At 34.8% G+C, this 72,089-nt stretch overlaps 1 protein-coding gene across 1 annotated transcript; it reads left to right on the top strand.

The window, feature by feature from the left end:
• The first annotated feature begins 31,790 nt into the window (after nt 1-31,790).
• On the top strand, nt 31,791-54,965 carry LOC113773224 (DNA ligase 4). Its single transcript, XM_027317825.1, has 27 exons — nt 31,791-32,142; nt 32,871-32,962; nt 33,806-33,891; nt 34,033-34,169; nt 34,517-34,591; nt 34,815-34,906; nt 35,549-35,620; nt 41,463-41,542; nt 41,651-41,688; nt 41,771-41,777; nt 41,950-42,105; nt 43,261-43,336; nt 45,505-45,629; nt 45,716-45,750; nt 45,835-45,893; nt 46,549-46,632; nt 47,636-47,731; nt 47,846-47,894; nt 48,865-48,952; nt 49,070-49,270; nt 49,704-49,829; nt 49,906-50,005; nt 50,084-50,189; nt 50,362-50,492; nt 50,580-50,744; nt 51,757-51,903; nt 53,899-54,965. The coding sequence occupies exons 1-27, from the start codon at nt 31,804-31,806 to the stop codon at nt 54,662-54,664; spliced, it is 3,528 nt and encodes a 1,175-aa protein (XP_027173626.1). The 5' UTR covers nt 31,791-31,803; the 3' UTR covers nt 54,665-54,965.
• The last annotated feature ends 17,124 nt before the right edge of the window (nt 54,966-72,089 follow it).

Raw genomic sequence — 72,089 nt, 5'->3', positions numbered from 1 at the left:
TTTATTTTATTTAATTTCACACTTTGATACCTTTTCTTTATTAGAAAATTCCCCAGATAATTTTTATGAGCAAAATATAGTTTTTAAATCATTTTTCTAGTATAAGTTAGTTCATGTGAAATTAAGAGTGTATATCGAATGTGGGACCCGCTAGTGCGAAATGTTCGAAAAAATTCGGCCAATTAGGTTAAGTTTTGGATACCGGATTTATTTTACCAAGTGCTAAGAGATAATTAAAGGTTGTTATATGGATGAGAGTGGAGAGACAAAAGGATAGCCAAGCATTAATGAGAGTGACAAGTGTCACTTTGTGATTTGATTAGACTTTGACCCTTTGGACCAACTTTACCAATAAATCAAAATTGACCAAAAACATCTTCATTCTTCTAGCATCTTGGCCGAATTCTTGAGGAGGAAAAACAAGAAGAAAGCCTTCAACTCCAACTCCATTTCTTGCTCAATCTTGTGAATCAACCGTTAAAATTTCAAATTCCTCCACAAAAGTCACTTGTTTAGGAAGATTTAAGGTAGTGGTGGAGTGATTGGAGAAGGGAAAGGACTAAGCCATCACCTTTCTTGAGATTTCAAGGTATCATGTCTAGCAATCCTTTCTTTGTTCTTAATAATGTTTAATTAGTGACTTGTGTTAGTCATAGAGTTGGATTTGTGCAAGGTTTTGTGACTTTTGGTGAAGATTGGTGAATTTTCATAATTATTCATGATTTTTCTGTTTTAATATGATTCATATGTTGTGGCCATGGATGATGATTGTATATGATCTAAAATGAAGCTAGAGGATGTAAATTGTGGTTAATTGCGGAAAATTTCCGCATTGAACGGAAATTTAAGAAGTTAGGGTTCCAATTTTCACCATTCTGCCTGGCACTGTTGTACATAGTTAAAGGCCAAATTAGCCTTAGGTTAAAACATAAAACTTGTAGGGAATGATATTTTAGAGATGCCTGCAAAATTTCAGGTCAATTGGAGCAACGTAGCTTAAGAAAAGATGGAATTACCCTTGCTGCACTGGTTTTACCCGAATTTGAGAATTGCTTCTGTAATGGGTTATTTTGGTTGGGAATGCTTCGGAATTAATTGTTGAGGTCTTCTGATGAATTGTAGCCCTATTTCTTAACTTTCGGATGGCTTTGGAATTACTAGATTTGGACTTAGGTAGCCTGATTTATGATGTTTGCACCAGAATGCGATTTGTGAATCTATTTTTGCGGTTCTGGTGTAGTAGATTGCATTTTTTACCTAGTTACACTCGAAACTGGGCTGAGTGACCTTCTGTAATATTGTATCCCTATCTCTTAGCTTCGAAACGGTGTATCTTACACCTCCATCCAATAATCGTAGTGCCATTGGTACCAAAATCGCAAAATGATGTCAAAAACTATTTTTTTTGGGTTAACACTTAACTCCATTTCCGGATTTTTCTGATTTCCTCTAATGCTTATGTATGCTTATGGAGCCTTATTTTGGTAGTATGTGGAATTGGTTTATGACTTGTAATCGAGTCTTATTGTGCTTATTTGAATATTTTAGGGTTTGACTTTCATTTCCGGACTTTTTCCTAGCTTGAATTGTATTGTACTACTTGGAGCTTACTGAACGGCTATTGAATGAACTTATTTTGTGTGTGACTTTGGGACTGGATGAGAAAAATAATGAAACCATAAATGGCTGGAAATAGAAAAATACAAAGGGCGTGCTGCCCAAATTTTCGCTCAAGGGCTAAGCTTCTATTCGAACTTGTATATTTTCGTTTGGCAAATACTATGCCCGTTTTCCATCTTAAAACATGATACCTTTTCCATTTGAACCTTCAAATGTTTATTTATTATTTCATACCAAAATATCGAGGTATGACCTAAAATTTTCTCAGTCAAGACATGTAGGCCATAATACCTATTTGAATGTATATCGATTTTGAACCTTATAACCCTCTGAGTTTGGTTTATGACTCCTTGATTCCACTTACTTGTTTTGCTAGATGAATTGTAATATTCTTTCTCGTTGAATCATAGGTTTTCTCGGTGACTGAGGGTAAGATCCGATAGGACATTTTGGACGTTATTTTGCATAATTCGGTGAGTGATCCTTGTTTGTTATGTTTCTTGATTATATGGCTTGTATATATGACTGATAACATGTTAAACGCTTTCAATGATTAGCCAAAACGAGTTTTCTAGGCGAGTGTATACTTTATCGCACTCAGCCTAAATGATTGTGAACTTTTCAATGATTGAACGATTGAAATGTTACTTATGCATGAATGTAAGCCTTTTGGCTGAACTGGCCACTGCCCCTTGTTACCGATCGACTCGAGTCAAAGCGGACTCGGTTGGACGATATGGTGACCTGGGTGAACGTTTGGTATACTCGAGTATTACCTTGTAGGTTGGTGGAGGTTGGTGGAGCCTGGCCAATGCCCAGGAAAGGTTGAATGAAATGAACGAACGAACGAACGAGTGTTTTATTGATAAATGAAAAATGCATTTTCAAACGAATGAAGGAAAGGGGAATGACAGGAGAACGAATGAACAAACGAACGTATCCGTTCATGTATGGTTTATTATAAATGTTATAACTGTTTCTTGACTTATCGTTTGATTTATGGCTTGATTCTATGTTCGGGACCTCACTGAGCTTTTAGTTCATCCCTTTAGTTTTGTTTTCCTTAACAGGGGAAGGCGAGCAAGGACGAGAGCTCTGTATAGACTGGCTGGGTCTAGTTTTGGTTTTATTTGGTTCTCGCCTAGTGCTTGGCACGGGCTGGTTATATGGTGACTTGAGAACTTTTGCATTCTCGACGGTTGTACTTCATTCTGAGATAGCAATGTATATAAGGTTTGTTTTAAGTTTTGAATCCTCGTTTTGCTATTCTTGTGATTCTATTTCTGATTTGTGTGAGTGAACGACTGAGTCCCAGCGAGAGTTGGGCAGGCGGTCCGCTGAACCCTCTGGTTCGCCTAAGGGGAAAGTGGGGCTGTCACATGTTTCCTATCAAGTACTAATACCTCGGCCTCCACTGACTAAAGGCCCACAAAAGAATAAAACTCCAATTCTAATTGAAAAAGGGAAACCTCCTAAAAAATAATGCTAATTATTCCCTAATAAAACATCTAATAAAAGGTGGCAGTTTCCTAATCTTCAACCAATGCTCCACATAGACTCCATCTTTAATTGGAACACTTGCGCTTGACAATCAACTCCAAGAAAATTACCTCTTTTTAGTACTTTTTACTCCAACACCCTGCAATTAACATAAAACATCAAATATAAGTAGAATCCGACAATTAAAACAATATTTGGCTAAAATTAAGGGGAAAATAATTATAAATTTAGCAACAAATTATGACCTATCAGGTAATATTTTTGTTTTGGGGTTTGATGAAAGGGTTTTGATTTATTTTTGTAAATTTTAGCATTTGGTTTTGATAGGCTTCATATTAAGCCCTTCATTTTATTTTATTTTAATTTAGACCCTTAATATTTAAATTTCAATTGAATTTCTTGAATATTCTTTCATTTAAATGCTTTTCAATTTCATGATTATTTGCTTTTATTTGTTAATTAAATTGGTACATTGACTACTTTGTTGATTTTTGGAGCTTTAAATAGGGTAAATCCAAACCCAATTAGCTACTACTTCAAGGGGAGGTATTTTCTTTTATTATTTAAAAATCCTATGTGCTCCTATGTGATTTTATGTGTGTAATTGCATGTTTTTGAATTTTTTTAATTTTTTTAATTTATTTATTCACTTTATTTGTTTTTAATTTTGTATATTTATTTTAATTTAATTTTTTATTATTTGAAATGCGATGAAATGTCAAATTGTACTAGTTAAGTTATTATTTTATTTCATTTTATTCTTTACCCCTTTAGATTGTAGTTAGGGCCCTCAAATGTAATAGTTAGGTCTTTATTCGCTTTTATTTGTTTATGTATTTGCATGCTTGTGTGCTTATGTGTTTACTCACTTTATTAGGATCCTTGCATCTAAATATCATGCTTATGTGTTATGTGCTATATGTGATTTATGTGTTTATTTGCTTTTATTATATTTTATATGATTTATTTGATTATAAAAAATGCATGACGTCACCACATTAGTCCAACGCTAGTTGTGGCCCTATTTTCTCGATTTCTCGCTAGTCCAACGCTAGTGAGAACTTAGATGCATGGGTTAGTCCAATGCTAGACCCTTAGGGACCGTCTATGTGCTAGATCATATTTGCGTGACAAATCACTATATTTCATGCATATTTTCTAGGATCCTTACCACTTTTACATAATATTTCCCTATATATCCCTTATCCCTATATATAAAACATAACATTTAGATTTGCATCTCATTTAGAAAAATTAGAAATAGGTTAGATCATTTGTTTGATCAAAAATTAAGAGAATTAACCCTTTAAATATGGGATATGCACGAGTATGACCCCTTAAGCCTTAGCACGCTCGTATTCCCTCTATAAAAAGGGGAAATCTAGTCATGAATCATAGTTTCCCGTACCCGTTATAATGCATTCCTTTAGGTCATGTATACTTGTATATTATTATTTTCTTTTTTTTGAGTCTCATATTTTGCATATTCGTGACCTCTTCAGAAAGTCACTCTTGGACATCACAATTAATGTGATTTTGCACCAAATCAAGATTTGAAGAGATATTTCAACCCCCCGATATCTATTAGGTCTAGGTTTGCATCCATGTAGTAACCTTCAAATGTGATAAATTTTATAGGTTAAATTAACAAAATTTTTCGACTAAATCACGCAACTAGCCTTGGTTAGGTTGGAAGGGTGCCTTGGATTTTATCCTTACCTTCCATTTCTTCAACCGTGACTCCCGAACCCTTTTCTCTTGATTTTCGAAGATTTGAAATCGTTTAAAAAAGGTTTTCTTTATTTCTTATTTAAAAATTTATTTTTGGTGACTTGGTATACCTTAACTCAATACCAAGTGGTAACTCCTATTATTCTTAAAAAAACCCTTTTTAAACTATTATTTTGGGCCAAAATCGTCACACTTTTAAGTCCCATTTTAGGCCCTTTTTCTTTATTTATTCGCTAAAAATCAAAAGCTCATTTTTCAATCAAAATTAATAAATAAAAATTCATTGTTATAAACTCATAATTTTATTTTTTCAAAAAATGGGGCACGACACATGTCTTGAATTTTTTGAGTGATCGAAATTTTTAGAATGATAGGCACAAATAGCCTGAGGATCGTAACCAACAGAAAAATTCCTAGGATAGATCTTGGAAGATATAACTCAAATCTTACTAGCAACCTTAAGTTATTCGTACAGTTGATCAATGGGTCAGTCTAAATTGATAAATGCTCGGAATTGATTTTGAATTTGGATTCCACTGGTTTGGAAAGAATCTTAGGTTGGGTGATTTGGGGGAGTGGGTCTTGGATTATAGATAGGACGAGAACGATTTTGTAAGGTAAGTTGAGAAATTTGGAATGGTGCGGGTGCGTTCGTGTAGTATGGTCGGGAACAAGAAGGGTTGATAGTGATGTGATAAATAGGTCTAGGGTTTGAATAGTATGGATAAGGAGATGAGTATATAGGGTAGTTTTAAAATTTTGGTCTAAAAAAAGGGCTTGATCGAACATAAAAGTTGTTTCTCCTTTTTTTTTCTTAAATTGGGGCTTCTTTCCTCTATTGTTTTGGTTTTGCAGCGCCTCCAACTGTACTTTTAAAGCCAACAGATTGATAATTTTTTCTATTTTCATAAACTCATCATATTTTTCAAATTTGTTGACGATAGCCATAAATGAACTCTCAGTCATGCAAAAGATCTCTTCAAAATGTGGCGGATTATGAGGCATAATAAACGTACGAACAATTTCCTCTTTAGACATAGGGGATTCTACCTTAGCAGCCAATTTTTTTTATCATTTTGTATATGTCTTTTGATCCTCTAAGGGTTTACTTTTGGTTCGCTCGAGTGTTATTCGCATACGTGCAAACTCGCAGTTATACTCATACTGTCTCAAAAAGCTGTAAACAAGTCCAACCAAGTTTTCATTTCTTCAAGTTTCAAATTAAAATACCAATCCAGAGTGTCGTCTTTCAAACTTTCAGGAAACAATAGCATTGGCAAAATTTCATCATCCACAAGTTTGCCAAATTTGGTAGCAAATATTTTAAAAAGGTTTTGGAATTCTCGATTGCATCATACTTTCTAAATTTCGGAGTTTTAAAACCCAAAAGTAGTTGCACATTAGGAAAGAGACACAGCTCATCATAGTCCAAGACTTTATGTTTGCTCAACCCTTGATTTTCCTTCATCAACTCATCAAATCGGTCTAATCTTTTCAACAAATTCTTGTGAACAGGGATAGTATGTTCATGTATTCTTGTCTTCCCCTGAAAGGTAATGTCCAGTATGAATGGTTCTGTGGTGGGGGTTAGGGTCCTTAAGGATTAGGTGGAATATTTGGATTGATCTGTAGGTAATTTTGATAATTTTGGGCATTAGTTGGATTAATCAAGATATTGCTTGGATGCGCATATGAAAAACTAGGGTTGAAGTAAGCGAATGTACCCTCTTGAAAATTTGTAAAAGGTGGAACGAATGTGGTCTAAATGGTGGACATATGATTTGGTTGGTTATCTGACTTAGATTGATTGCCGTCATCAGGTATTGTTAGTTTGGAAACCATCATTACTACATGAAACCAATTGATCAATCACGCACCTTTGTGCCGCTATTTCTACACTTAATTTATTGAATTTGTTCAACACTTCAATCATTTGGGCCCCTAAAGACGCGACATCTAATGAGGTAACCATTTCAGATTTTTCCAACGATTTTGGATGCGAGCTCAAACTTACACGATTTCTCAAGACTATGATGCGGGACCTTGTAATGATGGGGATTCTATGTGTAGCTATGTTTGAAAGTACCTAGATAAAAAAATCTATTTAGAAATTCATTCTTTAATTAAACCGTTGCAATTCCTTTGAAAGAAAAGAAAAAAGAAAAAAAAGAAAAAGGATATGAGTTAGTAAATATCTAAATAATTCAGATGCATGTCCTGTGGGGTGCCCCTTTACGTTAAGGGTTGGCCCTAATATGATACGACACTTTTGAAGCGAGATCCGTTCATCAAACCTATTTTTAATAATTTTACAAAAAATGAAACTCGTTTCATTGTCAAATTTATGAAATTCATGTGCATCATCTATATCATTTCTCGAAGGCGATTTCTTACAATGTCATTAAATTTCTTTAACCTATCTATTATAGCATCTTTTGACTCTCTAGAATAGGAATTTCTCATGCATTTAGTTTAATTATACAATTCTCCATATTTTTTCTTCAACTCTTGGTGTTTTTCTCTTATTCTCTCATATAACTTTTTGTTCTTTTTTGCCAAATCTTTGTTGACTTCTACGAATTGTTTCAATTGTACATTCTCTCTGTCTTTTGCCTCAATGATAGCCATCAGCCATTTGACTTTCTCGGATTGCTCCTCTTGCGGCCTTTACACACCAAAATTTCTGAGCCAGTCTTTGTATTGTGGAATGACTAAAACCATCTGTTTATAGTCTGAAATATAGGCAATATTCTTATCATTGGACAACATGCCCCAAGTCTCAATAATTGGTATTTTCATTGAAATTTCGTTCGGACAGATTCTTTTATCAAAACTGATGGCAAATTCGGTCAAATCGAATGTGAGTGGCAACTCTTGAACATGTCCTAACTGTCTAAAAAATCTTTTTGAAGTATAATCATGATACCTTGAGTTCTTAGCAAAGGGATAAAATATGATGATTTGGTGCGAAGAGCAGGTTTGATATAGTCTATCCAATTTAAAATCCATATAATCCTTTGATCTGATAATGTTCTTAAGAAATTCAAATACTCTTACATATTTCTCGATAGACTATTTCTGTCAACCCTTTTGTAATGAGTCACTATCCAATTGTATCCAATCAAGGGTAAACTATCAGAAGCAAGTAGTTGTCTTATAAAATGCTCCATAACCCACATATGCAAAATTAAATTTGAACCGTGAAAGAATTTTACCCCTCTCTGACAAGTGGTATAGGCAACAAATATATCGACTAATATAGTCGGCACTATATAACACAGTCGATTTTTAATTCCAAGAAAGAGGTCAAATATAAGTTTAGTGATTTTGAAAGTGATCTTCTTATCCCTTCTCAGAAAGAGGTAAATCCCCATTATAATGAGTTCATATACCCATGGCATCTTGTGCTCCCACGTTGTCTTAGATGTAAATGAAAAGTTTTCAAAATACCTCTTGAATCCATCTCTTAATGCAAATTTATCAAATAAAAATTTTACATCTATATTCTGATCAGACCCTTATACTATAGATTCTTTTAACCCAGTAAAGTGACAAAACTCAACCATGCCGGAGGCAAACGGAAATATTACTGTTGTGTCATGTACTGGCAAGTTAAGAAGGCCAGCTACTTCTTCAATTGTCACAGTCATTTCTCTATTTCCTATTCTAAATGCTGAATAACTAGGATCCCATAATTGTATCAAATCTTCTATCAAGTAACCGTCTGATTCAACGTCCCTAAAATCTCCGATCGGTTCTAGGTAAAATGTCACTTGATGGATTTCACCAGATGAGAGAAGTGTGGGTCATCTCCGAATCTCAATTGGAACTACTAACAATTATTTGATTTGTCGAGAATAGTCCATCAAAAATATAAAGTTCGAGTCAAATACTTTACCTACAGGTTCCACTTCTCCAGTTTTTGACAAAAATTAAACATGAAAATTTCATAGAGGGTTCGATACTCAATGGAGAAAATATTGGCATAATCTTAAAAAATGAGATTTCCTAAATGGCATTCTTTCTAAAGTTAATGCATGATGTCAGTTTATTAAATAAATAAATATGCAATAACGGAAATTAAACATGATCTAAAGAAACCATTTATATGTCGGGGTAGAGTTAAAAATGATGTGCAATTACTAGGACACTAATGCAATAGACTGTAATTTAACGTGTAATAATCTAGCTATTGTGGTAGGCTCTTAAAAGAGTACCATGCCATGACTCTCATTTCTAAGGTTTGTGAATGCAAGAAAAGAAAAAATAAAAAAAGGTTAGTTTAACTGATAAATAACACATAACGCGTTGGAGTAATAAAATGATATAGAAATATAAGGTAAAGAGGGGTAGAATCCCTCCGCTCATGTCCAGTGTTACTAATAGGATAAGGTTGACTCTATCATAAGCGATCTCTAACATGAATATATGAGGTTGGGGTCACTAATGCATCTAAATTCAATAAAATTTCAACCTTCCAAACCATCAGACTAAAGGGCAAAGGGTCAACAATCCCAAAACCCTCAGTCGGTGATTCAAGTGATTCCCCAAACATTACTACGCACACGTCATACCATGGCCACATATCTAAGTGGATCTATCTTAATCCTAATAGGGAGCAGTGGTATGACAACCACTAAAAGAAAAAAAAATTAAGAGTTATCTAATAAAAATAACGTATGCATGTATGAAGTGATCTTTTGAGGGGAGAGATTAATATTATTAAGCACACATGAAGGCTCTAGTGTCCCGCACCCCAAAATGCAAAAGCGCGATAACATAAATGAAAATAAATAAATCATTCATCACATACACGAAGAGGGAGAGACGATTATGAGTGTGAAATGCAACAAATTTTAAAAAAGAAAAGAAAAGAGAAAAAAAGAAAATACAACTTAAAACATCCTAATAAAATATGTAAAAAGGTTAGAAAAGAAAAAAAATGACTAAACTAAGTGTTTGAACTCACTAGAAGTCCCCAATGGAGTCGTCAAACTGTCGCACCCCATTTTTTAAAATATATTAGAAAAATGTATTATAAAATTGAGTTTTTGATTTTAGAAAATAAAGAAAAAAGGTTTAAAATGGGATTTAGAATATGCGACGGTTTAGATCCAAAATAATAGCCTAAAAGGATTTTTTAGAAAAAAAATAGTGTCACTTGGTATCGAATTTAAGTGTACCAAGTCACCCAAAATATTTGAAAATGAAAAAAAATAAATAAAACCCTTTTAGACGACTTCAAATTTTCAAAAACGAAAGAAAAGAGTTTGGGAGTCACAGTTGAAAAAGGGAAGGTAAAAATTTTGATCTAAAGCACCCATTTAACCTAGACAAGACTAGCTACAAGATTTAGTCAAAAAATTTTCCTAACCTAACTTATCAAACTTATCACATTTGGATGTTTCTACATGGATGTAAATCTAGACCTAGGGGGTATCGAGAGGGACGAAATATCTCTTTGAATTTTAATTGGTACAAATCACATTAATTATAAAATCTAAAAATAATCCCTTGAATAGGTCACGAATATACAAAAGATGATATTCGAGAAAAAGAAAATTATACTATATAGATAAATATATATGTCCTAAAAAGGAGATATGCAACATAATAGCTGCGAAGAGCTAAAATTTGTAACAAAATTTTCCTTTTTACAAAGAAAAGTACAAGCGTGCTAAGGCTAAAAAAAATCAAACTCGCTCATTTTCAATATTTGAAGGGTGACTTTTCTAATCTAAGCAAACAAATAAACTAGTTTACTTCTAATTTTCTAGAATAATATGATTAAAAAATATAGAGGGTAAGAGAATAAAAGGATATACCATGCAAATGGAAATAATCTAAAATAAAAAAAAATGCATAAAATGTAATAAATGTCACATGAGATAGGAATCTAATGCAAAGATCGCATAAAGAATCTAGCATTGGACTAACTCATTTCTACAAGTCCTCATTAGCGTTAGACTGGCGAGAAATTGGGGAGAAAAGATACAACTTGCATTGGATTAGTGTGATGACGTCATGCATTCATTATAAATAAATAAACCATATAGAACATAATTAAAGCAAATAAACACATAAAACACATAGATCATATAGCACATAGGCATAATATTTAGATGCAAAATTCTAAAAAAAACATGTAAACACATAAACACACAAGCATGTAATCAAATAAAACCTAACTATTACAGTATTACATTTGAAAATCCTAACTATAATCTAAAAGGGAATTTTTTGAAAATAATAAATCTATCTATTACATTTATCTAACTAAATACGTATCTTGAAAAAAAATTTAAAAAAAAACTATCTATTACATCACCTGTCTAAATACATTTTTCTTGGGCAAAAGGGTAAAACCTATCTATTACAAATTTGGCATTTAAATGCCTCCCAAATAACAATAAAAATTAAATAATATAAATGAAGGCTAAAAACATGAATAGAATAAAAGAAAATGCACTTAAAACATGCAATTACACATTAAAAAAATGCACAAGTAGCACATAAAAAGAACTTAAAGATAATAGAGCGTACCTTCCTTGAAACAATGGTTAAATGAGGTAGAGTTTGCCCTATTTATACTCCAAAACCAGCAAAATGGTCAAGACACCAATTTATTTAATAATTTAAAAGAAAATGTAAATATATAGTAAATTCACTTTATTATATGAATAAACATAAAATTCCTAAAATTTATAAATTAGATGTATTTAAATGAAGCACGATTAACAATTTAAAGAAGATAAACAATTGTAATTAAGAAATAATAAAGATCAGGGACCTAATTATAAAAATTAAGAAGTTTTTGAGGTCAAATTACAATTCTTAAAGAGATTAGGGGTCAAAATTAAAAAATTTAAGGACTAAAATGTAATTAAATTAAGGAACTAAGTGAAAAAAATTCAAAAGTTTAGTGCCACACTAAAAATATTCAGAAGATTAGGGACCAAATGCAAAAGTTCGTTTCTGATTACATGAAAACCATGTTGGGCCATTTCTTAAGTATTTGGGCTACCATCTCAGTCCGAAAGAAGGAACGAATTATCTTGTTTTTAAAAAACAGGCCAGCCCAATTTATTTTTACAAACTCAACATAATAAAACTATTGGGCTTAAACTTCATAAACCCAAACAAAATAACACCCCAACCCAATAATTTTTTACTACAACCTTAGAATTAAACAATTTTCTAACCCAAATCTTAGCCCACAAACACAGATAACAACAACCTAAACATTTTAAAGGATCAAAACATAACAAATTAAAACAAGAAAAATGAGAAAAAAATAATAGAAGAAAGAGGATGAAGATTCCAGTGGAAATCTAGAAAATTGCAGCCAACATGGCTGGAATCTTGCCGGAATTCATTTCTAAGGGGATTTAAGTACGGATCTTGACATAAACATGCTCTGCACATCCTCACTAGTTCATTTAAACATCAAACAAATCCATTAAATATCATAAATCATGAGAAAAATGATATCTAAGATGCATAGTGTTTTGAAAATCGGACCGGACAGGCCGGTTCAACTGGTTGAACTATGAACCGACCATGATACCGGTCCGATTCTATACTAAATTTGACCTTGTCAAAAAACCGGTCAAGAACCAGTAAACCCGGTTGAATCGGTGATTCCCGATTTTTCAATTTTTCCATCAATATTTTTTAAAGTTTTGCAAAATATGGCTACCAAAGATCGAACTAGGACCTTTGAGGTAGAAAGCCAGCATAGTAACCATTGCACCATCACATCCTATTAGTCTCTTTTGATAACACATTTATATAAAATAAACGTCTATCTTTCTTTCTTCCATTTTTCCTACAAAATCTCATTCTCTCATGACTCTTTTTTAACAATCTTCAACTCTCTCTCTCTTTCCTCTTTTCTTTTGTCACCCCCTTTTTAATCAAACCTCTTTAGTTTTATTTTATTGATGTTTTCTTCCATCTTTTAATTTTGTTTTTGTCTATTAAATTGAAAAAAAGAATTGTTTTTCTTTAACCCTAAAGATTAATTATTAAATGCCACAACCACTCACTTTCATCTCATTTTTTACTTCTTATCAAGTTTGCATCTCTATTTTCGATTCTCCTGGCTTTCTTCAAACTCCAAACTTCTTTTTTTTTTTAAGTTGCAATCTCTAAATCCCAAAAACGTGAATTAAAATTTAAACTCACAATGTCTAATTCCCATAGACATGAATTTTGTTTAATTTCAAAATATTGTGGTATTTTTGGGTTGAATTTAAGATTATTTTTGGTAGATATAATTGAGATTGAAATGAAATTTATTTGTTTCAACTTATAATTTAAAATTTTTATTTTTGAAAATCCAATTTCTTGGAAAATATTAAACTTTTGATCATATAAAGTTTTAAATTAGTCCATTGCATATCTTATTTTGTGCATATATATATAAATTATTTTTTAAAAAACTCATTGAACCAGGGTTGAATCTATCCGACCAGTTGAACCTTGACCCGAATACCTCATCGATTCAATTAACGGTCCGAGTTTTAAAACATTAAAGATGCAAGCTTATGAAAACATGTGAAATGGCTTAAAATTACATGCTAAACTTTAAATCAACCAGGGAAGGAAGCTATGGTTACCTAAGGATGTTGTTGAACTCGAGTAGATGCAGGAAATTGCAAGAAAACATGCACAAATTCTGGAAACGAAGCAAAAAAAAAATCCTATTCCAGAAGTTCAAGAGCTAACGAATTGGCAAATTCAGGCTTGAATTCGAGGGGCTTAAAGACATTTTTCCAGGTAATTTTCAAAACAAGAGTTGACTCTCCTATAAGCGTAGATGACGCAGAAACAAAGATCTCGCCAATCGGAGTTTAGATGAAGTTGAAAAACACAGATGAAAAGGGCTGTCTGGTCAGTCCTGGACTAAATTTCTGTAGAAATAGTTCGACGAGTGAAGTTTGGGTTGTGATTTGAGGAATTTATAATGGCTATCTGTGAAATTTTCAACACAGAAGTTATTCACCTATATCCCTAGAAGTGCAGAAGAAAGAATCATCTCAATCGGATCAATAACAATGGAGAAAATTGAATTGGAAGAGAGCTGGTCCAACAACTCGTTTCCAATTTTTTTTTTTTTGCAGAAAAAAGGTTTTTCTCCTTTTCTTTCTTCCCTTGTTTCTCTGTTTTTTGGTTTTTTGTTGTTGTTGCCACTTTCCTAATCTTTCTCCCTTTACCCGGAGACTCTCTTTTAGACTTTTAAATGAAACAAAACCAATTAAAACCCTAAGAACAAAGGCTTGGATGAAGCCAAGTTTTTTTTTTTGGGTTTAGGTGGCTATTTCTTATTCATTTGGTCTTTTGACAATTGTTGCTTCATGGATTTGTGATGGTGAGTTGTCCCAAGTACTTGCTAAACTTGAAGGGGAAGAAATGGGAATCAAAATGAATCCAAAGTGCTCCAAAGGCCAGTTGTTTTCTACTGCGTTGTTGCTGGAAATTCTGATGAAGAAGGAAAAAACGTGCACGTGTGACACGTGAAGCTGTAAATTTTTTTTAAAGGAACTGGGTCAACCAGCCTTCTCTTATTCAAGCCTACTTCCAAGATTTTTATTGGGTTTTATTTGGGTTTTTGTAGTATGTTGTTTGGGCTTTCATTTGGATTTTGGGGGGATTTTTGGTTGGGTTTTGGGTTGGTTTTTGGGCAAATTTTTTAGTTGGGTTTTGGGTTGGTTTTTGATTGGGTTAAATAATAAAGGAAGTCTCTACTATTTTTTTTTTCAATTTTGAAGATCCCATTTTTCTTTTCTTTTCTCCTACAAAAATAAAATAAAATGATGATTTAAACAATGATATAAACAAACACGCACAACAATAATAATAATAATAATAAATTTTTTTTGGAAAAAAATTGTTGTCTACAATCTCTATAAAAACAAGGGCCAGATCAAGCTTGGAAGGGTTGCACACTAGAATTTTAACTTCATCTTTCTTTATTGTTCTCGAGAATTCTCTTATATTTCGTATCCTCTGATGTGATGGCAATATTGGTAAAAGAGGCACGCGATCCACCTTATCTCTTTCTTCTTTGTTTGCCATTTTTTCCTTGTTTATCATCATCTTCATGAAGGAGTTGATTTTCTGCTCTAGGTTAGCTACTGTTGCCTCCATCACCTCCATTCTTTTGTTGAAAATTTCCATTTTTGTCTTAATTCCATTGTTGAACTCCAATTGAAACTGTACTTGAGAATTCTGGAAAAATTTCATGGATTCTTGTAGCTTTGCTTCTTGCCTTTTCACTTGTTCTTCAGGTGATTTGAAGTGTATACTTTCTAGCATTAATTTAGTTTCAAAAGATCGCAGAGACTTGATACCAAATTATCAAGAACTAGTGGTGATTCCTAATTTAAGGGTTGTGATATGAATTGACCAGAAAAAAAAAGAAAGAAAAGAAAGAAATTTTAATAAGAAAAAGAGACGAAAAATGCAGACGAAAAATGCAGACGAGAGATGAGAGAGAAATAGGAAGGAATCCAAGTTGTTATTCATCATACGCCTTTACAACCAATCAAATTCTTTCCTTTATAACTCTTAGGGAGAGAGCGCGGGAATTTGGTACCTATGGTTTAAGATAGTTTGTAATTTTTGTTTGGTGTAATAGTATAGAAGTGTAATTTGTAATAAGAAAAAGAAAGCTATTACTCCCTCCGTCCCGTTTTGTTAGTCTTGTTTTCCTTTTTCGTCTGTCCCAAATTGTAGTCCACTTTCCCATTAAGGAATGTAGTAATCTTTCAAATTGTCTAAAATACCCTTATTAAATATCTTGTTATTAATTCATTATTATTAAATACTAACCCACTACATTGAATACATTGAGCTTTTCCAATACATAGATAAATGAAAAGTCTATCTTTGTTATTCTTTGAAATTTATTTATAGTAGGAGGGAAACAAATAATGCCATCATTATTTACAAAATCATGAGTGAAATTTTGAAAAACCATCCATATTCTCACAAATTTTCTGATGAAACACCAACGAAAGAATATGATCTCATCTCAATGAGTCAAGAATGTGCACAAGTTGTCTTTGAAATGTAGAGAATTTTTTTGCCCAAGTTGAAATCGGTGATTCCAGAAGATTTAAATCAATGAAAGTATTTTTTTTGCAAAGTTGAGGAGACGTTTTCTGGCAAAATATTCAAATCGATGGCACTAATTATGGATGAATTATCCATTTTTAATTGCCTTTGCTTAAGCTTAATTAGTTGCCATATTTATAGAGTTCAGTGTAAAAATTGAAGATAATTTTGGTGGGAAGAACTTGAATCCACTATTGGCAGATGATTGAAAATGAAATGGAGTATTAAGCGCCTAAAATGGAGTATTAGCGGCAACTGATATTTATTGGTACTATTGGCGGTAATTGAAACAATCAGGGTGCACTATTGGCAGTAACTGATATTTATTGGCACCATTAGCTGTAACTGATATTAATTGGCACTCTTTGTGATTAGCATAAGGGTATTTTAGGAAATTATTAATCTAAATTTATGTTTCCAACCAAATTAATTACACTTTCTTAATCTGTGTGAAAAAAAACCAAGACTAACAAAACGGGATGGAGGGAGTAGAAGATTAAGTGTAACTGTGTTAGAAAATTGGTTTAATTTTTTAGACAAGTTTCTTGTTTTGTATGTAAGTAATTAGTTTTCTAATTGTTTAGTTACTTGAAGTAGTAGCAAAGGAATTTCCTATTTGTATGAGTTTAAAAATTAGAAGTTATTTACTATTCTGTATAAGATTAGAAATTAGCAGTTATTTGCTATTATTATTTGGGTGTTGGCAAAGTAATGTATCTTATAAATCGGTGAAAATTGGTATACTACAAAGTGACACACAAGGGCGACACGTAGCTTTATGCATGGGGTGAGGGAGAGTTCTTAAAGATGAGATATGGTATACTAGAATTGTAATTGGGTTCAAATTGTATTTTTGTATCGGATTTTCTTCTCATAATAAAAAATGAGTTTTCTGTCCATGGACGTATGTTCAATGATAAAGTTGAACTACGTTAAATCTTATATGTCGTTTATCTTTCATGCTTGCAGCTTGTTTGTCATTAAATTGTTATGTACTTGATATCTCAATAGTCGTTTGTTTCGTGTTTGAATCCCAACAAACTATATATTAAACTGTATAAGAATGAAATATTAGATAAAAGCAGAATTCATAAATTTCCTTCATACTGCCTCTCGTATTTGCATGAAGTTAAAGTAGTAGTCTGTTCCATTTAACTTTTTCTTGTAGGTGGTAGTAGTATGTAGTAGTAGTGTCTTTCCTTGTGTTGTCCCTATTATCTTATAGATAGGTTGAGATTGCAAAATTTTTGCATATATTATTAGAAGATATTTCTAAGTGTAATAGTTCCTCTTGAATATTTGTAATTTTTGTAATACTTATTGTGGTAAAATGCTTGCACAGGGGCGAGAACAATGTCAACTATTGGTTGGTTCTCATTGTTGTCATATTCATGGTCAATGAATTAGTGCCATTGGTTGATAGCTATGTCACATTGTTAATGAGAATATATTTATAGTATATTTTATTAATTGGATAGGTGTTAGTTGAATCGTTGATCAACAATGATGACTTATTTGGTATGCGGATCTGCTGTTATAGGTTTTGATTCAATGTGAATAGCAATTGCAGGAAGGTTTGAACATATGATTTTTTTTATAGTGTTATTTAAGAGGCATACTTACTTGTTAGTTTTTGAAAGAAAATTTGGATCATACCTATTTTGTAATTTCTATTAAGGTGAGAGATAAAGACATCTGAAATGAGTAGCTTGTTAATTTCTTGCAATTATTAGACACTAGTTATGGTGTTGATGATCCATGAATATTCATTTTTTTTAGTGGAACTTGTAGTTAAAATGGGTTGAACTTTTGCATTGAAGATGCAGTACTTTTTATAGGTGAATTTATTGAAAAATTCTATATCTATACCATAAATTAGTGCTTCAACCTTTTGTCCCTATGCAACAAAAATGTATTAGAAGTAAATGTTAGGAAGAAAATTTGACCAAACAACTCATTAGTTAAACCTTTTTCAATTAGCACATAATATTTGTTACATATAAAAAAAATAAACGAGTTTTCCATGGTATAATCACATATTCCTTAATGATATTGAATGAATTAAAAAAATTATGGATAAACCCATGAATAAAGCAAATGAAGAAAGAATTAATTAAAAAATCAAAATATAATTTACTCTATTTTAGCTATAAAGTAAATTGATGTATTTTTTGTGATTTATCCTACTTGTTAGAAGCATATGTATTTTACAAATTATCAATTCAAGTTAGTTACTTGTCTAAATTAAGATCTATTTTTCACTATGTTAGAACCTCTATTTTTTAAAAAATAATAATATAAAACATTTGTTTGAAAATGAGGAACAAGGAATAAGCATATAAATATATAAGCTAAAATGATACATGTCAACGATTGTGCTAATAGTGATCGAAGTAGGAGTAAGAAAAGATAGAGTTTATTTTGTATGGTTGGAATTTTCGTACATTATCTCACCATTGACAAAGAGCAATTTTTGACAGCATTTTTCATCTTCTGAGTATTGTGGTTTTTGTTTTTCTATCAATTGAATGATAGTGCTCCAATTGCGAGTGAGATGTTGGATTTTTGACAACTGGAGTAAGCTTCCAATTATTGTTCTTCATTTGAATAAAGTTGATAATAGTTATGCTAAGACTAAAGAAATAGTACATATGAAGTTTGGATCAAAACTTATTTAATTAGAGATTTACATTTGAAGTCTAGAAACCATGAAACTAAAATTAGAATAAATTACTCACGTGAATTGAAATTAGAAGCCATAGGCAGAAATTGTGCACTTGAATTTGTCACGTCAATAGTTGGGTATTGGAGTGGAAGGAATGGAAGGAAAGAGGAGGTTGAAATGAAACAATTTTTGTTAATGAAAGGAAATGTTTTAGAGGAACTAATCAAGGAGGAGTAAAATTCCAATTGATAACCTCCTCAACTTTGGTACTATTAAAGTGACAATTAACAAGAAGAAGTTGAACAAGTTGGCTATTATATTGTGATTATAGGCATCCAATATAACTTCCTTAATAATTCCTATTAATTATATATTAACATCTCTCTTGCTCATACACTTACTTTTTTATGAAATAGGAGAACACAGATTGATAAGGATATATACAAATGAAAGAAACAAGAAAAGAAGCATAAAAGGAATAAAGACCAACGGAGAATTGAGATCATTTAAGTCATTGTAGTAACACAAAGGCTGTTATGCCTTGTACCATTGGTATAAACACAACCACGATAACTACACATTTTAGAAATACCCATACATTTTCAAAAACACAAATTGAACCATACTGCATTTACAAAACAAAAGGCCATTTTTGGAAGTACAAGAAAACATGCTCTGCCATAAATTATACTCTGCACTATAACTACATTCCAAATAATCTAGCAATCCCAAAATGCCTCTATTCTTGTAGTTGAAATTTGAAACCTCTTTTGATCTAAACTCATTCTTATATAGTATGAAGAATCAGCATTAACAATTCCTAACTAACTCATTTAACAAAACTACACGGTTCCATCATTATTTCACTTTTACAACCAAATGGTTGTGTTCAAGTAATTGGTCTTAATATTGTCACCTGTCATTACCTGATCATACATGGAGGATGCATTTGGTTCACGGATTGGATAAGAGTGGATTACTAATATTTGGACTATTCATCCTAGGTTGAGTCATTCTTCGATGAGTAATATTGTTATCCAACGTTTGGTTAGTTTTATATTAGATAGGATGTCTTAAGAAATAATATCATCGTGTGTTTGGCTAGAAATAGGATTTGGTGTGATTACATGGTTATAGACCAAATTACTTTTTTTGTAAAACTAACAATTAGAAGTGTTAATTGGGCTTTGGTAAACTCAAACTTGGCTTATAAAAGGTAGAAATTTTGAATTTTTGGTTTTGAGCTAATACAATGAGACCATTCTCGGATTATAAATATATTGCAGTTTTGAACTTAGTTCAAGATTGATCCAAACTCACAAGTCTCAATTAACATATCAAACCTTTTATAATTTGTACAAAATTTAGTTTTGGTTTTAGTAGGGATAAATCAGTCTAAAATTGTTAACAGGGGAAAATTAGTCAAAAACTTAATTTTATTAACAGTAGGAGTAAATTAGTCTGTAATTTAGTTATTTCATTAATATGGGCTAATTAATCCAAAACATAAAATTTTCATTAGTAGGGGACAAATTTGTCCAAAACTTTAGCTATTTCATTGATATGGGCAAATGAATAAAAAAAATGAGTTTTGTTAATAGTATGAGCAAATCCGGCCAAAATTAAGTTATTTCATCAATATGGACAAGTAAGACCAAAATTTAATTTTTTATTAGTAGGGGCAAATTTATCCAAAATTTTGTTATGTCATTAATATGAGCAAATTAGTCCCAAATTTAGATTATATTATAGCGAGAGAGTAATATAATTGTTAGAATAAAATATTATTCCAGTAATAGAGGTAAATAAGTCCACATATGGGAGGGAGGGATGGTGAAATGAAAATACAAGCATCAATCAGAGCATCAGTTTGAGTCATAATTTAAGGTTTAAAAGGAATGATCTTTGAGGAATGTCATTATTTAAAACCCTAATTCATCATCATCGAAAACCCTAATTCTTTACCATCAAAAACCCTAATTCGTCATCATCGAATTTTCTATGCTTTTTTAGTTTTCGATTTCATAATTTTTGTTTTTGTTCTAGTTAGTTATCATTTGCTTTCTAGTATATTTGGTGAATAAAATGGCCAACTTTTCTGTTAAGTTTTGAGTTTAATGGGCCTTAGATAATTAGTTTACTTTGTTTAGTAGAAATAAATGATGTAATATTTGTCCAGTTTGGATTTGGGCTAGAATAGGGTTACCTATGCTTTCTATTTAAATCGCAAGTCTCTACATTGTAAAGGGCTTTTGGCCATCTAATTAATGGGAACTAGGAGTTTTCTCATTCTTTTTCTTGTTACAAATGGATTGTGTCTCACACACTAGTGAGGTGTATGAGATAAATATGACGGAAAGAGGGAGTTTTGTGCAAACGGGATTATGTGACAAGAGGTGTTAAGAGATAATTGAAGAAGAGATAGATATTAGGGTGAATTAGAGACAATTAGATAGACTTAACTTGTATGCTTGCCACTTGTCAATCATCTACCCAACCTTGACCAAGACTAAGACTTATTCTTATCACATTCAAGCCTCCATTTCAACACCATTTTCTTCATTTCTTGCTAGCCTCGGCCGGATTTTGGAGGAGAGAAGGAGGGAGAGAAAAAAATCAACTTCTAGTCTTGAGTTCTTGTCTAAGTTAGTGAGGAAACAAGAGAGAAAACCTACTCCACTCCATCAATCCTTGAGGCAAGTTTGGAAGGAAGATCTTGGAGGAGTTCTTGGAGGAAGGAACCTTTGAATATTTCTTGATTTCTTTCCATTCTAGGTTTTGGAGGTAATGAGGTAAAAGTTGTTAGGAAACCTATCTTATTTCCCTTATCTTTGAGTTTATTTGATAAATGATATAGAAGCTAAAGGAAAGACTTTTATGAAGGATTTCATGTTTTCTCAAGTTATATTTTAAATTTCTTGCTTTGGTGCATAAAGTATATAGCCTAGTTTAGAGTTTATATTTTTGAAATTTTGATGGAATCCTTTGCCAAGAATATATGTTATACACCTCATAACATGTTAGATCTGATTTATTGTGTATTTGCCATGAAAATAAGGTTGAAAGGTGGAGGTTTAGATAAGGAACTTAGGGACAAGTTGCTGAAAATTCTTCATTGTTGGTCAAGTGAGAGAAGGAGAGTTTGAGTTTTAAGTTTAGGGTGATTTTGACATATTTTTGCTCGAGTCATTTGATAAAACCATGATCTTCATATATATGTTGGATTTGAGCTTAAACAAAGAGGTTTGAGAGGAAGAAAATGAGTTTTCCCCAAACCATTTGATTGTTGGTAATTTTCAGTTTTGAACCCCGAGAACCTTGTCACATTTTCTTCAAAATTCTTGCCTATGATCAACATATTTTTGCTTCATATTATGCTTGTAGCATTGAACTACCATATACATGGTTATCCCCCTTGATTTGAACAAGCAAACTTTGTGATTTTTGGAAGCCATGTTGGGAGTTAAAATCTACAAATTTGTGTGGTGTCTAAGTGGAAGTTTTGAAGCTTAAAGTTTTCATTTATAGTGGCTTGGAGTTGATGGACTCTTGCTATACTATATATATGTTCACAGGATTCGAGAGTAGTTCGGAGGGAGAACCTGCACCTGAAGTGGATAGATCTTTGATAAGTTGGTGAATGTTCTAAATGTATGGTCGAACTTGTTGCTTGATTGAAATGTTCTTTTGACGAGATTGATAAATACTTGAAATGAGATGGTTGATTGATTGAAATGCTGAGCTTTTGAATTGTTTTTGGCTGGGCAAGTGTGTATATTATCGCACTTGCCCTAACTTGACTAAAGTACTGTGCACTGTTTATAAGTGAAATGACGTTCATGTGCATGACTTGAACGTCGTTTGGGTATTTTATCTCATCGACTATACTGAGTGTTTGGGATCCCAAACCCTATTGGCTAGTTAGTCGAATTGAGCCAGTAAGGGTTTGGTCGAGCAGATTGACAAACTATGGGTAGTGTTCATTGTTTACTGCACTGGTTTTGGTATACTCGAATATTACCCTTTCTATTATTTTAGATTTGGTGTTCGGACCTAGGAGGGGGATGATCGGTGGGTGAAGACTGGAGTTAAGCGGTGATCTACAGGACATTATTATTGTATTCCAAGGTTGGCAGAGTGTCAACGGATCCTAGACAAGCTGCCACTGAACCGGTTCGCATGAGCAAACTGTATCCTTATGCGTGAAAGTCCTAATTGTTTATTTGAATTATATACTTGAGATGTTAATGATCTATCTTATTGATGTTCACTTTCATTGTCTTGAGCTGATGATATATGTGATTGTCATCTTGCTACTGTGCTTGCATGTTTTCTTAGAACCTTATTGGGCGAAAACTCATTCCATTAGTTTGTTTTCCTTACAGTGGCAAGAACTAGGGAGTGTGAGTCGACAAAGGTTGGAGCTTCTGTCTAAGACTTTTGTCAAGTGTCCTAGTGACCCCTTCTTAGCGTTATATTGGTTTTGTTGTGTAAACTCAAATCTTTTGTTGTCTTTTGGGTCTGTATGGACAACTGGTGTTAATGTATATATCTATTGCGGTTTGGAACTAGTTGTTGTTCTTATTATTGAGGTTATCATTATTGTTCTTGGGATTTGTGAGTTCGTTCTGGTAAAAGCTAAGCAGGTGGTCCGCCAAACCCTTGGGTACGCCTTAGGGGGAGGTGGAGGTATCATAAAGTGTAAGTAAGAGATTCGTGGCTTGTTTGGCAAATGAGGGGTCTGCTTGAAAGCATGTATTTTAGGCCTGCTTTTATTAGACAAGTTTATATATATATATATATATATAATTTTGTCCACAGTAATTCCTAACAACATTCAAAAATTTTTAAATTATACACTTGAAAAATACACAAAAACACATAAAATTTTTTCTTCTTTCCTTTCTTCTTCCTCATCCTCCCTACCTTAGATCACCATTGCCGCTCGTACCTCTACCAGTGCCACCACCACCTTTCCTCCCCTTTTTTTTCCTTCTTTTTTGTCTTTGTCTCATTTCCTCTCTTTCTCCCTCTTTTCCCTTCTCCTTCCTCCTTCTCTCCTTTTCCTCCCTCTACTACCTCTTACTCAGACTCTCTTACACTGCATCACATCCTTCTTTGTCTCCCCTTTCCTTGTGCGACTAGAGGCCGCGCCATTAGATCTAGTCATGCCACTTGGAGGCGCGGCCTTTGGTTGCATGAGGGAGGAGGAGATAGAGGAGGGAAATAGGGTGAGGTGAGAGAGGGGTGGCAGAGGAAGGAGAAGAAAGAAGAAGGAGAAGAGAGCAGAAGAGAAGACGGGAGGGAGGAAGAGAGGAGAAAGGGAAAGAGAAAGAAAGAGAGAGATAGAGAGAAAGAGGAGAAAAAAAAGAAAAAATAATGAGGGGAGGAAAGGCGTCGGCCAGCAATAGGGTGGAAGGGAGGAGAACAAAGGGTTTGGTGTGTGAAGATAGGAGAAGGGAGAAGAAAAAGGGCAAATGAAAAAAGAAAGAGAGGGAAAAGGAAAAAAGAAAAAGGAAAGAAAAGAATTTTTCAACCTAAATACGCAAAAATATTTTACTAATTTCATAGTAAGTTACAATAAAATTTTATACAACCACCCAAAAAATACACCTTCCAAACGAACTCGAGTTTTTCGCCAAAATTTTCTCCTAAAAGTTTTCTTAACTATTTTAACTACAACAACATAAAAAATGCTCTTTAAAATTTTTAAAATACGCATATCAAAATATCTAAAAACACAAAAAATAAAATCTCCAATCTTTCCTTTCTTTTTCTTCCTCCCCTATCTTAGCCCACCACCACTTTTGTCATCGACCAACGTCGGTTAGCAACTCTATGGGTGCTTGCATTCTTTTTTCTTTTTCCTTTTCTCTCTTTCCTCTCTCTCCTCTTTCCCTCCCTACTTTTCCCTCTTCCTCTCTCCCTTGCCACCTCCTTTCTTTATCACCATTTCCTTCTCTCCCGTATGACCAGATTGTGCGAGAGGAGGCTAAGGGTAGCGGGGGAAGGGAGAGATGAGGAGGAGGTGGCAAAGAAGAGGGGAGGAGAAGTAGAGAGGAGAGAAGAGGGAGAGATGAGGAAGGAGAAGGAGGGGAGAGAGAGAGAAAGAAGTAAGAGAAAAGAAAAAAAAAGAATTACCAGTGTTGGTCATCGACGGAGGTACCAACGCTGTTGGCTGGAAGTAGGGAGGGAGTAAGGAGAAAGATCAGTGGTAGAGTGGAGGAGAAGAAGAAGAGAAGAAAGAAAAGGAAAAGGGAAAAAAAGAAAAAGAAAGGAAAGGCAAAATAAAAAGAAAAGCAACTGAAAAAAAGTTTTACACACCTTAAAAAAGTTTTTCTACAAATTCTACAGTAAATTATAATAAAATTTTAGACAAACATCCAAATAACTCATTTGCCAAATAGGGTCCTAAGATTCGAACTCTCCTACTTACAATCAAAAAATTCGAAATTGTTGTCCCCAAAACGTATAGGTTCTTGGTTCTAATCTCACTATCCTCTTTTTCTTAAATCTCACCATTTCCCTATTATGAAAAAAATCCAAATTATTGTCATCTCACCTTTACTCATATGAGAATAAGTTATACTATTGCCTGCAGAGGATTATTTTATCCCTATTTAAACCCTTCAATTTCAAACACCAAAAAAGAACACAAAACCCCAAGAACCGAACAAGCAAACCCATAACTCATAAAAGGCACAAAAAAAAAGGGTCTGCAATGGAGGAATTAGTCATCAAATTCAACGTGATGGTTTCCCCCGTTCAACTGGATGCAGAAGAGCAAGCATTCCAAGTTATGCAAATTATATTTGGGAAAGTATTTAAATACAAGGGGTAATAAAATACGAGTATATGTATTTACTTTGTAAATTAGGTGTCTTTTTTTTTTGAAAGGTTGGGTTGAGTGATAAGGGAGAAAGAATTGTAAGTGGGAGATTCTAAATTCAAAACTTTCCATTTATCCAAAAAAAAAATATTATTACATATCTTAACTAGTATCACGGGGACATTTGTTAGAAAAATCTTTTATACAATAAAAGAATAAAAAATAAAAAAATCAATTTGATATTGTATGATGCATTCTTGCTTCTTCCTTACTTAAGAATGTGCAAGTTTGCGGCCATTACCATATAAGAATTGAAAAGAAAAGAAAAGAAAAGAAAAGGAGTAGCAACTAAAATATAATTTTGAAAAAGGCTGAAGAAGTCTAGAAACTAGAAACGGAGAAAATGCAACTAATGCTATTGACAACTTGACATATAAAAAAGTTATGAAGGAAAGAATAGGTGTTCGCACAAAATTTCATTTCACCTTTTTTTATAAATATTTGCAATCACAATATGTGTTTTCTATTTTTTAAATTAAGTGAATATGTATGGATGACATGGATAATCCATTTACAATCCACCAACATTATTGGGTTTAGATGGTTATCCATTTAAAACCATTGAATTTATATGGATCAACCAAATCCATTTAAGATTGGCTTATATGAATGGATTGATGGGTATGATCTTTTTTGGTTGTGGTATTCTGCATTTTTGAGTTGCGATTTTCACATTTGGGCTCAAGCAACCATTTCGTCCCCTTTCCCTATATCCATATCTCTCTTTCCATTACAAATAGAGATCCGCCTCCCATCTTCTCTCCACATTGCCCAAACTAATCCACCTTGTTTTATGCAACTTTCATCTTATTCCAATTTCTGATCAAACGTCACTTCTTCCTCCATTCCTTAGCCTTGATCCACTAGTTCATTCTTTGAGTCATTTTCTCCTCCATTATCCATTTGGTTCACTTGAGACCCTGTTTTATGATGTTGTTCTCATCCCTCTCCTCTACTCTTTTCATCTCTTTAGTTCCAATTTTCTCCACCATTTCAACACTACCGATTTGCTTCCACTATTACTAACTTGACGGACACATGCTCACATTTTGCTCCATACGTTGCCACAAATTGGGTTTATTATATATTTATTGACTATTTGAAAAAAATTATTTCAATTGGAACATTGCTACAAAATTTGGATCTTTTTCATTACATTCTTTTTCCTTCTGGTTTTTCAAAGAGGTGTGATTACTTTTCTTGTACTGGTTGGCGCCACCACCCTTCCTCCCCTCTTTTTTTTTTCCCTTTCTCTCTCATTTCCTCTCTTTCCCTTCTCCTCCCTCCTTCCCTTCTCTCCCTCTCTTTACCACTCTCTCACTAGAACTCTCTTCCCCTACCCCACATCCTCCTTTGTCTCCTCTTTCCTTGCATGACTAGAGGCTGCGCCACCAGATCTGGTCGTGCTACTAGGAGGCGAGACCTTTGGTCGCGCGAGGGAGGGGAGACAGAAGGAGAGGTAGGGTGAGCTGAGAGAGGGCGAGGGAAGGGTGGTGGAAAAAGGGAAAGAAAGAAATAGAAGCTGAGAGAAGAGGAGCGCATAAAAGGAGGAAGGGAGGAGAAGGGGAAAGAGAAAGGAAGAGAGGAATGGAGTAAGCAGAAAGATCGAGAGGAAAGAAAAGGACAGGAAAGAAAGAAAAAGAAAAGGAAAGGAAAAAGAAAAAGAAAAGTAAAAAAAAAAGTTTTACGTACCTTAAATATTTTTTCTACAAATTCTACATTAACTTATAGTAAAATTTTAGACAAACACTTTAAAAAACTCATTTGCCAAATAAGGTCTTATGGTTCGAGTTCTCCTATTTATAATTAAAAAAATTCTTGTCCCCAGAACACAGAGGTTTTGGGTTTTAATCCTGCTATTTTCTCTTTTTTAAATCCCACAGTTTTCTTATTATGAAAAGTCCAAATTATTGCCATTCAACCTTTATTCATCCGAGAATAAGTCATACTTCGTCCTTCATAGGATTATTTATCTCTATGAAAGATTAAAGGGATAATTTCACAAACCTCCCCTGAGGTTTCTGACACTTGCACTGAGACCCCTCTAGGTTTTAAAAATTTCACCTAGCTCCCCTGGCAGAGTATTGGGGTGCATTGCTGACATGAAGAGTGCCGAAATTACCAATTTGTCCTTAGAGATTGGTTTAGATGACTAATGTTAACTTGGATGACAAATGCATCTTCACATTGGTAATTATATCTTCAAATGTCCATAATTATATCTTCAAACGTCCAACCATCTTCAGTCTGGCATTCGGATCGAAGTTGTTGTGCCGTCCTTTATTTTATGATTTTTATCCAATCCAAATCTCTCACCTAGCAGCACAAAGCAAAATTTCATGGGTTGAGCTAGTGCAAAGCTTTGATGATTGACTTTGATTTTTCTTTTTTCGGCTAATTTATTCGCATCATTGAAGCAGGGGATTTTTATTAACGCTACCAAGTTGGCACTACATTCTTGACCCAATATATAAGGTCAGAAGCAAAGCCGAATTTGATAGATAAATACTGCTTGGGAGAATTACAATTTTGGCTCCAAATATTTGGAACGTGAACGCTTTTAGTTACTAAAATTTGGATGAAAATAAATATAGTTCCAAATATTTTAGTTTCATGCATATTTAGTTCTAATAACTGATTTTTATAGAATGCTACTGTCAAAATCGAGTCATGTGCCAGCAACTAGCTATTTTAAAAATTAAAAAAAAAAATACTTCTAGCCAGTAACTATAATAAATTATGACTAATTACTCATATGATAGTCATGCGAATAATTTTTAAGTTTTTACTACAAATTTTGGCTAGCAATTTTTTTTTCAAGTTTTTTAATTCCTTTTAAAATAAAAATTATTTGTCGATACTTTATAGCACGTCACCGTCACCGAATCCTTGTAGCAATCCGTAAGAGTCATTGCACAAATTCACAATAAATAAATAAAATCATGCTAAATCACAGGCAAAATACCAGTTCAACTCTAAACAGCTTCAAAATGGTGCCTCCAATGATGTTTCGGGTGCTTGTGTCCTGCTCTTTTATGGTACGCTGGACACAAAAATGGGGATGGCAAGCCCCGTTGCATCCCCGGAGAAGAAGGTATTGGTTGCTCAAGGATGCCACGTTACTTCAATGCCTAACTAGTGCCACTGCAACTTTTGATTACTAACCAGAAATTTTTGAAAATTCTGTCAGTTAAGAATGCTGCAATGGACTTCCTCAGCTAAAAGTGCTTAAACTCCGCGGTTTGCATTGGTTCAAGCAATCGATGGTGGATCAAGGGGCCATGCATAAGATCTGCTAAATGTTTTCACTATAACCTTCTGTTAATGCTCCTGCAAAACAATGAGGATTAATCTACCCAAACTCTTCCTCCTCACAATCTTTTGGCTTGAGGATATACTTTGCACTTCTGATGTTTATATACTGTTGGAGGTATACAAAATCTGGCCGTTGGAAGATTGCAAGTTGCCGTTGGCTATTCTTGTTAACATACCGAAGATGTCTCCATGTACTGCATCAAAATTCCTGAATTGCATTTATATCCCCTCAACTTTGATAATCATCTCAACCTTTTTAATAACTTGCAATCTTGTACTAATATAGAGAGGAAGAGGGTATTCATGGAATAAAAATGTCATCTCTATCATGATAGTAATATTTTAATCCTAATTGTACTGAATTGTTACCAAAATTTGAAAAGCACAGGAGCTAGGTGAAATTTTTAAAACCTGAAAGGGTCTCAATGCAAGTGTCAGAAATCTCAGGGGAGGTTTGTCAAATTATCCCAAGATTAAAAAAGCAATCAAACATGGAATGACATAGGATTTGTAATTAAATCCCTGTGTTATCCCATTGACCATAGGACAAACAAACCTGAAGTGTGGCAAATAGGGGGAGTAAAGAAGTCAAACCAATGTTTTCAAACCCGGACCGTCAATCGAACCGGTGAGGTGAAAGGGTCGAGGTTCAACCGGTCGGACCGGTTCAACCGGGGTTCAATAAATAAATAAATAAATAAATAAATAAAAATATATATATATATATATATATATATATATATATATATATATATAGACACACACACCTATGCATAGAATAAGATTTAAATGCTGAACCACAATAAATATAAGAGCAATATCCAACAATTAACGCACACAATTAACATAGTTATGAAACTTACATGTCCAATTGTCTAAATATTAAAATTAACAAAAAACAATACAAGTCTAGAAAACAATCAAAAGGTCCAAACGAGTCCAATTTCTGAAGCTTCTATAATCTTCTTCATAATTCTGGGACAACAAAGCTTCAAAAAAAGCCATCTTGACAAGTCATCATCATCATCCAAGACCATTATATGAATCACTGACAAGTGATAAAAGTATAAAATCATATTTAAAGACAATGAAACAACCGTTTAGCACGAGTGAAGTTAATTCCCTAAGCCTTGTGCATTTCTTGAGGGTGTTAAGTATCTTCACGATAACTGGGTTTTGCACAGAGATTTAAAGACATCAAATATACTTTTAAATAATAGCACAGAGATTTAAAGATTGGGGGCAATAGCGATAGAGAATGAAAATAAAATTTGGATCAATGAACAGGATGCTCTGTCTAGTTTTAATTTTCTTTAGACAAAAATTTTCCTACTTTTTACTAGTTAATTAGTTAGCATGTGATGTGAGTTGCTATTCCTTGTTGCTTAAAGTTAATTACTGTTTTGCCTCTTTATTTCGAAATTTAATTTAACTAAACTATTATTAGACGTGACTAAATTGTATCAGTAATAGAGAAAAAATTTTCAAATGTCCTAAATCTGCTTCAAATTGGATACATTGACAACTAGATTTACTCTTGCGAAAACTTTAGGGACTAAACTGCACATATGCTAAGTAATATTGAGAGCTAAATTTATTTTTACTAAAATTTTAAGGACTAAAATCGCACAATAATTGAATATTTAGGAATTGAACTGCATATTTTTTTCTATTAAATTATCACTCCGTTAGTATTTCTTGTAAGTGGATCGGCAGCTCGCCATTTGATCAAGTCTTGAAAAGTCATTGAATATGAAATCACCAGCCCGTGCCGCAATAGGGCCTATTACCAGGATTGTCTACATTCTTTGCGGCAGACTTGTTTCAAGGAATTACAGACTAATTGCTGCTGCCTTCTCTTTCTTTTCTTTATACTTTCCCCTGTGAAATGGACAACTTTTTTGTTTGAAGAAAGATGCAGGGTGACAGCAATATATTATTATATGCCCGTGTGAACAGTAGTACTTTTACGCAGTTCTCCACATACCAATTCGTATTGAAAAAAGAAGATAGAAGCGCAGCAGGTGTATGAAGTAAAATACCTGAGACAGGGTTGCGAGAAAAGCTGATGAAGATGGTGTGAAGTGTGAACGAGTTTGGAATTCCACAATTTTTTTTGGCTTAGAATCGCAGCAGCAGGCGGAAAAACTTCAGCCTGCACCACCTCAATTCACTTCCACAATTTTTTTTGGCTTAGAATCGCACCAGTTGCACCGCAGCTGCACCACCTCAATCACCCTGCTCAGCCGCACCTTCAGCCCACAGTCGACAACGAGCGCCGCCAACCAGTGGTCATCTACGCCGTTTCCCCAAAAGTGATCCACACCACACTTTGGAGAAGGGATTAGAGTTAAGCCATTAAGGGGAGAAGGAATTAGAGATGGCAGGCAAGACCAGGAAGACCGAAGCGGCGAAGTGAGAGAGGAACCAGGAGGAACCAGGAACGGCAGGAAGACTGAAGCGGCGAAGTGAAGTGCGAAGAGGAAGACTGGAGCGAAGTTCAGCGAACTAGCGAAGTGCCGAAGTGAAGAATGAAGATTAGGGTTCGGTCAAAATTGAAGTTTTTGTCAATTTTGACTCAAAAATTGGAAAACCGCGGTTCACGGTCCGACCCGGTTTTGAAGATTTGAACGATTTTTTACGGTTTTGACCGATTTTTTATAAAAGTCAACATAAGCTATAGACCGGACCGGACACATGGCCGGGTCGCGGTCGAACCGGTCGACCCGGCCGGTCCGGTCCGGGAGAAAACAAGTCAAACCAATCAATTAACCTGAGGGCCCAAAAAAAAAAAAAACAGTTGTACTCAGCAAGCTTCCTGGTGGTACCAAACAAGGTTCAGGCGGTTCCTATTTAAACCCTTCATTTTCAAACACCAAAAATGAACATAAAACCCCAAGAACCCAAAATCATAGCCCAAAAAAGGCCAAAAAAAAAAAAAAAAGAAAAAAAAAGGTCCAGAATGGAGGAATCGGACCTCAAATTCAACGTGATGGTTTCCTTATTCAACTGGACGCAGAAGAGCAAATCCTCGGCGACGAAGCGTTCCAAGTTCCGCAAATTCCTCGATGCTTTCTGCCGGGAACCGGGGGACTATTTTAGCGCCATCCGCCTCATTCTGCCGGTGCTCGACCGCGAGCGCGGTTCGTATGGACTCAAGGAGCACGCGCTCGCCACCTGCCTCATTGACGCCCTCGGCATGTCGCGTGACTCCCCGGACGCCCAACGCCTCCTTAATTGGCGCAAAGGTGGCCCCAAAACCGGCTCCAGCGCCGGCAACTTCTCCCTCGTCGCCTCCGAGGTTTACTTGAACACTTAAGTTTTAGTTTTGCCACCCTGCGTTTTGTCTTTGAGTTTGTTTATGAAGGAATTTACTCGGGATTCAGCAATTTGTGGCAGTAGCAATTGCACGAGTTTGTGTAGACACTAAAACAGTAGAAACAATGCTAAATTGGTAGATGGCTATAGTTCATCTGCGAGACCTGCCACATTTTCAAAATTTCTCCGAAGTTATTTTTACCGTTCAGTTGTTGGAATGACAGCATCTTGGCCGTGAATTGCCATCAGAAATTGCGCGCTGACAAATGGGTGTCACATATGCTTTGGGAGAATTAGTGAAAAGGGCATCGTTTGTTTTCAAATAAATGAAAGAAAACATTAATGGAAATGGCACGCTAGGATGATTGGTTCATAGGGAGGGAGTATATTTAAGTTATTTATCACTGAGGACATCTGTACTAGTTTTTGAACAAAATGTAGAAAATGCAATCTTATGTACGTGAAAAGAGTACTACATTTTGTAATCTAGTTATTGTAGATGCCATGTAAAATTTTGAAGTCATGGCTTGTTTAGTGATTCAGTATCTTAGTCCGCCCGCTTCATAAAACGGGTGCTCTATTTTTGGTGATTTAGGAAACATGTACTGATTTTTGTATGCAGTGTTCTGCTTGATGTGCACCAAAGAAGAATATACATTTTGTACAGATATCAGTGTGGTTTGTTGATTATCAGTTTTGTCTGCAAAATAGGTCTTACAGAGAAGGCAAGGCTTGACTTCTGGCGGGCTGACTTTAAAAGAATTAAATGAACAGCTTGATCGCTTGTCTTCAAGTGAAAATAGGTATGAAAAGATTTTTAGTCCTTAAACATTGTGCATTCAATTTAATTACTGCTTCATGTTTACATGGCATTTGGTTCTTGGAAGAGTTTATAGCGACTTGTACGTCTTTCTGTGCTTTTCCCCTTGAGGTAGAAATTGATTTGGCTTTTTCACTTTTAAAAGACTTTGGATATGTCATGCGTGGTGAAGACAGTGTAGAGTAGAAGCTTATGCTAGAGCTTATTTGAGTTGAAAGTCACTGAATATTGAGTTTCTCCAGGTATGCTTGTGAACCGAGTTTTTGGACAAATGAAGAATGGCTTTGAACAGGAATAATCTCCACAAGATTTATTGATGTAAGAAATAAGAAGTAAAAACTGATTTCAATGCAAAAAGCTCCTACAGTTACAGGACTGGATAGTGCTTGCTGATAAAAGTGAAGTAAATAATTCTTTGAAAAAGTAATCAGGGAAACTGTATTTACAAATGGGGTATTTGTGGTTTAAAAGTAAGTAAAAAGTTGTTGTGAAGCATGGAACCAGCATTCATCAATATTGTAGATTAAAATAATTACCTTATATAAGGGCGTGAGAATTGGTCCACAGTTCACCTTAGAGGATGTAGAGGTCACATTATTTGGGGGTATACTTGTTTTGCATGGATAGATAGAAGTTTAGTGTAAAATCTCTTGAATCTTGGGACACTCACGAATGAATAGGATCTAAATGCAATCTCTCTAGATTATATTCTTCAAAGGTATCTTACTTCCATTTAGTTGATGGCTTTATCATTGATATTACTATTATCACTTTTGTGCGCTACCTTCATGATGATAAATGGGACATTTCAACTTTGTTGCAACAGAGCAGAGAAAACCTCAGTTCTTTCTGATTTGATCAGGAGAACAAACGCTCAAGAAATGAAGTGGATAATTATGATAATTCTCAAAGGTTTTGCTTTTACTGTTATAATTGAATTTTATAAATAGTTATTTTTTATGATTCAATATGTTAGCTGCTGTCTTCCACAGTCAGTGTTGATTGAATTTTTTTTCTGTTATCTCTACACCCTGTGTATTATACTTTGCTCAGATCTGAAGTTGGGAATTAGTGAAAAAAGCATTTTTCATGAATTCCATCCGGATGCGGAGGACTTGTTCAATGTCACATGTGATTTGAAACTAGTTTGTGAAAAACTGAGGGACCGAAGTCAACGACACAAGCGTCAGGTTAGATTCTAATCTTGGGAGAACCCTTTGTCCCAATTCTTTCATTTCATATGTAGTTGATACATGGTGCAGCATGTTGTGGTCTTTTATAGCTTCAGACTGGTTAGTTCATCTTCTTTGTATCAAGCTGCTGATGGTACCATCAGATCTTCTTTTATCATGTGGATATGTAAAAAGGATTCATTGGTTCTTTCCTTTCTTGTTTTCATGTGAACTGGAAATAACTATAGGTGCAAATACATGTTTCTGTTTGTATGTGCTTGTTTTATTTGTTCTTGTATCTTTCTTAGTAATATTAAAAGAATTTGCTAATATTAGCTAAACATTTTTGTATTTCTTTTTTGAAGGACATAGAGGTTGGAAAACCTGTGCGCCCTCAGCTAGCACTAAGGGTTAGCAATGCTAGTGCTGCATGGAAAAAGGTCGCTTTTCAATACTTGGCAAATATTTAGAACAGATATGTTTATGCATTAGGGTTTGCTCAATGCTCAAATGCCCAGATATCTGACAATCGTTTCTCAACCTTTTTTTATGTCTTAAGATAGAATTTCCTTCTTACTTTTCTGTATTTCTTCTGTTATTGCAATCTAATTGTATGATTTTTCTAACTTTGTGAATTTTGTTTGGTATTGTTTTCTCCAACAGCTTCATGGGAAGGAAGTTGTTGTCGAATGCAAATTTGATGGTGATCGCATCCAAATTCATAAAAATAACTCGGAAATACGTTTCTTTTCTAGGTAATTTATCCTAGTGGGTTTGTATTCCTTCTTTTCATTGGTTTAAACTTAACGGCTTCCGGCAGTTTTGAAGTTTTAGGCTTAGTTTGGGAGTTTAGGAGAGGAGAAAAGAAAAGAAGGGATAAGTTACTAAAGAAAAGAAAAGATATGGTTTTTTTTTCTTAAGTTGATTGGGAGTTTTGGAAAGAAAAGAAATGGTTTTGGACATTTGCTATTATAATTTTGTAGGTTAACATTTTATGGGTAAGGTTCGCATTTTAAGAAAGTTTACAAGGTTTAAGTTGAACTTTTCTTCCACTTTTGGAGAGAAATTTTTTTTTTCCCATTTCCTTCCGTTTTGTTTTGTTTTCCTTCAAGTTAAAGCTCTCCACAAGTATCCTTAGGATTTTATTGTCTTACAGTTAAAAATAAAACAGATGTTCTGTATGGTAGTTTTGTCTTATTGGATTACACACATTTCTATTAAGCACAGTGATGGAGACTGCCTCAGTCCCTAGGATCAATAAGTGTTGAGCTTTTTGCATTTCCTTCTTTCCATGTTGAGCAAATGACATTGAAAAGTGCCATTTGAACAGGCCAATAATGTCCATTGTTGTAAGTTTCAGGTAAATATCATTGATGTTTATTTTTATCCCTATGCAGAAGTTTTCTTGATCATCCAGAGTATGAACATGCAATGTCAGACATCATTGCAAAGAACATTCTGGTTGACAGGTATGAAAAGCTCCGAAGAGTCTATATCCTACTGTTCCATCATTTCATATTACCTTGTGTATCATTGTTTGCTTGTTGCACACATGGACCCATTTGTTATTACATTGCTGCTACTTTGATTATCAGAGAGAGGTTACGGTGATGCTTTTTGAACTTTCAGGAACAATGATCTGTGGAATGAAAAATGTGTGTGTGTGTGTATATATATATATTTATATATATGTATATTAAAATTATTCTCCATCTTGTAGATTATTTTTGTTAGTGTTATATCATCTAAATATGTTAGTGGCCATTTTCTGTTCTTTTGAAAAGAACTCGTAAGAATATTTTCACCTGCATCTGTGATTGTGAAATGTGAAGGCCTTCATTATTAGTTAAGTGAGCCATAAAAGAGAAAACCCAAAAAAGAAAAAAAAAGTATATTTTCAAAGTGCCATCTTTTTCCTTCACAGAATATCTATTGTTATGTGCATTTCTGCGTAGTTTTTTTTTTTTTGGTCAAAAGTCATTCATTTATATCATCAATATCTTTGATACATACAAAGACATGTACATACTAGCTGGAAACTGCCAGATAATCACTTTGTGCAGCCATAGAGGTCCACACAGGGAAGCTATTCTTCCACCTAGTTTCGTTAATAAGGTTAGTGGCGAATTTCTGCGTAGTTACTGTATTAGAAAAATAATAACATACCTGTTAATGCAAAAAGTAGGTATTGAGTAACTGTTGCTTTTGTGCTTCTTCTAATGGTGGGGCTGTGTTATTGGTTGATTTCTTGAGATATGCAGATGAGTTGTATAAAATTGGCAAAACACAGCAGTTGTCCATGTACTGATAATTGTACAAACTGTTCATCAATTCATCTCCATTCCCTTTTTCTACTCTTATGAAAATGACGAAGCAATTTCAAGAAACTGTCTAATTGTTGATGAGAAAGTAAAGGAATATCTAGACTTTGGCCTATGATTATGTGGTTTTGAGACTCTACAATTTGAATTGCTATGCTAACAAGGATCACGAGCTGGATATGTTGCCTTGATTATATGAGGTTCAAACATCGTGAAAGCTAACATATTTTGGCTGAGATTTGTGGGATATGAAGTGTGATTTGCTGCCTGTTAGAAGCTTTTAAAAAAAGTATCTGTAATGGTCTCCATCAAATGGTTAATTATGCAGATGGTCAATGATCTTCTCATGAAGTTTAAAGTACGGAGGAATAAAAACCACTTGTTGAAGTTGATGTGCTGATCTTTAAGTTGGATTTTAGATCATTGCTAGGAGAGAAGCATTTTGCAGTTCTTTCGTTGTGTCTGTCTTTTACTTAGTTCTCAGGCTGTATGGTCTGTCAAATAAAAGGGGGGCACAAAGTTCAGGATTTGAGGGTTTTTCGCTTATACGAGTCGGTTGTAGAGAAAGAATTGTCTTCTTTTAAGAACAGTGGAAGCACCTCAGCAGAAATGAACAAGAATTTCGTTTTGGCAACCAGTTATTGGTTTTTTGGTGACCAATTATTGATTTTCTTACCGGGTGACAGAAAGTTCCTAACTAGTGTACAGATTATCAGTGTTCTGAGCTGTTAAAAGGCTAATTTTGGAGGTTTAACTTTGAGAATAGGTATTTTGGGAGGAAAACATCTAGTCACCGTATTATGAGTGACCAACTAGTATTTATAGGAGTACAAATCTAACAAACTATTTACAAGAATACCCTTACTAATTTATTATCTACAAGAATACTTATATTCTCTTAACACTCCCCCTCAAGTTGGATCATATATATCATAAGCACCCAACTTGTTACAAATGTATTTCACCCTAGAGCCCCCTAAACTCTTGGTAAACAAATCAGCCAGTTGATCTACAAACGGTACATGAGATGTCTTGATGACTCCATCAAGCAATTTCTCTCGAATGAAATGACAATCAACTTCAATATGTTTTGTCCTTTCATGAAACACTGGATTAGACGCAATATAAACAGCCGCCTGATTATCACACACCAAATTCATAGGCTGTTTATGCTCAAACCCAATTTCAAGTAACATGCTCTTCAACCAAACCAACTCACACACCGTGTGAGCCATAGCGCGGTATTCAGATTCTGCATTTGATCTGGAGACAACTGTCTGCTTCTTACTCTTCCACGACACTAAATTTTCACCAACAAACACACAATATCTTGTGATTGATCTTCGATCTGAGGTAGAATCAGCCCAATCTGCATCATCAATATCAGTGTGTCCATGATTTTAATACAGCAACCCTTTTCTAGGAGCACTCTTAAGATACCTGAGAATCCGTATAATAGCATCCCAATGACTAATAAGAGGGGTCTCAAGAAATTGACTCACGATACTCACTGCAAACGAAATGTCAGGTCTCGTTACAGTGAGATAATTTAATTTACCCACAAGTCTTTGATATTGCATAGGATCATCTAGTAATGCACCATGATCTCCTACTAATTTCACATTGGGATCCATAGGTCGGCAACCTAACATTTCAATTTCACTTAGCATATCGAGTACATATTTCCTTTGACATAAATAAATCCCATATTCAGATCGAGCTACCTCAATATCCAGAAAATACTGTAAATGACCTAAATTCTTTATTTGAAAGTTTGCCTGCAGATTGGATTTAAGTTTTTGGATCCCCACAACATCATCACCTGTAATCACAATCTCATCCACATAAACAACTAATAAAATCTTATCAGCATTAGAATGCCGATAAAATACGGAGTGATCTACTCCACATCTTGTTAGACCGAATTCCATGACAACACTATTAAACCGACTAAACCAAGCTCTAGGAGACTGTTTTATTCCATATAAGGATTTTTTCAGACAACAAATCAACCGCGAATTCTCCCCATGAACAACAAAGCCAGGAGGTTGTTTCATATATATCTCTTTTTCTAAATCTCTATGTAGAAATGTATTTTTCACATCCAACTGATGCAATGACCAATTATAAGTTGCTGCCAAAGAGATAAGAAGACGAATCGAGGTAATCTTTGCAACAGGAGAAAATGTTTCTAAGTAGTTAATTCCATACACTTGAGTAAATTCTTTAGTTACCAGATGAGTTTTCAATCGATCAATAGAACTATTAGGCTGCACTTTTATAGTGTACACCCATTTACAACCAACAACAGGCTTATCAGAAGGAAGAGGGACAAGATCCCAAGTACCATTTTGTTTCAAAGTAGACATTTCTTCTTGCATAGCTAATCTCCAACCAGAATGATTAAGAATATGGGTAATAGACTTAGGAATGGAGACAAAATCAAGTGAAGCAACAAAAGAAGAATATGACATAGAGAGATGAGAATAAAAAACAAAATTAGAAATAGGATGAGAAGTACAATGCCTCTTACCTTTGCGTAAAGCAATAGGAAGATCTAACTCAGAGCAGGGCGTCATACCTGGATTTGAAGATTGAGAGTTAATTGGTGAAGTGCGTGGCATATCAAGAGCTTTCTCAATCATGGAACGACGAGAATAAACTTGAAAATTAGGACGAGATAATCAAGTTATGGAATTTGGTGGACTAGATAATTCAGGTAATAAAGAGGAAGGGACTGGTAAAATAGGAGAGGAAAAAGAGGGACACTGGTCTAACTCACAAGGCATACCGTGTTTCATAAAATATGGAGTAGATTCAAAGAAAGTAACATCAACACAAGTAAAAATTGATTTAAAACTGGATTGTAACATCTATACCTTTTTTGCGCTCGTGCGGATCTTAAGAAAATATACTTAATAGCACGAGGATCTTATTTATCCAGTCCGGGAGCAAGATGATGAACAAAACACACATATCCAAAATTACGAGGAGGTAATTTAAACACAGGTTCATGAGGAAAAAAAATGGAGTGAGGTAATTGGCCTCCAAGAATATTAGATGGCATGCGATTAATTAACATGCAGTTAGAACTGCATCACTCCAAAATTGTTTGGGCACATTCATGTGCAACAAAAGTGTTCGAGCAACCTCGATTAAATGTTTAATTTTGCTTTCAGCAACTCTATTCTGTTGTGGAGTGTGAGGACAAGAGAACTGATGAATAATACCGGACTTAGTCATAAAGGTATTAAAAGGAGTGGAAAAATATTCTTTTCCGTTATCACTGTGAAGTATACATATAGGCAAACCAAATTGATTCTTTATTTCTGTAACAAATGCACAAAAAATGGAATATAGTTCTGAATGATCTTTTATTAAATAAAGCCATGTAAATCTGGAAAAATCATCAACAAAGATTACAAAATATTTAAAATCTAACTTTGAAATGACTCGACTAGGACCCCAAACATCAGAATGAACTAACAAAAAAGGGTTCAAAAACTCGTTTATTGACTCTAGGAGCAAAAGAAACACGATGATGCTTTTTTAACTGACAAGACTCACATTCTAACGAAAACAACTAACTCATAGTAGGAACCAATTTTTTTAAATTTTGTAGAGACGGATGACCCAAACGACAGTGAATTTCAAGAGGAGAAACAGTAGCCGGACATGTAATCGGACCATTGGAGTTGAGAAAATAAAGACCATTATGCTCATGCCCTCCACCAATCGTCCTCTTTGTTTTCAAATCCTGAATGACAACAAAATCAGGAGAAAAAGTAACTGAACACTGTAGAGATTTAGTGAGCTTATTAACAGACATTAGATTAAAGGGCAAATTGGATACGTAAAGAACAGAAGACAGCGGAAGAGATGGGTTAATTTTTACAGTGCTTAGTCCTTTAACTTTAGTGGTAGATCCATCAGTTAAAATAACATGAGGAAAGGAAGTAAACTCTTGAAAATTAGAAAAATTTTTAGAGGTACCTGACATATGATCAGTAGCCCCGGAGTCAATAATCCATGAGTTAAAATTAAAGGATGTAGAGAGACAAGCCATAACATTACCTTTTTGTGCTAAAGAAGCAGAGGGAAGAGATGCGTGATTTGTAGCTTGGTACTGTAGGAATTTAACATAATCTTCCTCGGATATAGTAAAGTCTTCTGGGACCCATGTGCTGAAGAACTTGATTCAGTTTGGTCAGTGGTAACCGTATTAGCAAAACTTTCAGCCATAGCGAATAGCACTTCAAACAAAAAAGCAGTCAAAATTCGTGATAAACAGTACTTTTGAACAGTATGCGTAAATAGTATGCGTGAACAGTACCTCCCGATGAACAGTATCACGTGAGCAGCATGCGATGACCAATATCGCATGAACAAGACTTTTGCTAGATGTTTAACCCTAACCCTAGGACTTTTGCTCTGATATCATGAGAATAGGTATTTTGGGAGGAAACATCTAGTCACCGTATTATGAGTGACCAACTAGTATTTATAAGAGTACAAACCTAACAAACTATTTACAAGAATACCCTTACTAATTTATTATCTACAAGGATATATATATTCTCTTAACAAACTTCTATGCAACCGTTGCCATCGCCTATCACGATTTGACTTGCTATTTAGCTATTGTAGACATTGTTTGTCATGCTCAAATGGATTCTCTTTGTTGTGAATTCTATGGCTTTTAGTTTGGATACCAAGTGAATTTTTTTTTTAAAATGATAGTTTATGGTTGGATTATTATTACATTAGTTGGCACTAAAGGTGACACAAGATGTTTTTGTTTGGTTGCTTTAAGGACCTTTCAGCTTATTCTCTCAGTCATTCTTGTTCAACCATCCATTTACTATGGGAATTTGTATCTTGGACTGTACTATAGTTTACAACTCCTTTTCCATGTTTTATGAGTTTCATGAATTCACTTTTGTACAGATTAGTTGGATACGATTCAGTATTGACTCCCCACTCTGTTCAGGTGTATTCTTGATGGTGAAATGTTGGTCTGGGATACATCTGAAAACCGTTTTGCAGATTTTGGTTCCAATCAGGGAATAGGTACATGTTATGGGTGGTACTTTTTTCCCTGTCATGTCACCATTTTATGACTCCTCTAAGACATGCTGAGTGAACTTTTTTCTTCTTTAATTTCTTCACCTTCTGCAGCAAAGGCAGCAAAGGAGGGACTTGATAGTGATCGGCAGGTACCTTTTTGAAAATCTCATTCTAAAATAACATAATCGAGAAATTGTTGTCATTTGGTTTACGTACTCTCTTCTGATGCAGATGTGCTGTATCCTTAGTTGTGAGTGAGTTCTGTAGTAAAAGAGTTAGAGCTGGTATATTCTTGAGGTAATATCATATAAGTCAGGGAATACAAATGTTTGAGCAGCTAAAGTGCTTATCTATTGTTTTGTGTTATTTCGGATATGAATGTGGATTTCCTTTACATGAACTCTGGGTAGATGTTGCTTTTGACATTCTTTATGTGGGAGATACCAGTGTTATACACCAAACTTTAGCAGAACGCCATGATCTTCTGCGCAAGGTTGTCAAGTCCATAAAAGGTCGATTGGAAATTTTGGTTCCTAATGGTGGTCTTAACGCAAGTCGCTCTCCTGGTAAACATTTTATTGAATATCACCTGTTCTTGCACTTAGCATGGCTAACATGTGGCATTTTTTTGGTTACCCTGTTAGATACAAGAAGGATGTAAAAGTTTAAATTTCATTCCATATATTGTTGCTTTTGTAGCATGCATCACGCCATTGTTGAGTGTTGTTTGCTTGTTTATGAACTTTTTTGGTATGAAGCTGATAATGCTGGTCCAACTGGGGTTGCTACAGGGAAGTGGCCAAGGATTTACCCCAAGCATAATGATGTTCTTGTGTTTTAGTCTTCCACTTGTTCCTTTCATGGTTTTGTAACCTGTAATCACAGCATGATGACTCATATCTCTTCCTAGTTTCTTGTATAAATAGTTATGAAAGTAGTTATTTGCCTATTTCATGATTTCGATTCATCTTCAGTTGGCAAGGTTTCCTTTGAAGCTACCAATAGTGGGTTTTAATGTTTTTCAGGTAGTTTTCCATATAAATAATTTGAAATTACTGTAACCTTTACATGTTGTGTGGTTGCTATGCACCAATTTAGGCTGCCGATTAGTTAAGACTCTGCATAAATCTAGAGGGTGACTTTTGCTAGTATACATGTGGTAATTTGGTGTACTGCTTTCATAACACATCTGGCTATATAATCTAGGGTACAATTCACCTGGTCGGCTGATATGTGGAGATTGAGTAGAAGTAAGAATTTAGTAGCTATGGTGGTTAACATGTCATAGAGTGCGGCTGTCTTCCTTTCCAAGTGATCATTGCAACGATTTTGCTTCTTCTTAGAATTTAGTAGCTATGGTGGTTAACATGTCATAGAGTGCGGCTGTCTTCCTTTCCAAGTGATCATTGCAACAATTTTGCTTCTTCTTAGTCTTTAGTTTTTTCTTTATTTTTTTAAAATTCTTTCTCAGTACTATTTTTCTGTGATTATTTAAGTTGTTGCAGTGCAATAAAAAAATTATTCACAGAAAAGAGGCTGAACTAAGTATGAAAGCAGTTTGGCACCTGTATTTGGATTCCTCGTCATCAAATGGAAGTTTCGTATAGATTAGTTTAAAGCAACTGCCTCGAGAGCAGCAGTTAGCTTTCAAAAATGTTTCTTTAGTTGGGAACTGTTCACTAGTTTTTGATTTCTCTTCTGCTCTTTTTCATGCTGTATAGGTGAACCATGTTGGTCCTTTGTAGCTCGTAGCCTTGACGAAGTCGAGAAGTTTTTTAAAGACACCATCGAGAATAGGTCAGTGGCTTTCGTCTTCCTTTTTTTTTAAATAATAATGTTTTTGCATTTAAATACTTAATTGTTTGAAAAATAGTTAGATTCAAGACATAAGCTTGACATCTGCTATCAACTCTTGGCAATTTTTGCTGTTAGTTTGATGCTATTGTGAGCCCTGGGATTCACGTACACGGTACTTCCTGATGCCTAACCACAAGCTGATTGTTTTTTTGCGGAAGGCATTATTTGTTTAGTCATTTATTTATGTATTGACCATCACTTTGTCCGGAGTAGCATTTTCAAGTGTGAATTGGTTAGCTTTTTGTTGATATAAATGCTGTCAAAGTGTCAAACCCCTGCTTGAAGTTGGTAGCAAGCTTGCAATACGATACTAACACAAATTAATTCTGCTATTTGACAAAAGTACACTGAATTGATCTTGTGTTGTTTAAGTTGAATGACTATGGAAAAAGCACGACATGTAATCTCTTGACATGATAGAATTTGCTAGTATCCAATTGGGAAAAAAATTATAGGGAGAATTGGAGATATGGGAATAGTAAGAGTTGTAATTTGGGGTGGGTGTAATTTTTGAGAAGTACGTAAGAAGGGAATTGATTGATTTTTGCTGAATTGTGAAAATAAATAATTTCCACACAAAATTACCAAAGTAGCCAAAATGAATGCCTCCTTCCACCATTAGTCCACTACAGGCACTGCCATTACCAATGCCTTCCTCCACCAAAAAGAATGCATCCAACGTTCTTCCACAGTTGATGGGCCTCATTTCTTCCTAAAATCTGCGTTTTCCTTGCTCTTCTGCTTTCATCGGGGCAACAGCTTCTGCCTCCTGCTGTTCCCCAAAAAAAATTCCCAACCCCTTTTTCCCTCTAATCTCCTTTTCACTCTGAAAGATCCACTCATAGAGTCTGATTAGACACTGACAACTCAAACATGCATATAGATCTAGAGAACCTACAATTAACAATAACATGGAGGCCAGCATCTTGAGATGTGCTTGTCAAAGTCCGAGGTCAGTGCGACCTTGGCTACTTTTTCTTCTCTCTACTGGATAATCTCAACAGCATCACCCACGGTGCAGTCCAGCTCAGAATCAAGTCCTTGTCCTCATTGTATTGTTGTTCGGAAGATTGCCCCCTGCCTAGTCCCATTTTGCCCTGCTAATGGTCCAAAATTCTCACTTATTTCTTCGGGAAAACTAGCCCTGGTTTTTAAGGAATATGAGGTGGCTTTGTTGTGAAGGAAGGTGGTGGTTGTGGTGGTGCAATGGAGGTGGTTGTGGTGTAAGGCTGATTTTGGGTATTTTGGTAATCCTGTTTGAAGTTTTTTATTTTTCTGATTTAGTAAATAGTAAGTAAATACCTTCTTACAAATTTATCAGAAGTTACACCCCACCCCCAATTATCAACTCGTCTCATTCTCATATTTCGAAATCTTCAAAATTTACTTTGAGAAGCCTTTGTAAGTAATGAACTCCATGTATGTATTTTCATATAATAACATCCGAGATGGATGTTAGAGTTGCATTCCCTAAATAGAAACTAATACTTAGCAAGATTTCTTGTAAAAATGCTTAAGAGAAGGCCCATATTTACTAATTGAATGTAAGTTACGCTGAGGATGGAGCGGGTGTCAAGGAAAATTTCATCATGTTGAAGTGAGAGTCCAAGAGACAACAAAATTGCTGGCAGCTACAACCGGGAACTTAATCATTAAACGTGATAGGCTAGAAAAAATGAACATTAAATGTGAAAGGCTAGGAAAAGTGAAAAGGAATCTGAACAGTGAATGATAACTTGAGTAAAGATTAACATATGGTCACAGATAAGCGAACCAGACCGGTAAGCAAACCAGTTAACTGTTTTGGGGGTTAACCGGTTCAACTGGGTGATTCAACGGTTCGCTGTTTTTAAAAAAAATATATAAGTAATTGTTGGTATTGGTTATTATCTAGGTGAGGTTGATTGTTATAAGTTACATGGTCATTTATTGGATTTAGCATATGGTTTCAACAGATTTAACTTCTTCCTTCAGTCTTAGAATCTCTAGACATATGGAAATCCTGGATGATGCTTTTTCGTATTTGGTTTATCTCTCTCGGAGTTCGTCTGGAAACGAGCTTTCTGTGTCTTGCACTTTCTAATGTATAAGATCTTTTGACTATTTAGGGATGAAGGAATCGTCCTAAAAGATCTTGCTTCCAAATGGGAGCCAAGTGATCGGAGTGGAAAGTGGCTTAAGTTGAAGCCCGAGTATGTTAGAGCTGGTTCTGACTTAGATGTCCTCATTATAGGTAAGAAGTAATTCCTTTCTAAGTTCAGCTTATGCAAGCAATCATGTCTTGTTTAACGAAGATGATTTATTATTTCCTTTCAATAGGAGGCTACTATGGTTCTGGACGTCGTGGAGGGGAAGTAAGATTCTGCCTACCCCTTCGATGCATCTGAATCTCTTGGTTAATTACTAAACTATGCTTTCTATGTTATTTTGTCATAAAGGTAGCGCAGTTTTTGGTAGGACTTGCAGAGCGTCCAATGCCAAATACCCATCCTAGGCGGTAAGAATTCTGTCATTTTTTCAGGCTGAATTAACACCATGCTTCAGTTTTCCTTCCTATGGATCCAATTTTCTGCTGTTCATGGTTTGCTATCTTGCCTTTAACCATCTTTCAAGATGTTAAGCATTTGTGGACTTTTTTCACATGGCTTGTTTTAACTTTATGATTTCAGTACATCTTCTGTTGTTCCATTTTCCTGTTTGATTAAGTGATATATTTCTTTTCCATATGATTAAATGAATGAACTTTATACATTAGCCCTTTTTGGATGATCATTTAAATCTCACCTGCATTTAAGGGTCATAGGGGGTCATGTGATGTATAGCAACTTGAGAGTCACAAATATGCATGAGGCGAAAATGGCTAGTTTTCGTACAGAGTTCCACCATATTTTAATCCAATTTGGCAAAGAAACTTCTTGTTTCTGTTACTTAAAGCTGTTTGGCAAAATTCTTGGTTATAGTGGTGATTTGCATGGTTATGGTGCTGAAAATATGAATGAATTAAATCAAAGTTTTGGTGCATTTCTTTCTCATATAAAGTCTAATCTGTTGATGTTGGTCATGTGTTGCTGATGTTTGTACTATCGGAAGTAGTTTTGCTTTATCTACATAAAATAAGTGTTAAAGATTCTCATTTTAGCTTTATGCTGCAGATTCATTTCGTTTTGTCGTGTTGGTACGGGACTTTCTGATGAGGAGCTTGATATAGTTGTTACAAAATTAAAACCTTATTTCAGGTAATATATAAATGACAAGATCTTAACCCCTAAGATTTCTATGCCAAAACTACATGACTTGCTATTTGATGGTTGAAGATTGTGGTGAACCTGTGACACAGCAAACCTTTGCTGAAATGGGAAGGAAAAACTTTTCAAAATGGATTCTCATGTCTCACTGCGTTATATTCTTAATTTGATTGCCAAAGCATTTTCTGATGGTTATCGTTGTTAATGTTCAGAAAATTAGGGTACTTGGACTAAAACAACAACTGAGTATTTGCTGGAATTTGTGTGAAAAAGTTAACTAAAATTCGTCACAAGAATCCTGCCTAAAATTCTTTGGGTTCATATGCTTATGGTAAGGTTGCTTTGAGCTGAAAAGTCCATGTGCATTTCATAAATGTTTTCTATCTTTTAAAATTGGAAGTTTGTGTGAGAATTAATGGGTTGACAAAAATTTTGCCTCCTAAGGAGAGTCCAGAATCCCTTCAAACTATTTGAAAGCATGAAAATTTTGAACCTACCCTCAAAGGAAAAACACATTTCTGCTGAAGCTTTAAATATTTGGAATCTGTAACAATTAACAAGAGAATAGTTAAGAATTTCTACCTAGACTTTGAATCTAAAGCGTGTAAGGACACCCTAAAATAAATTGTACATGCAATGCTTTTAGCACGAATTTAAAAAGCAAAGCAACTGATTTTGTGAAGATACAGTTGCATGATTCTGTGGCAAGTTCAAATTTGTTATTCAGCTAATTTTGCCTGGACCAAGTTTCTTTTCTAACTTGCTTGGATGGAAATTACTCTCGTTAGGCCATTGAACTTAGATTTCCTGCAATAAGTTGTCTGCTTTATCATTTTTGTTGTTACTTTCTCATAATACACAATTTGAGGATGAGGACTCAATAGCAAAATAATTAGCAGTGGACTGTTTCAGGTGCAATTGACTTGTACTCTTTAATTTAAAGGTTTATGAATTTTTGTATATGGTCTCACTAACACAACATCTCCTCTTGAAGGAAATATGAATACCCAAAGAAGGCGGCACCAAGCTTTTATCAAGTTACTAATAATTCGAAAGAGAGGCCAGATGTTTGGATTGAAAGTCCAGAGAAGTAAACACTTTTATACCAAATTATGATGATAACTGGCACTTATCATGTAGATCTTTTCTAAACCTTTCTTTATACCATGTAGATCTTTTCTAAACCTTTCCTTATACCATGTAGATCAGTTATTGTTTCGATTACTAGCGATATTCGGACCATAAAATCTGAGGTAAGAAGCTAGTAATTTCCTTGGTTATATTTATTTCATTTTCTTGTCTACATATTAGTTGCTCCTTTATGATTAGATCTTGGGGGAAGTTAGAGAATTTTTTTTTTTAAATTTCTGCAACTTGTTTCTGTTGTTCTTATCCCTTGCAATTCTATAGTGTTGAAATTTTCAAGTTGGGCACATATTTCATTGCAAGAAGGGCTCTGGTGGTTAAAAATAATGGTTGGCATGTAGAAGTCACATTTATCCAGGACAATGTAGGCAGTCATGTTGGAAAAACATACATAAGAACCAAGAGAGAAGAAGGAAAATTAGAGTCTTAATGTTTTCCTTAAGGTATTTATTCTGTTGGCTGCTAAAATTTACACTACAATATCACATATTGATGCTTTTTGATATTGTGTGTGTTTTTTGTGGTAATAATACCCCATAAAATCCTTGCAGAAGATAAAATCCTTTTAGAGCAATTCTTTTCAGATGAGGATGCTCCATAACCCAAACCCCTGTGAACACCGCTAACCTCAGATGCTTCCAGATCCATTGACTAGCCGACAACCCCTTCTATCTGCACCCTGTGCCTGCTCTTGTTAATTATGTTTTCTTCTCCTAGAGAAGTAGCACAGATTGAGCAGATGTCTGATTTTTGGTGGCTATAACAAAGAAAAGAGGTAGAAACAGAGGTTAGTTGTTGTACCTGAAAGTTTGGAAATACTTGAAGTACTTGATTGATGGTGAATAGAGGAGAGGTGCCTTGTTGAGATGGTTGATATGGATGATTTAATACTGTAAGGTGAAGCCTTAGAAGAAACTTCTGGGGGTTTACACATGAAGATTAACTTCAAAAACCTTATTTTCTTAGGTAGCTTATACGCTGTATAGATGCAGGTTGATTATGCATTTGCATTGATTTGTGAACCTGCAAAAGATAGTAGTGAAAGTTATGGGGTTGATGAATGACTTATCTTTCAAGGTATTTGCTGCACCATACAGCCTGAGATTTCCACGGATTGATCGAGTAAGATTTGACAAGCCTTGGCATGAATGCCTTGATGTGCATAGTAAGTAGATAATAAATGTTCAATTGTTTCTATTCTAGTTTGTCAAGTCCGTGTTTCTTTTATCGTAAATGTTTGTCATTTGCTCATTTGTCAAAATTTTCATACTTTTAATTGTAGCTTTTGTGGAGTTAGTTCATTCCAGCAACGGGACCACACAAAGAGGGGAAGCTTATGGAGATTCACAGGATCATAAACCCAAGCGCATGAAGTCAGCCAAAAAAGGGGAGAAGAATCTTTCAGTTGTTCCTTCTCATTTCATCCAGACTGATGTTTCCACTGTAAAGAGTGAAACGCTTATATTTGCAAAAATGATGTTCTGTATCCTTCATCATTTACTTCTGACAATTATTTAGTTTCTTGACCAAAGCATGGCCTAACTTATGCACCCATTTCACATACTAGCGTAATATGTCATCTTTTATTTTGCTTCTTGTTTCTCCATGCTAGTTGATAAGGTATTTTGGACTGCCTTTTCTGTTTTAGAGCACTTAACATTACAAATTGCTTCTGAAGTTCATCTTGCCTAGAATGTTTTCTCCCATCATTTGGTGGATGAGGCATCAGAAATTGCATTTCTGCTATACAAAATTCACATGAATTTCTATAGCGGATATCTTGTGAATTTTGTTGGTCAATTAGAATTCGTCTGCCTAAGTTCTGGGAATACTGGTAAACCATTTGAAGCATCAGGGCTTTTTGTTATGTGAAATTCCTAAGCGGCTGATTTCTTGACATACTTAACATCCATAAGACTTTGCTAATGTTCCTTCATCTCATTCCGTGGATCTGTTGCACAAAATGGTGGTGGAGAATGGGGGCAATTTCTCAATGAATTTGAATAACTCGGTCACACACTGTATTGCAGCTGAAAGTAGAGGTTCTCTCTCTTCCTCTCTCTTACTTTCGTACCTACAAACATTGCAAGTTTTACGTTGAATAGAAATGTGTTGCAGGAATCAAGTTTCAGGCAGCAAAGCTTCATGGTGATGTTATTCATTATTCTTGGCTTCTCGATTGCTGTTTGCAGAAGAAGCTCCTTCCCTTACAGCCAAAGTTAGCTTTCAACTCTTAAGTTTGTATTTATGTCAGTCATTATGCTACATTTTAACTGTTTATTTTTATCCTTAAAAGGTACTTTCTTTATCTTTCTGAACGCACGAAGAGAAAGTTGGAAGAAGAAATTGACCAATTCTCTGACTCTTACTATGTGGATGTTGATATTACAGATCTCAGACAGGTATCATCAATTGAAGTTTGTCTTTTTTAAGCCTTCTATGGACTATAGCTCCCAACTCTTGTGGAAAAATATGAAAAGGCTAGTAATGCAGTCTTCAATGCTTTAGCAACATCATGGGTCCCAGTTACCATTGTTGTCACTAATCAGTTTCTTGATTTATTCTGTTTTGAAGCTTTTGAGCAACATTGATCGAAGAGAGCATCCGAAAAGGATTGACTATTACAAAAAGAAATATTGTCCAAAGGAGGAATGGGCTCGTTTTCTTGGTTGCTGCTTTTACTTTTACTTTCCAGCGCAGTCTATGTAAGATGCTTCCATTTTTTATATAATTCAAGAATGATGTGGAAATTGTAGTTGATGTGGATTTAATCTCTCAGTACATGTGTCTAGAATTAACTTGGAGTGGAAAGTCCTAGTGGAACTTGCACTGAGGAGATTGAAGGTTGCAGTTTCTTTTGGTGGTGGCAGAATTAGTGATGATCTTTCTCATGCTACCCATGTAATCGTCTTGTCTGGGCCAGAATTAACTTTGGACTTCAATTTGCTATTTAGTAGGTAAGCTAGAAAAATAATATATTCTCTAATTTATACAATTTTATAAACTGTTATATTGTCGTCTGTCCCAGTTGCTGAGATTTCCAGTTTTGCAACTGTAACAATGCTTTGTCATTTCCAAATCCAGGGATGTGTGAAATTAATCACAAGTGATAGTTGGGTTTTTTGGTAACAACCAAATCCAGGAATGTGTGAAATTAATTACAAGTGATAGTTGGGTTTTTGGAATTAGCTGCTTTAATTGGAATCCAAAGTAAGGTCTATCACCATTAACATCTTGGCTTTGATCTAATTGGTGAATGGATGGTAAGTTTTCTGGATTGCCTTAATAAGAGTATCTGTTACTGAGGGGTAAAATGCTAGCAAAAATCTGAGAATGTTAGTTTCCAAAGAATAAGATTGATTGGAGTTGATTGATTAAAACTAATAGTGGTTGTCATGCTTTGGAAACAATAGAATATTGCACTCTTGTGTTCCCACTTTGTCCCTGAGATGCATGGTTAAAGTGTGTCTGATGCATTCCTATATTTATGGTGTGGAGACAATGAAAAGACATGGCCCACACCTAATCAAAAGGCTCAAAACTTTTCTTGGTTTGGTGAAACACACGCTCCATTCATTAGCATGAGTTGTATATCATGCACCAAATTTGTGTCTCTTGTTTTGCTTGTAAAAGTCTTGTTCGGACCCACAATTTGTAAGAAACTAATATTTTTATGCAAGGATAGAGCTAAGAAATAGATGACAAATTTCTTTGTTATTTTTGGTAAGGTGACAATATTTTGGGACAAACCAAAGTAGAAAGCATAATACTTTCAATGGGACGGAGGGAGTGTAAATTATGCTTGCAATGTTCACCAATTATAAAGTGGCCTCTTTAGCTCTTATAACATTTCTGAGCAAATTCAAGTATGTATTGTTGACAAGGCTCCATTTATTGCCTATTTTTAGTTATGTGTTGGTGCTATCTTGGATAAAATATAATAATTCTCCTACTTTTTATGATGGTCAGATTATCAGCTGAGAAGCATCTTCTACTTAGTCAAGGGTTGCATGTTGTTTCTTCTCAGTGGTTGGAGGACTGCATTGAGAAGGACCAGAAATTGTCAGAGGAGAGTTACAGTCTGAAGCCCAACATGCAAGAATGGGTATTGGAGAGGTAAGTGGTTTACATATATTTACTATGTGCTGCATATGTGCTGCATATTTTTTTTGCTGAATTAGCAAGGGCCTCACTATTGTTGCTTTGATGCTCTAAATCAATAGAAATTTGAGATGATGTAAATGGTTATTGGTTGTACTTGCATGTGATGGACAGCTTGGCCATCGAAGTAAGGATAAATAGTTCTATAACAATATGCTTTAACTTCATTCATGTTATAGAGGTAACTTTTTTCCTCCATCAACATTTCGAATCTTGTGATTGCTATGAGGTAATATTTTATTCAAAAACATACTAAGCCTCATGCAAAATGGCTGTTCAGTCTATTTGGTAATATCCATAGCATGTTTCTAACTATATTTGAAAAGCTAATTAGTTGTTCAGGACCTAATAACATATAACAATTTTTAGGTCGACTAGAACTATACCATGTGGAAATGCATGACATAAATACTGCAACCTCTTACCTTATCACTTTTTTGCAATTTGTGGTTCAAAAAAAAAAAGCTTTTGGAAAGTTTTTGCAAGAATGACGAAAAACAATTGATGGTTGGCTAGAGATCTTTATATTGCTTTACACTGCTAATTATAAAATATTTACTTCTGGATATATTTTATGTACTTTTTTTAAATTTTCTTCTTTCCCTGGACAAATGGAGACATGAGTTTTCTTTATTTGTCCCCAAAAGAATATTTTCTTTCCTGAAACCAGAATATGAATACCTAAATCAAATGTTTTCATTGTTTTTGTTGTTAAGAGGCTTATATAGAAACTTGCCTGAATCTTTCAAAAAAAAAAAAAAAAAATTTGCCTGAAGCAAGACTTTATGGGTCATATATGTGCAAGCATGGCTGTTTCTGCATTGATGGCAACAGAGAAAATGAAAGATTAGATGGTTTTTTGAAAAGGTTGTTGTCACAACATTGCATAGGCTGCATTAGATCATTGTGGAGCTAAGTGTAAATATATTTCTATGTTGGAAAAATTATCTGAACTCAAAAGATATAGTAGAATTGTTATACAGAAAAAGCAGCACAGCTGTTAATTTTAATGTGTTTGATTACCACTCAGTTTTTTAGTGAACTGAGGGGAAGAAATGTTCTTATCATGATATCTAAGAGAATTGCATCTTTTTGTTTGAAGTTTCCTGGTGTCTTTTTTTCCTTTCTTTTTTTGGGTTTCAACAGGAGGGATTTGGGGCTCCTTATTTCCTTGACTTCCTTCAGAGCTTTTACTATTTGTTTCACTGCATATAGGATACAGGTCCAAATGTGGTGTTGGGTTATGGACTTTTCTGCTGCTTCTGGTTTTCACTGTTCTAAGTCACTGACGTGAAAAAATGGGAAGTTTATGGGGCAATTTGATTATTCCTACTGTTGCACTTCTAAGTATTGAACCTTTTCAGTGTTTGTGATCCCATATAAGCTGACTATTGCTTTGGTGTATGACACTGCGAGTCTAACAAAGATAAGGCTGGTATTTGCTGCATTGGCCTAGCTAAGGGAGTGCTGCATTTATAGGTTCTGCTAATTCAGAAATAGCAGTTTTTCGTAATTCTCTTGTCACGCTTTTGGTTAAATTTAGTTTTTATCTTTCAGCGAATCTTGTTTTGATTATCCCACACATCAGTATCAGTTGAAGGAAATTGAGTTACCTTGGTGCTTGATTCAAAACATTTCGAACCATAAATACCCATCCAAAATGGGAAGTTCTTTTAGAGATAGACATGATTATTTACTTTTGTAGCATTCATCAAGTCATCAACTATAGAAGATGCATTACACTTCTGTCTTTATTCTCGGTTGTGTAGCTGAGTGTAAACGTTCCTTTGAAAAGCCTTATGGTGCTTATTGCCAATTGTCCCCATTGCTAATGTACTCTTCTAAGAATGATTTATGTTTCATTTTTCAGCCAAGAAATCCACCCTTATCTGCATCAGTTTTAGAATTTCGCTGTTACTAATTTAAAACATTATGGTGCTGGCCCTGCAGTGAGCTGAATCTGGACAAGTGGTCTAGTTTGGATAAGGCAGAAGAGCATAATACACCAGTATCTAAAGAACATGGAACTACGACAATTCGTCAAGCTACAACCAACAAACCTAGAGTTGTTACCTTGCCTAAGAAAGAAAGAAGGACAAAAAGAGGAAGATCCAGTGGAACCAAAACAACTAGAGGGAAAACTGTGGTCAACCAGCCACGAAGGGTAAGAGCACGTGGAGGAAAGCCTGCAAAAATAAATGAAGATGAATCAGATGGAAGTGGCTCTTCAGCTAATTTGACCTTTCAGGAAGAATCTGTTGTCCAAACAGGAAATAGTGAAAGCGGTGGGTTGATTGGCAAGCAGAGTCCAACAAAAGAGCATCTGATGATAGAAGATAGTGAATTATCACAAAAAGGGAAAACAATTGAACAATATCCTGAAGATCAAAGCGGAGATGGGATAAGAGTTGTTGAAGATAATGGAATGGGATCAGGCAACAGAAATGGTACTGAAGGGAATGAGAAGCTAGAGCAGATGGTTGATCCTGTTCAAGCCATGTTAATGCACATGATTCCAAGCCTTGGAAATAGTAAGGCTAAAAGTGAGGATCGGGTCATTCGAGATGAAACGTTACCAATAGAAAGCCAAAAGACCAGGGGCACAGATCCTGCTTTTGCAGATGAAGGATCCTCTCTTGATCCTAACCCAAAGCCAGAAAAGAAAAGGAAGGTTAGTTATAAGGATGTGGCTGGGGAGCTGCTCAAGGACTGGTAATTGGTAGAAGACCTGAAACTTCTGTGTATTGCTGGTTTGGCATACATTGCTGCTGTACACCAAACATGTAAATGGAGTCATGCATATAACATTGAAATTAAGGTATGCAATCAAACTAATATTAGCTTCTGGTGATAATTTTTTCATCACTTAGCCCCCTTTCCTAATCCAGCTAACATAAAATGACTATTTTACCTCATGTAAGAATACCAACTGAAACAGGAACACAGAGATAAACTAACATGAAATGTAAGGAGAAATCCTTTGCTTTTTTGATGATGTCCAATATTACTGTTGTGCCCTTCTTCCTCTACTGGTCGTTGGTGTGTTTTACCTTTTTCCTTTGAGAAGAACCATGGAAGACTCAAATATAAAACCAACACGGGGATCGTCAAACGTTTGCAATTTATTTAGTCCCCCTTTTTCTTTTATTGTTTGTCATGAATTGATCATTTGAGATGTAAGTGGTATTTTTCTAATTACATCCCTCAAACCTTTATGTGTTCAGACCCAAATTGGTAGGACTATTACTTTGTCTTTTTGACTAAAGTAGAAAAGCCAAAAGTCCATTTGCAATTATGGGTACTCCGCTGAGTACATAATTGCATACGTGGCTATTTGGACTCGACCCTTGAATCTTGATGTTCATGAAAATTAGCACAACACAGAATCCATAGAATGAGAATATCATGGATTTGAAATGATTCAGACAGACAGAATACAGACAGAATCTCATAGATTTGAAATGATTCAGACAAACATTTAAACAAATAGTGTGGGACTTTCTTGGCAAGTGCGTATATTTTTTACTACTTTTTAATGTACTTTCAGGGGTGGAGCTAGAAAGGAAATTCAGTGGGGACAAAGCTAGTATATGAAACTTTACTAATTACAATATAAAAAAAATATGTTTAACTAACAATGTACACCAAAAGTTAACAATATGATACAAATATCTCTCAAATTGCAAATTCCTAATAAAGGATTCTTCCCCTTCTCCTCTCACAACCCTAATAAATTTCCTCTAGATTTTTGTTAAGATGAAATAAAAAATGAACAATGTTTGTGAGTTCTTTTCAAATAGGTTTGTGTACTGGGAGCACATTGGAATAGATAAAGAAGAAGAATAAATGCAAATTGAATCTTTTTCCTTGTTTAGAGAAGGTGGTGTCATTTATTTTAAATATTGTTAAATTATTTGACTATAGAGACATATAACAAAGTGTATAGTTGTAACCGTAAAATAATGACAAATTATAAAATAAAAACTAGATATTGGGATGGGAAAAAAATATGAAGAACTATAATATTTTGATAGATACAAGTGCTAATGGGAATTATATATCTTATAGATTGGTTGAGTACTTACCTATTTATCAATTATAAGATCCTTATCAATATACTAATTTTAATGGAGAAACCCATGAAATAAGAGAGAGGCTGTAGAAACAGAAATAGAATTAACTGGCAATCGAATTCCTATTAGACTTCTAGTTAAAAATGAAGGATTTAATGAGATTTTGGAAATAATAATGTTAGCAACTAATTTCTTAGAAACAGTATCGCCTTATTCTATAAATATTAATGGTATTCTTCTTACATACAATGATAAAAAAAATATATGTTGAAAAAAAATAACAAATCAATATAGTATTTATATACTTATTGAAATAACCAATAAAGATTATATACACTACGACTTTGGATTTTGTTGAAGGGTAGTGAGGGTAATTTCATGTAAGTGTGGGGATAAACCTATAATTTCATGCATATATAGAGATTTTGGTGGGGACAATTCTCTAGGACTTAAATTTTGTTGAGAGGTAGTGTGGCCAACTTTGTTTAAGTGTGAGGGCAAAACTATAATTTTATAAATAGATATGGAGATTTTGGTAGGGGCAATGGAGGCAAATAGTGGGGGCAATTTTATTTAAGTGTGAGGGAAAAGTACAATTTTATATATAGATATGGAGATTTTGATAGTGTCTATGGCAGTTAAAAAAACAAAAATTTACATGTTTTGAGATTTGGGAAGAGAAGGAAAAGCCAACTTTGATTGCCGCTACCGAAATGAAATTAAAAAAGAAACAGAAAAGAAGAAAGATTTGAATTGCTTACTCTCCTCCCACTTTTAAAAAAAAAGGAAGTTTTCCATGGGATATTGTTCATTATGAAAAACTGAAAATGATCTTAAAAGCTTAATCATGAGATTTGTAGCTTGTGTCGAACTTAGTTGTCTCAAGGGCATGTGAGTTGTCATTATCTTACTTTATTTGCAAAGGTTAGGTTTTTGTGATTATTTAACTGAAGATTGTATTAGGTATTAATCTAGGTTAGCTTGTTTATTTCTTTTGGGGCAATTGCCTGTAAATTGATTCTCATATATCACAAAATTGGCATGTAGATCAATTAACCATGAAGTTGATTATTAAAGAATTGCTTGTTCAATTTCTGTCGAAGTGTGTCATAGTTTTTTTTTTCTTTTTTACTTTTTGCTTCTTTTTTTTGTTAAATGGATAAACACATGTTTTTTTTTGTACTTGTCCTCCCCCTCCTCCACCCCCCCCCCCCTCCGGGCCGAATATTTTACACATGTTTGCTACTTAAGGATAAAAAAGCTGGAATAGCTACTCAATAGCTGCAGTAGGACATAAACTTTCATTTTGGACCAAGAAGAAAGGGAAACTTCTCAAACGGGCATGGAGGTGAAATCAACTCCATAGCCGTGAAGAGTAGAGGGAATTATCTTGGTGGTACAGCTCAAAAATTTCATGTATTATGGATGGATCGCGGAAATAAGGTGTCTGTGAGTGGGGTTACATTTCAATTTTTCTGGAATTGCAAATGAATATAAGACATGAGAATGGATCCACATGTGAGAATCCATCTCAATTTGACGTCAAAAGTTTTAGAAATACGGTGTGGGATGAGTTTGACATCTAAAGTATGTAATCAAGTGTGAAATAGAGTACAGAGGAGAAAATAACAGATTCATCAACTTGTAAGGTATGAGAAAATAATTTATTGAATTCTGATAGCAAAAAATATTTAACTTCCATAATCGAAGAAAGGTAGAAAAAGGAAGAAGAAGAAAGGGCAATCGTAGATCTTGGGTGAATATATGTGATAACAGTTGTTCAGACAATGATGGAGTTAATTAAATGTGATTAGGACACGAGAATTCCCAACACAGTATTGCAGTATAATAATCCAAGCTTTATATTACTTTTAAGCACCGAAATGGAGACAATGGCAAATGCAATAATCCACAATGCACAACCAATTGTGCCGCATGCAACAATTATGTGGCAGGCTTCTACTAAGTTACATACCTTTAAGGAGGCAGTTGAACTTGGTCTTTATAGTTTGGACTTTGGTGTTAAACTTGCTATACCATTCTTGACATGCTAGCATTTACCAGTATAGAATATGTTACAACGTAATAACTCAATCTAGAGCTGCTATTTGAGAAAAGGGAAGGGAAACAAGAAATTTGATTTTCATAGGAATGAGAGAAAGTGGTGACTTTTGGTGTGATTGATTTGTCAAATAAAATGATACTATAAGTCTCCAGCCTATGGGCAAAAGGTGGAAAGCGCTTGATATGGAGATTCCTCTCTGTCAAAAAGCGAAGCAATCACTCATCCTGAGTCATCTCATCAGTCAGCCCATATTATCATTATCATTACTATATAAAAAGTATGAATGTTGGTATTGGGTAGTACAAGTGTAAGCACTTTTTTATCTTAGTTTTTATTATTTCTAAATTACTCTCATGTCTTTTAATTAGAATTATTTTTTAATGTGGCACTAATTTAAAGAAATAAAACACTCCAATTGATTACATTTTAATGGTATTGGTAATTATAATTAAAAATTCCTCATTAAAAACTATTTACCTACCCTTGGACTCCATCTCCTATTATTATACATATCAAAATTTCTTAATTGAAACATGAAAAATTTCTCATTAGTCATTAGTTGAGATTATTAAAAAAATCAATTTCAAAAATCTCTCTAGAAATGGAGAAACATACAATGACAAGAAAACCCTTATTCATCTGTATATCTTCACATAAATATCACAAGTAAATTTTACAATTATGCACTTTACCAATATGAAGAATTTTTCATGTTGCACCCAATGAAATTTCAATATACAAAATATGATGACAACTTTATAACTGAAATAGCAGTATTAAACTAGAAAAAAAAAAGAAATCTAAAATAGCACCATACAAACCACTATTATCATTAATAGCAACTGATCAAAACAAGAAAAACTGAAATAAAATTGAAAACTATTTATAAAATGACATAAAGTAAATAACAAATGAATTAAAAAGCTAGAAGACAATTCAAATAATACCAAAGATAACATCCAAATCACTGATATCCAGGGGAAGACAAGCATTGTTATTGACAATAATATAGTAATGCTTCATTTGTATTGGTTTGAGCAAACCAAATCCATCCATCAAGTCAAAAACCATCTCCAATGATAAAATAAGGATTATAATAAGAGTAATGTAAAATGAGGAATGATAAAATGAAAATGATATCCAAATTGTTTTTGGTGATATCCAAAATACCCTTATTTTTCTAATGATTACATATATTTATTGTATTGCAATATTAGTGAATAATGGAAGCGATTATGAAATGAAAAGCTTTAAAATTAAGTAAATTTCATTTATGGTGACAATTATAATTAGACAGATTTAATGCATTCCAATAATTGATAATAATGATAGTGGTTATGGATTAAAAGTTGGCAATTAAAACCTAAATCACTGCAATATACAAAAAATTAATATTAAAATTATTAATTAGTCACAATTCTCATTCCAATTTCATGATCATCAAAAAAACTAATATTAAAATAAAAAATATTGTCCACATATGAAAAAAGTAGATTTGTTGCTCTTGCTTTGCATTGGATTGTGCTAAAAACATGAATAAAAGAAAAGAAAAATAGAAAAACTCCAACTATCTCTATTTATAAAATTTCAATTGTTAGAATGTACAAGCTAAAAAAACTTTACGTGGTGGATCATTTATACTCCATTATTGACAAAAATAGAATTAACAAAATACAAAGAATTCAAATTACATGTATGTTTATTTTTCTAACTTAATTATATTCTTCGTTTATAAAAAATTTTGATGATTGTGGTTTATATGCAATAGAGTCATGAATATACAATACTTTTGGTAAAACATGATATTATCAATATTTGATATGTTAGAGTTCAAGCTATAAATCAAAAAGTGTTTCGTTCATGATTTCAAATTCAATCCTAAGGGATATATGAATCGAATAAAAATAAGATAGGAATATTGTGATTTGAGCAATTTGAATACATGATATAGTTGAATAAGTTATACGACTAATTAACTCTCCTTTTTCTCAATTCTCATATTGATTTTACTTACAAAAAGAATAATAATATAATAAATATTTCTATTCTCGCCTAAATGCCTTATTTTCCAATAATAGGCATAATTTAGGCAATGGATCGCCAAGTAATAGGAAGGGGACGTGGGAGACCTACTAGGCAACACCCAAAAGCGGGTGGTGATAGGGAACCTGAGGTCAATCAAGACCAAGGGCAAGAGGGAGTGGCTAGAGATCAAGTGCCCACCGCAATTAATCGGATCACTGACGTCTTAGAGCGCTTGACTGAACACCAAGCCTCTGGACCAGTGCATCACCAAGGAGACCCAGCCGATTCTGAGGATCGGGCATTAGAAAGATTTCTGAAGTTCGGACCTCCCAAATTTTATGGAGGACCCGAACCGGAGATAGCCGAAGGCTGGTGGGAGAGAATCTCTGACATCTTCGCAGCTTTAAACTACGCGGAAGAAAGACAAGTGACTTTCGCCGCATTCCAATTTGAGGGAGCTGCTCGCTCCTGGTGGAACTTAGTGAGGGTTAATTGGGATAGGAACCATACTCCGAGAACTTGGGCGAACTTCACAAGGGAGTTCAACGCCAAATTTCTTCCACCTCTCATCCAAGAGAAGAGAGAGGATGACTTCATTAAATGTAGGCAAGGGGCGATGAGTGTCGCCGAATATGAAGTCCAGTTCACCAAACTGTCCCGTTTTGCTCCTGAATTGATTGCTACGGAGCAAAGGCGCGTAAGGAGATTTGTGCAGGGACTGAACGTGGAAATACAGGAAGGATTAGCTGCCGTGCGGATAGACACATTTGCCGACGCTGTCGAGGGAGGCCAACGAGTGGAAGTAGCCAAAGCCCAAGTGAAATCTTTTCAAGCTAAGAAAAGATTTGCCTCTAGCAGTAGTCGGGAGCCGACTTATGGAAATACTCCACCGGCCAAAATAGGTCGAGAAACAAGCGGAGTGAATAGCCTTGGAGCACCACGAGGAACTCTAGCAGGAGGAGCTAGGGCAAGAAATGCAGGGGGAAGAGATAATGGAGCTAGCGGGGGACCAAATGGAAGAGGTCAACCTAGGAACGTCTCGCAAGGAAGTCGTGCGATAATTTTCCAGGGAACTTGTGGGTATTGCAAGAAACCTGGACATACCGAGGCCGGTTGTTGGAGGAAAGAAGGAAAGTACTTGAAGTGTGGAAGTAGCGAGCACCAAATTGCCGGTTGCCCAAAAATACAAGAAGATGATACCCTGAATGCTGGACCAGCCAACTCTAGAGGGAATAGGCCGAAAGTTCCTGCCAGGGTTTACACTATAGATGACCAACCTGTACCTGATTCTTCGGAAGTCGTGGAAGGTACTCTTCCCATTTCTTATCAATTAGCTAGAGTGTTAATTGATCCTGGTGCAACTCATTCATTTGTGAACCCAACTTTTACGTCCGGAATTAATGTCAAACCTGTTAGATTACCCTTGACCTTGAAGTTAAAACACCAATGGGTAATAAGAATATAATCAGTAGCTTAACTTATAATAATTGCAAATTTTGGATCGGAGGGCATAAAATACTAGTGGATCTAATCAGATTGGACATAAAAGGTTATGATGTTATTATAGGAATGAATTTTCTAACTCATCATCATGCTAAGCTTGATTGCAAAGCAAAAGTGTTAGAACTTTGGATTTCCGGAGAAGCAACTTGGGAGTTAGAAGAAGAAATGCAGAAAAAGTATCCCGATTTGTTTCTCTAGAAAATATGAATTTTGAGGACAAAATTCATTGTAAGGAGGGGAGGATGTGAGAACCTTGAATTTCGCAGATAAATACCAATGCATACTTCAATTTCATTTTTATCTAGTATTCGTATTCCTTAATCCCTTCTAGCATTACTTTCACTTGCTTTTAAATATCAGTGCATATTTCATTCGTAGTTCTTAATCTTTCATAAATTCTAGCATTATTTCATTTGTTTTAAATAAGTATGTAAAAATAATTTTCATGTGCAAAATAATATAATTGTGCTAAACTATTAAATTACTTAGCTTTGCTACACTAAATTAATAATTCTTGAGTTATATTAAGTTTATTCCTTAAAAATAAATCCCTTAAATTTCGATAGCTAATTTTATTCCCGAATAAGGTTAAGAGTAAATAGAAACCTTAGTATTAAGATGCAATCGATAAATTTTAGACAAAAACGATACAAGTATCCTAAGTACTTAGGACGTAAGGATTTCGATAATTGAATCTTAGCAAGATTAGGATATTATTAGGTGTTTAAATCACTTTTGGGGTAAACTTTGAATTTGATTAGAACTAAGGACTCAAGGAGATAATTGGTAAAAATGTGAAATGACTAAACTACCCTTGAACTATTTCAAAAATCACCATGCAACCACAAAACCCAATTTCGGACAGTCCTTATAACTTCATCACCCTCGGCCGAATGAAAAACATTCTCCATTTCCACACTCAACCTCCATCACTACCGCACACCATTTCACTCTCCACCCTCTCATCTCGCACCACTACAAAACCTCACCTCACACTTCACCTTGTTATCATCGAAGAAAGGAAAGGAACCGCGAGCAACATTTCTGTTTCGTCCGAGAGTGAGGGCTAGTTCGTGCGAGCCGGAAATTTCGGAACTGACCAAGAGAGGGAAAGGAAGAAACAGTGCGGGAGCTTCCTTCCTCACCTTTTCTTCACCGCAACCAGCTGCACCTGCTTCCAGCAACAACACCACAGTTTCAACCAACCACAACCAGAACCAACTGTCGCGTGCGCAAGCCGAGAGCGAGAGAGGAGGAAATCTGATAGCATCTTCGTGCGTGAGCTGAGCGCTTATCGGAGGTAATCTTCGAACTAGAATGAGTTGTTTAGGGGCTAACTAAGTTATTTAGGGACATGCATGTTAATTTTATGCCTTCGGATGATGAATTGAGGAAGGAAAATCTGATGTGCGATAGAATCGGCTTTGCCGAAGGTTAATTAGGCAATGCAGTTTCAAATTCGATTATTTGTGATCATCTGAGCATACGGTTGTGATTAGCTAAGTTGATAACACAATGATTAAAGTATGCATGCTGGATTGTGTGTTCGGATGAGGAATTAGGAGCTTGAGAAAAATCTGATTCAGTGAAAATGATTTCTGCCGTGAGCTTGAGATGAAAAATGCAGTTGTAATCTGCTTAATTTCGACAATCTGAGCATGAAATCGTGTTTAGCTAATTAAAACTTGGATGATTAAGCTGATTAGGGCCTTGCATGTTAATTTTGTGCAGTCGGATGATGAATTAAGGAGCTGAGAAAATCTGTTTTGGTGAAATGAAAATTTTCGAGAACTTGAATTGGAAATGTAGTTCTTAAACTGCACTTGTTTATTAACCATGAAAGTTTGGTTAAAATCCTGGACAAAGATCGTGTTACAAATCTTGTCTTTGAATACGGGTACATGTTAGAGATTTTGAATGTTTGAAATTTTGGACTATATTGCTGTAAGAAATAATTGTTGGATGCTAAGGGCTAATGATTGATGAAGCCCTGGTGGAATTGATTGTTTGAATTGTGATTTTTCTATATCGGCTTGGTCTGAACTTGCGTGAAAAAGTTGAATATAAATTGAAGAGATTACTTGAGGAAAAATGTGTATTTGGCTGAGCATCCGATCAGTTTTCCTTCGAGTTATAGCTGAAACTTTCATATGAGATGATCAAGATTATCTTGTAGCTTACTAGTCACTTTTTTGCTTGTCAAGTCGAAGTAAAAACTGAAGAAAATTACGGACAAAGCACTATAAGTTAAACCGTTATATTGCTGGAATTTTTCTTGACTATTGAATCCAGGGAGAAATTAGAGTCTCTACGACGTTTCGAGATTCTAGGATTAATGGTTGAAGTTACACATATATATATACCACAGTTATAGTCTCTCGCTTTTATTTGGGATATTTTAAAGAACTCAAAACGTGAAACGCTAGAGAAGTAGAATAAATAAAAATAATAAGCAAAACTAAAGTCTAGTAAGTTACAAAGGATAATGGGGTATTCATAAGTTATACTAAATAATCGACTGGGCAAGTATATTAACTGGAATGTTGCACAAGCTATAAACGTGAAGATAGGTAGGTTTGAGGATAACAATAATAATGATAACAATAAAGTTAACAAGCTCCAAAAGTAAAATGTTGAATAGAAACTAAAAGTGTTATATTTATATTCAAAAGGTCAAACTTGATTTTAATAATTTTGTCATAATACTAAGCTATAGAGATTGAGCTTAATACGATAATGCTAAAATTCGAGTGTCGGTACTTTTACAACCCTTGTGGTTTAGTTGATGGAACTGCTTGGAGGCCTTGCATTCATTTTGTTTAAATGTGATCTGAAATGAATTTGTGGAATCCTAGGGCTAATGATTGATGAATCCCTAGTGAGATTTCTGTTTGAAATGTTATTTTTTTGCTATGATGGCCAATTAAGATTTAATGTGCTTGAGTATCGGAATAAGAAATCCGTTTTTGTCCCTGAATTGGAGCAAGTTTCAAACAAGCTATTTAAATATATCTTTGCGCTAGTATGGAGCGATAACACTTAGTATTGTACGATATCGCTAGGAAATTTTGTGTAGGGATTTTCTAAAACTTTGCCGACTCGATATTTCCTTCCTTTAGTTTAAACTAGCCCTAATGTTTTTAGAAAATAATTTCACTAGTTTTTAAAACCCTAAGTCTTACTTTATTCCCTTTTCTTTTCTTAAAAAATTTGTTTCCACCTAGTGTCTGGGGAAAAACTGGCTCGGCAAGAAACTTATTCAAGTAAAGTAGTTTTAGTTGCATGTTGAGAAAGAAAAATATTTTACTACCTTTACCAGTTTTAATATTAAGTGGATGGTCGACTTATCTCGGGAAAAAAAATACACTAGTCATATATTAGGTAATCTTTTACACTCACAAACCCAGAACTTGAATAGAAAACTTATAATTTTAAAACTTGAATTTTCTAGGGTTTAGCGAGGAAGCGGATTTTGACTCCCACTTGACCTGTAACTTCACTCTTGGTGAGTGTCCCTGCCTGTTTTATGACTATTTGGTTAAAGTGCTTTATCGACTCGTTATGTGATAATTGCCAAAAATGATTGCTGATCCATCGAAGTGAGCAGTGTGTACTTTATCACACTAGTCTTTCAGTGGTGACTTGCTTGAAGTGTTTTTCGTGAATATCTTGCTTGCGCTTGCTAAGTGCTAAATTACTAGGCAGGGGAATGTACCATATCTTAAGGGTGGGAGGGCCTCTTATCCTGACCTGGTAATCAAGTATTGGACGTAAAGTTGTTGGGTGAATCCCTCGACCAGTCTATAAAAATCAAGTGTTAGACGTAAAGTCGTTGGGTGAACCCCTCGACCAGTCTATAAAAATCAAGTGTTAGACGTAAAGTCGTTGGGTGAATCCCTCGACCAGTCTATAAGTGTTGGACGTAACGTCGTTGGGTAAATCCCTCGACCAGTCTAAGGTATACTTGAGTATTATCGCTTCCCTATTTGTTTACTTCAGTCGAATCAATACGTGTTAATTGTTTTAATAGATTGCATGTTTTTGGGGCACCACTGAGTTTTAGCTCACCCCACGTTCATTTGTTTTCCTTACAGGTCTTGAAGTTTGAGAGAATTTGAGCTGCTTATATTTTCTGTGAATGTAATTGAACAATTTAAATTCAATTTGCGGTTTGTAATGAATTCCGAATTAAACAAGGTAGTCTTGTTTTGGGTTGCCACTTGAAGCTGGAAAATGTGTAAACCCTAATTCTGTCATTTGGCTGGTATGTATATGTTTTTGTTGTGTGAAATTATATGTATTTGGGATGGTATGGCTTTAATCCTTGTAAGTAACGCGTGAAGTGTTTAAGAGCCGTCGATTGGCTATCTTCAGATACTGTTATCTCTGAAGTTAATGCGGTTTTAGCAATTGATCTATTTTTGGGAGATCGTTATTGTAATAGTTAGGTTAATCTTTGGAAGGATTTGGGTGAGATTGTTTGCGTGAGTCCTGGCAAGAGTTAGGCAGACGGCCCGCCAACCCTCTGGTTCGCCTTAGGGGGAAGTGGGGTCGCCACATTCCCTGTGGTGGAAGGCAAAGATTGAATCTTTGACCTCCTACCTTCCAAAGACTTTAAAGTCTTGCGGTTGTCAACAGCCCAAGAGGCTGTTGGCTCATCTCTTAAGTTTGTTGGAGTGCGTTGGTTATAACTTTCTCCTCTTTTAAATTTAAATTGTATATCAATTAAGGATTAAATAAGGATAGAATAAGTTAGTTCCATTTTGAATATTTTCCTGGAATTAAATTGTATATCAATTAAGGATTAAAATCCAGAATAATTATCTTCCTTAGCCTCGATTTTTTGGAATGCAGGCCAACGATTTTTCAGAATAGTAGCAGTATAAGTAGGATAAATTGCTGCTGTCATCTGAAGATTTTTGGTTTCGTGGAGTTTGTATTGGTTAATACTCGAGTGTTTCCTTTTTCCCCTCCCCAAGTTTCCTTCATTCTTCTCCCCTTCTCTCCTTATTCCATCTCTCTGTTTCTATAGTAGGTTTGCAAAATTATTAATACAGGTAAACCCCATTTCTTGATCTTGGAGTTTGCATTTTACTGTTTCATCAATTTCTTTTTCTTAAAACCTGGGTAATCTGATCACTCCATGACACATGGGACATCTAGTCCTTAGGTGATTCTTGATTTTTATGGTCAAAGAAGGAAGACAAGGACGGTGATTTGGGACTTGAATCCAACATGGAATGAAACGTTAGAGTTCAATGTTAGGAAACCATCTGATGATTTCAGTGACATGCTTAAACTTGAGATGTATCATGATCAAGAAGTCGAACCAACCACTAGGAGTAATTTATTGGGTAGATTCAGGTTGAGCTCAATGCACTTCGTGAAGAAAGGTGAGGAGGCATTGATTTATTATCCATTGGAGAAGAAGTCTTTGTTTAGCTGGATTCAGTGAGATTGGTTTGAGCATTTATTTTGCTGATGATGTTGTACCTCCACCTGCACTACTAGCTTTACCAACTCTACAACTGGAGGAGGCCAAGCCCGAGCAAGCTCCAACACCACTGGCAGCCGTAGCAGAAGCTTCAATTGAGGTAGTTACAATTGCTTCAGATTCATCACTGCTACCATCATCACCTGAAGCAACTGAACTGGTGGCTGAGAAGCCCAATGCCCTGCTAGAGCCCAACCTAGAGCCCCCCAAGAAGCCACCACCAAATGGTCAAAAACCCAATATAGAACAGCCTCCAGAGCCACTAGCTGAAGCTGCACCACCACCGCAAACTGCAAGTATTAATTAGTTCGGATGCTGCTGACCATGAAAAGCAAGAGGTAGAACCTGATTTACCCGCCCAAGAAGGGATGGATCCTGTGGACCTGAATTCTCCGCAGCCGATACGTCCAACTTGATCTCGGCCTTGATTTGCATTATTATAAGGAATTATTTCTACTCGCATTTAGCTTTTCCTTTTGGTCAATGGTCATTCTTGCAACTAATGACCTGCATTTCATTGAAGTTGCCTTTTCAACATCATTAACTTCTTGGGACATCGTTTTTTGTGGTTTGATAATCTTCTTCACTTTATGTCTCTTGCAAAGGTCGAACGACTATTTCACCCCCTAATTTAGGGAAAAACTAATATAGTCTTCCTATCATCCTCAACATCTATAGTTTTTGCTCCAATGGTTAGATATTATTGACCTTGATTTTGGATGATTGTGAGCTTAAACTAGTGATATTTATCTAGAGGGTTATATGTTTCAACAGATTTACATATCAGGGGAATGATAAAGCACTTCTATGTATGAGTTAAAAAGTTATACACTATAGCAATTGAATGCATAGTATATATACGAAATTATGATTTCAAATTCAAATTTAGACTAATGATCACACATCCAAGTTTGATGGTATATATTGTTATAAAAGTGTATAGAAAATTAATCCTATTCTTATTTAGAGTATAATGCGATCACAAGACAAAGAAGCTGCGATCACAACATGAAGAAGCGAAAAAGAGGGTCTTTCATCACTTTTCTTATATTTCGCAGGTAAAATAGACTAGTTAAATTCAAGTGGAGAATGAACACTAGAAGGTGTAGATAGGAACTGCGAGCGCAGATTATAATTAGAAGGCGAGCGAGCTGTGTTCACTTAGATTCTTTAGATTCAACATCAACCATGCTTCAACCTCATATTGTTGGTGAGGAACATTATGAATTGTACAAAGAGTTAAGCAAACTTTACAACGTTATAAATAACTTCAGGATATTGTTGCCATCCTCGGGTTAGATGAATTATCCAAAGAGGATTGTTTAACTATATCATGAGCATGAAAAATTGAGTGTTTCTTATCAGAACCCTTTTTCATAGCAGAAGGATTTACTTGTTCTCCAGAAAAATATATTGGTCTAGTAGAAACAATTAGAGGATTTTAATTGGTCCTTTTCGGAGAATTAGATAGTCTTCTTGAACAGGCCTTTTATTTGGTAGGTAATATTGATAAAGCTACCACAAAGGTTATGAACTTAGGAATGGACAACAATTTGAAGAAATGACTTTAAATCTTTGTGTATGAATCCCAATCGAATTGTTTGGAACTCAGAAGTAAAAGAAATCATTTTACCTACAGGGAAAAAGTCCCAATGGTCCTTAAACTTTTATCCAGGTGAACTTTTAGCCCTCCAACAATTAGAAGTAAACTTTTGGTTCCCGATCTATCAAAAGTACAAAATATTGGTCCTTCCGTCAATTCTAGCAGTTGAGAATGACATAAGCAACATCACATGCGATGCACGAGGAATTAGCAGGGGCATTCTTGTCTACCCACGAGATTCTGCCAATAATTCCAACAAGAAGAACAAGAAGAAGAAAAAGAATCATTACCACCATCATCGAACTAAGAAGATGATATTTTTCCACAGAAGGTGTGCACCATTTGCCTAGACCACATAGATTTGAAGCTCAAGGTGAGGTAGCTTTCCAGGTTCACTCATGTCTTCCACAGAGATTGCCTAGATAAGCAGTCGATTCCAGTCAAGTTACTTGCCCACTCAGTAGATCTTTGTTGTTGTTGTCACCAATCTCAACAGATGTGTTCTTGCCGCTGCCACCGGAGATCCACCTCTAGCCCCGCTCCAGCACAATGCTTCCTTAATTACCAATTGACTTTTCTTTATTTCCTTTTTATTTTTTTGGGAAATTTTAAACATCTGTTTCTTAGACATCATGCACACATGGAAAGATGAGGTAGTTTTAGATTTTTAACTAATTGTTACTTTAGATCTATAATTGTTATTGATACGTTTTGGTACTAACACCCCTTTTTTTCTCCCTATTCAAATATCTTTATTTTTTCTAGTTTCTCATCTTTACTATAATTTTTAGGGAAAAAAGTCTCAGTGCCAACCATCGGTGAACCCATTATCGAGAAATCATTCAAGGGGATTATTGAAGAAAAAGAGGAACCAAAAACCTTGATCTGGTTTCTCACCTAATAGTTGTCGTATGTCTAATGGAACTGACAATGATGTGGTGAAAGCAAGACCTTGGTTCTTCATAAAATTGAAGTCTATTTCACTGCTGTTGGTACTCATGATTGCTTTGTATATCAATCTGGGGTATTGATTCTCCTTTCATGGAGTCATCATCCATCAATCTCTAACATCTTGAAATCCTTAAAGCTTCCTAAACCAACTTGCTATTTCGGCAAAAGCCAACTTAAATGGGTTTGGTGAGAGATTGAAGTAGCTTTCATTTGACTCAATTTCTCATCTGTCCCTGCTGATTAATAATATTGGCAGAAAGATAATATTCATGAATCTGACTCATCTACAAAGCGACGTGTTGGTTTCCAACTTTCTGGGTGGACTACAATGCCTTTCATATGTTCTTATGCGTCACACGTAATAATGGTTTCCGTCACTCATAACTGCTGAACTTGACAGAAGGACCAATAATTTGTTCTTTTGATAGATCGGAGGCCAAAAATTTACTATTAATTGTTGGAGGGTCAAAAGTTCACTTGGTTAAAAGTTGGAGGGCTATTGGGAATTTTTTCCCTTTATCTACTAATAGTGGTCAAATTGGCGTATTACCTAACCATGCCCCTATTGCCATAGTTGTAGATATGGGTATTTTGAGAATACACCTTAATGGCCAATAGTTAACGATGGCTTTTATGGGTGGTTTTGCTAGAATTGGCAATAATGAAATTACTGTTTTAGTAAATGATGCGGAGAAGTGTAGTGACATTGATCCACAACAAACTCAGCAAACTCTTGAAATAATGGAAGCTAATTTGAAAAAACCAGAAGGAAGAAACAAACAATTGAAACAACACGCTCGATGGTTTTTTTGTTTTTAGTACATTAGGGAGAGGAGAATAGACTATCCTAATTGAACTAATGATTGATACATTTTTCTAACCTCTTGATGTCTGGTGATCGTATTGGGCTCTGACTAATCTAAATTTGAGCACTGTTAGACTCCCTTCGGATGGCTCTCCCAACATTGTAATGACTATTGTCTTCATGATCTATTCCATGTAAGAAACAGTCTCTTATGTGTACCATGTCCATGAATTATTGTCGTGGAAAGCATTGTTACTTCTGTGTGAATCTGAGTTTTGTTCTTTCTTTCCTTCTTGTTGCAAATATTCCTTTTGGGTATGTATTCTGTTGCAGACATTTAGCAAAGAGCTCACATGTAAAATTAAATTCCAAAAATTTAAAAGTGCACTTGGACGAAAACTTGAGCATTGATTTTTCAGATGGGTCAAGTGCTAAATTCTCCCAATTATTTGCATATTGTATATTATAACAAATGAGATAGAAGGCAAAGATTTACTAGTTCCTCTTCCATGTACACCCAACCTAGAACCTTACTGCAGTTCTTGGATGGTTTTTCAATTCGGGACTATTGTTCAATCTAAGAAAGTTGGCCTTTAATGATAAGAATCTTAGTGGTAACATGGATTTTGTGACTAATAAGTAGCATATTGTTACAACATGAAAAGTAGTCGCTATTGCTTGAAACATAGCGATAATAGGCACTTGTTACCTTCTATCTTGTCACAGAAAGCTTGGTGCCACCCTTCCTGCCATTTCAAGACATTCATGAATGGCAATGTGGCGCTATGTTGTTATTATTAATGTTTGCATTGTGACAACCTTCAGTGTCATCGCTATCGAGAAAACCTTGTGATGACTATCTCTTGTCACTGTTTCTAATGGTAAGAGTGAAAGTTAGAAATGAAAATGTCTATAATTGTTCATTGAAAGGGGGAATAATTTGATTTCATCAAGTGAGATATTATCTAGTTTTCAGACTTGGTTTGTCATTTTTTATATTGTCATTTTGCTAACTCACCTCCATACATCCTAGGTGCTGATAGATTTTTTTCTCTTTTTTATTTTTCTTTGTTTTTTAGTGACTTTTTCTAATTTCTGTTTTTATAGATAAACCATGAAGAGTTTTGTATTTGTCAGGTTCTCCAATATATTCCATGCAAGTGATTCTATCTACTCAAATTAGTTTCTATCTGTTATCTTGCCATTCAACTCTGGTTCTACTTTCTTTACATCGTATTTCAATTGATTATATTTTTCATGAAAGCATGGAGTAATCTTGCACAAATAGGACTTTCATCGATATCTACATCAAAGATGCTTTTGTTTGGAAAATGAAACTTGATATATTCAAGTATGAATGTAAATTTTAGGATAATCTTGTTGGTATTGACTTGTCCTATGGATGCTTTAAACGAAATAGATGTCGTTTTTATGAATTCAATTTATGGATACGTGTTAATTCACTAGTAATTTGAGAATGGTTTATAGTTTTCTTAGTACATGTTTATGGCTTCATATTAGTCCTTGTAAAGTTGTACTTAGTTTACTAATTTTCCTAGTAAAATGCAATTATAGTTGGAGGACAGATGTATAATTGATTGGTCACTGGTAAACAGGAACTG

Source organism: Coffea eugenioides, chromosome 6 (genome assembly GCF_003713205.1).
Source record: "Coffea eugenioides isolate CCC68of chromosome 6, Ceug_1.0, whole genome shotgun sequence".
NCBI lineage: Eukaryota > Viridiplantae > Streptophyta > Magnoliopsida > Gentianales > Rubiaceae > Coffea > Coffea eugenioides.
Note: the sequence above shows the minus strand (reverse complement) of the source record. Positions and strands in the feature narration are given on the sequence as shown.

Bases quoted from the DNA above. Each gene is read 5' to 3' on its own strand.
- LOC113773224 (XM_027317825.1), top strand. From the start codon at position 31,804: ATGGAGGAATCGGACCTCAAATTCAACGTGATGGTTTCCTTATTCAAC. The intron at 32,143-32,870 runs GTTTACTTGAAC...TCTGCAAAATAG, and splicing joins TCTCCCTCGTCGCCTCCGAG to GTCTTACAGAGAAGGCAAGG. The intron at 51,904-53,898 runs GTAAGTGGTTTA...CTGGCCCTGCAG, and splicing joins CAAGAATGGGTATTGGAGAG to TGAGCTGAATCTGGACAAGT.